Raw genomic sequence first — 72,089 nt, 5'->3', positions numbered from 1 at the left:
TTTGTAATATTTGGTTTATTTACCATGAGACACAAAAGGCGTTTTCTCCTATAGACCCATAATACACTAAAACACAACATAAATTCACAAAAGACATCAATTAGATTTGTGTAATCCAAATCTTTAGAATCCATGTGTTGTTTGCAAGAAACAGATCCAAATTCAGCCCTTTATCCAGTGATCTTCATCATTTCTCTCAGCAGAGACCGTAAACGTCAAATCCCGGCATCCCGCGCTCGTGGTGAATTCAAATTCAAAAATTGCGTCCGAAGCGTTACGACATGTTTTACGGCAGTGATATCAAACGCTCATTGGCTCTCGCATGCTTCGGCACAGATTGCGACATGCCGTGTTTAAGTTGGTGTACTACATTTGAAATGGAGAAGTGCGCGCGCCTTCACAGAGCGAACAGCGAACCGAAACTGGATTAACATTTTCATGGATTAATAACTTAAATTCTGCTCTGTAACGTTACCTCATACAAAACTATTATATACTGCCAGAGAAGACTGCGACACATCGTCGTGTGAACGACTTTTGGTACCGGTTTTGACATTTTCTTACTAACTAAATTATTGTGATTAAACGTGTATGTCTGTTGTTTTTCTTTATAATTGTAGTTACGTAGTTTTAAGAAATGGTTAGGTTTAGGGGTAGGGGTAGGATTAGTGGCTCAAACTATCTTTTAATGCTATATTGTTAATAAAACTGCCATTTCCCTACACACGTCCATTACCTTTTATCCTTTTAATATTGTCTATAAAATGGGTATGTTTAGGTGTGGGAGTAGGGTTAAGGGATCTTACATTTATAATCTATAAAATGTTCTACTATGTTTTCATATTGCAGTTCCATAAATACTGTGAGCCAAAATGTTGAGAAAAATGAAGCTGTTTCCCTTTTATGCAGTCCTCTGGGACTTTTTGCTGTTTAAAAAATAAATAAAATTAAATGAAAGTCTATTTTTCACTTTTTCTGTCTAGTAAACAGTAGTTAATGTCTTGAATCTAGTAGGTATAATGTCTTGAATCTAGAACATTATTACTTTTGTTGAGCTTACAATAAGGTAAATACACTTGAGATGATGACAGGATGGTAAATTATGGCAAAAGAGCACTGCCTAATACGAGTCAGGAATGCTAACTTCAAGACATTTTGTCTCAAAAATGCCAGTCTCCAATCTTATTTCAAGTTGGTGGTGACTTAAATCTAGAACAGTGTAACAATTATAGAACTAAAAATTAGTTAAATACACTTGAAACAAACAGGATGACAAAAAAAAATGCTACTTTTGAGGGGAAAATACTATTTTTGAGCACGACAAGCTTATTATGAGACACAAAACATCACAATACTAGTAAAATATAGCTAAAAATGAGTTTTCCCAGCTAATTTCAAGATCACTCATATCTTGTAAGGCTTAAATATAATGTCTTATTTCAAGAAATCTTACCAAGAGAATTTTTACTTGTTCCATTGGCAGATTTTTTTGCTTATTACAAGCAAAAATATCTTGTATTAATTTTTTTTTGCTTATTTTTGGAGTGGCCTTTTTTCCAGTGTTTAGCCTGCAAGGCGGGAACTTCCAGGTTATAAAACCTCACGAATGTAGATGGGGAGGCCCAGCCCGCCGCCATGCAAATATCGTGGATAGAAATCCCGCTGGACCAAGCCCACGACGAGGCCATGCCTCTAGTGGAGTGGGCTCTGATTCCCATAGGGCACTGCAGGTGTTTGGAGGCGTAAGCTGCTGCGATCGCGTCCACTATCCACCTGGACAGGCTCTGTTTCGAGGCGGCGAGACCCCTGGTGCACCCACCAAACGAAACGAAGAGCTGCTCGGAATGCCTAAAGGCGGCGGAGCGAGTGATGTAAACTCTCAGCGCCCTGACGGGGCATAAGAGGTTATCACTGTCATCGCTATCGGATGCTGGCAGAGCCGACAGGGAGATAACTTGCGCCCTAAAAGGGGTACCAATCGCTTTGGGGATGTAACCGTGTCTCGGTTTAAGGATGACTTTGGAGTCATTTGGTCCGAACTCAAGACATGCGGGGCTGACAGACAGCGCGTGCAGATCTCCCACGCGTTTTACTGAAGACAGAGCTATCAGAAAAACGGTTTTGAACTAAAGATATTTCAGATCCACAGATTCAAGCGGTTCAAAGGGAAAAGCCTTCAGGGCCTCCAGGACCAAGGACAGATCCCAAATAGGAACCGAGGGGGGCCGCGGGGGATTCATCCGTCTGGCTCCTCTGAGGAAACGGATGATGAGCTCGTTCCTTCCTATTGCACGAGCGCTGCAATAGCCGCAACATACACTTTGAGCGTGGAGGGGGACCTGCCCTTGTCTAACAGCTCTTGTAGGAAGGAGAGCACCCGTGGAACCCCGCATGTACGTGGATCCAGGCTCTTAGTAGCGCACCATTTAGAGAACACAGACCATTTAGACGCGTAGAGCCTTCTCGTAGAAGGGGCTCTAGACTGCGTGATCGTGTTTACGACCCCTTCTGGCAGGACAACGGGTATCCGTTGATTATACATGCATGCAGAGACCAGCGCTCTGGATGGGGATGCCAGATTGATCCACCGGCTTGAGAGAGGAGATCCTTTCTCACCGGGATCGGCCATGGGGCTAAGTGCGACAGCCTCACTAGCTCTGGGTACCAGATTTGGTTCTCCCATCGCGGGGCTATAAGGAGCACTGGGTGGTGTGTTTCCCTGATCCTCTTGATGACCTGTGGTAACAGGGAGATCGGAGGGAAAGCGTACAGCGGGAGGCTGGGCCAAGTTTGGGCCAGTGCGTCCTCGCTCTTTGAGAAGAACACCAGGCAGTGAGCGTTGTCTTTTGACGCAAAGAGGTCGACTTCCGCCCTGCCGAATAGGCGCCAAAGTGGCTGGACTGTCTGGGGGTGCAGAGACCATTCTCCCGGGGGAATGATGTCCCTGGACAGTCTGTCTGGGCCGATGTTCAGGTGGCCCGGCACGTGCGCGGCTCTCAGCGAGCTCAACGAGTGATGAGCCCACACGAGAAGGCGTTCTGTCAGTTTGCAGAGGTTCCTGGATCTGACACCGCCCTGTCGGTTCACAGAGGACACCACAGACATGTTTTCCGAGCGGTCTAGCACATGGTGATCCCGGTATGAGTGGGAGGAAGCACTTGAGCGCGTTCTCGACCGCTATCATCTCCAAACAGTTTATGTGGAGGCATTTCTCCTGGTCTGACCACAGGCCAAAGACCGGTTTGCCCTCGAAAAGAGCGCCCCAACCTAAGTTGGATGCGTCCGTCGAGATAACTTTGCGGTGCGAGACGGCTTCCATTGTCACTCCCCGGTACCAGACCAGTCGGCCGCTAACCAGGGCTTCAGTGCTGAAACGCAGCTCTGAGTCACTCTGATTCGAAAGCCGCCGGAAGCCCAGGCTCTGTGAGGCACTCGGGCATTCAACCAGCGTTGCAACGGGCGCATACGCAGTAGACCCAGCTGAAGCACTGCTGCAGCTGAAGCCATATAACCCAGCATCCTCTGAAATGTCTTGAGAGTTGCGGTGCTGCCCGGCTGGAAAGACGCGGCCAGGCATCGGATGCAGCGCGCGCGCTGTGTCGACAGGCGGGCCGTCATTGCCACAGAGTCCAGATCCAAACCCAGAAAAGAGGTTGACTGACTGGGCAGTAATGAGCTCTTGGTCCAGTTGACCGTGAGACCCAGGCTTTCCAGGTGGCTGAGAAAGAGCTTTGTTCAACTATCTCAGATCCAAAATCGAGAGCTCCGTCCTTCTTGGGAACGAGGAAATAATGGCTGTAAAAGCCTGACTCGCTCAGAGAAGGGGGTACCGGTTCTATAGCGTCTTTGCACAGAAGTGTCGCTATTTCTGCTCGAAGTAGATGTGCTACTTCCCCATTCACTCTCGTCTCGGTTCGCGCTCGAAAGCGTGGGGGGGCGGTGAGCGAACTGCAGAGCACAGCCCTTTTTTTTTTTTTACTGTGCTCAGCACCCATTCTGACGCGCCTGGAATAGCTCCCACGCTTTCGCGTGTGCGGCTAGGGGCAGAATGGCCTCCGGGCTCTGATTGCCGCGTATCGCGGGCTCAAGAGCTCGATACGGAGGCGCGGGCGCAGCGCGCGCGCTCTCGGTGCTTAAATACGGCGGCCGCATGCAGCGATGGCTGGCCGTTTTACACACAGTGTCCCGGTGGCTTTGGACGGGGAACATATAGTGTGAGGCACGGCGAAATGTTTGTTAGTATGTGTGAGCGCTCGAGGGCGGGCACAGGACTTACATTTGAAACATAACCGGTAGTGAGAGGCCGTGTAACAGAGCGGGCAGTGAGTAGGTGTGGGCACGGGGGGGTGGACACGTGACCTACTTCTAACTCTCGAGCGGCTTTTGCCCGCTTTATGAGAGTGGGCTCTGTGAGAGACACGGGATTTATAGTGCTTGTGTGTAGGGGTGAACACAGAAACGTGGGCACATATACTACACTTGAAACACATGCGGCGTGAGCCGTACAACCAGACATCATACTCTTTTGAGATTTCTCTGGGTCGCCGTGAAGACGGCGGTTGTGTGCAGGCGAGAGGGTAGATTTACCGGCTCGTTGGCTGCGAGGTAAACAACTGCAGTAGCCGTGGCAACGGGGACTGACAGAGCGTGAAGCTTTGACGGTGGTCCGGCCGCAGCGGGACTTAACCGTGGGCACTGCATGAGTGAATGACACAGGGGAAACCGTGCTTGTGTGTAGGGGTGAACACTGGGAGGCGGGCACATTTTCTACACACCATCGGCGCCGTAAAAACAGTGTTTTGGTGCAGGCGAGCGGGTTGTACAACGTGCTCGTGGCTGCGGAATACACATCTGCAGTCGCCCTTTTTGAGGGGACTAACAGAGCGAAATGCTTGAAGGCTTGTATTTAGACGCTCAGCAAATACTCGAGCACCATCATGTGAACGGGAGGGTGCGAGAGGCGGGTTCGCTTTCTGTATGTAAGAAAAACTGGCCGCGAGCTCGGAGAAGCGAACAGCATACATTTTTTTATCTGCCGCAAGAGCCAGGATAGAACACGGGTCTCTGGCGCGAAAGCATAAGATTCTGCCACTGAGCCACAGGGGAGAACACATTAGCTTTCAGTTAGCGCGAGCATATAAGAGAGCGTCATCATGTTTCGTGTCGGCGTTTGTTTGCAGGCGTGCGTGTATTATAAAAGGCTCGTTTACTGCAATAGTAATATTTCCAGCCACCTGAACTTAAGAGGGGACTGAGAAATGTATGAGAATTGGAGGTTGGTTGGGCCTCAGTGGGACTAAAACACTCTCCCCTCTTTTCGCCGGTGAGTGAGGCGCGCGCCCAACATTGCTCGTGACCGTCCGCTCTGTCATCCCTTGTGAACGGCGCAATCTGCGCGGCTCAACATTGGAGAGAGCGGGATGAGTAACGCGTGCAAACGGGGTGAGTAGCCAGAGAGCGTCATCATGTTGTTGAAAACTTTTTCTTCGTCGAAGCAAGAGACCAGGAGACGTTGGGGATCACGTTCAAACAAAGTTATTCTTTATTGAGGACTTCGCGTTGACGCGGCTGCAGTTCTTCCCAAATCAGTCTAACTAACGTAACTTTACATGGTTTCTTTATAGGCATTTCAGTGGGCTGTCCCTAAAGGTTCTAAACTTACACACAGCCTTTAGGGATGACTACTGCTAAAGACAATAGAGGCAATTACCCCCAACTGAGCTCCCCAAATGGTATAAACACAAATGGTCACGAGAACTAAGACTAGTAACATTCACACACAGTTCAACTCTTAGTTGGAAGATCAAAGGCTAACAAAACCCCTGACTATTACAATGTTTAGACAGCTGACTTAAAGCTAACTTCTGATCAGTAAATTGATGCCATCATGTTCACCTTGAATGCCCAATACAGTGTAATTCACCTTAGTTTTTCATGTGATGTTATGTAAGGAAGTAAGATCAGCAGATCTTAAACATATTCTTAAATTTGGATCCTTCAGTCCCCCGTTTGAGAGTTCTTAAAAACTCTCACAAAATACAAATTTAAACACATAAAGTTAATTCTTGTAACTGGTGTAAGTTACAGGCACATCGCATATGTTCATTCTTGTAACTTGTGTAAGTTACAGGCACATATAACTTGCTCTGTGTTGTTCATCTGTAATTGCATGTTGACACAGAAACAAACATGCACTTAGGGTCCGTGAAATCTTACGGGTGTGCTGGACGTGAGTCATTTGCTGGTTGACACACTTGATACTAACAGGTTTCCGAACCATGAAAAGTTATCTTCAGTCATATTAACCAGGTGCAGCACTCAGATAATGGTGCAGGCTTGTAGTCTTGATCATATCGATGGATGACTGAAGGTTTTGTATTTCTGCGTTGTGTATTTTTTTTTTCTTCTTTTTCTTTTGTGATTGGCTCGTTCAGCAGTGGGTGTAGTTGTCTTCTTGAGGTTGTGGCTTCATATGCAGGTGAGACGTCGTTGCATATGGATTTTTGGAACAGCCATCAAGTGTTTATCTGCACAGAGGAAGAAAGAAAACAAAAGACGACAGAGCAGTATTTGTCCCAACACTAGGGTTGTAGCAGTATTTGTTTAAACACTAGGGTTGTAGCGTCTGCTGCGGTTGTTTCATTCTTTCCCTATTTCTTAATTTATTTGACACCTATGGACCAGTGAGGTAAGGATGGACTAAATCGGGAAAGGCCTATGAGATAGTGTCTTCACCCTGGATTGGCCCCCGAACGCCTGTTGCGTCAGTTCTTCCCAGGGCACCTCACTTGTCCGTGTCCTATTCTGTCCCTGTAGAACGGGGAAACAACTGTACAGTGTGTGAGAAAATTGGCACATTTCCATTCTCCAGTGAAACATCAGTCCTAATAAACATCATTAACAGAGGATGTTGTCTGATTGTAGTGTTCTGCAGTGTAACATTTAAGGCTGTGAATTTTCTGAATGTCCCCCAAACAAAGGCTGTGACAGTCACTAAGTCTTTCATCTTTGTTGTGAGTTACTGGGGAGATTAAGCAATCACAGCCCAAATGGTTAACACCTCAAAAAGCTTAGCCACGAGTCCAATGACGAGGGGAGGGGTTGCTTTAAAGTAGCAAACAAATGTAGTAAGAGCTGCATAACATTGTTAACTTGTCTTAAGTTATTTTTGTTTTTTCTACATTCTTTTCCAAAATGTCCGTGCTTGCCACAGTAAGAACAACTGGCTTCTCTAGGACTTTTGCGTTTCTTTGGCTTCTCTGAGTTGACCTTAACAGAAACTGCTGCAATTCTTACTCTCTCTTTGACATCAGAATCTCTTTCCCAAATCGCCAAACTTTCTAGGTTACTTCTGAGAGTTCTTTTAGCCCACGTCATATCTAGGAATGGCAAGGCTGTTCTGTACTCAGCTACAAGACCATCTGCCCAAATTCGGATTAGAGCTCCTTTGTCAGCTAACACACTTTCGGAATCATCCACTATTCCACTGTACGTTACCGCTACCTGACAGAACCTCTCAGTATATTCACTCACAGTTTCTTCTTTCTCTTGTACACAGCTAGTAACTCTTGACCAATCGATTTTCGGTCCTAAGATATTCTTTAGGATTTTCAAAACACCTTCTCTCAAATCGCCTTTACTGACATATTGCAGTTCGGAAGTAACAGCAGACTCAAAATTGTTGAATTCAGATTCAGTTAGAATTTGTGACATCAGCTGTGTGACTTCCGGCAACGACATGTCGTAAAGATGCATTTTGCTGAACAATGCTCTTCTAAATTCAGAAAAATTTGTACGTGCTGAGGGTAAACTCTGGGAGAGTCTATCTATATCCTTAGGACCTAAAGATGTTTTGGCAACCGTTTGTATTTGGACAACAGAAGAGTTCGGAGTAACACTTTCAGTTCCCTGAGATCTTCTCCTAGCCCCACAAACCTGCACTGAATCTACAGGCTGATCAGTTGCTGATTGGATGGCTACATTTGTTTCAACGAAAGCTTTTAAGTCAGGATAATTGTTATCAGGCTGACTAACTTCTTCCACATCAGTTTTTTCTGCATCTTTGTTGCGGTTTACTTTCTTAGTCAACGAAGATATTCTAGCACGGAGCTCTTTGATCTGTTTCTCTAGCTCAGAGTTGCGCTTAGACTGTTCTGTAGCTAGGGTTAAACCGAATTCTCTGTGACAGAAGATAATGCCTTTGACACTGTTCTTGCGAATACTTTCTCCTAGTACCTTCTTACAATCTTCGATTGACCAAACTCTGCCTGGATCAATGCTAAATTTCTTTGTTAAATTCAATCTGACTTTCTCAGTCACGATTGAGTCCATGTGCTCTGATAACAAAGACTTGAATTCACTATCTGTCCAAAAAGGTGTAATCTGTCTAGTACTTTTCCTAAACATTTTGTGAATTTTTGTTACCACAAACAAACACTAAAAAAACTTCTCTCTACTGTCTTGCAAACAGAGGGTACAATCTTATTAGCACATGAGGCTAAATCTAATTCTAAAGCTAATTCTCTAGCTCACAGATAGGTCTTCTCTAGCAAGAGCATACACACAATATTAACATGTAACTGTTAATCTTCCCTGTCAACAACAGAGGGTAAATTTCATCTCTAAAAGAAAAACTTTTTAGAGGCTCATCTTTAGTTAACCAAACTCTACAGCTGTTTGTTAACTACTTCTCTGAACGGCGCAGAGGAAAACATTTGTACTGGTCTGCATTGGTTCTTTGAATGGAGTGTAAACTCACCGAATCGTTGGTTGTACAGAAAAATTTCGTCTGGAACTCAGTCAGCTTTGTTGAGATCTTTGAGCTTGAAGTTTCAAGATTCAGTCTGGAACTCAGTCAGCTTTGTTGAAATCTTTGAGCTTGAAGTTTTCAATCTGGAGGAAGCTGGAAAGATTCAGTCTGGCAATCTTTGTCAAATCTTTTGTTGAGCTTGAAGTTTCAAGATTCAGTTCATTGAGCTTAAAATTCTTTGAGTTTCCTTCTCCATCCGGGTCACAAGGCACCATCTGTTGAAAACTTTTTCTTCGTCGAAGCAAGAGACCAGGAGACGTTGGGGATCACGTTCAAACAAAGTTATTCTTTATTGAGGACTTCGCGTTGACGCGGCTGCAGTTCTTCCCAAATCAGTCTAACTAACGTAACTTTACATGGTTTCTTTATAGGCATTTCAGTGGGCTGTCCCTAAAGGTTCTGAACTTACACACAGCCTTTAGGGATGACTACTGCTAAAGACAATAAAGGCAATTACCCCCAACTGAGCTCCCCAAATGGTATAAACACAAATGGTCACGAGAACTAAGACTAGTAACATTCACACACAGTTCAACTCTTAGTTGGAAGATCAAAGGCTAACAAAACCCCTGACTATTACAATGTTTAGACAGCTGACTTAAAGCTAACTTCTGATCAGTAAATTGATGCCATCATGTTCACCTTGAATGCCCAATACAGTGTAATTCACCTTAGTTTTTCATGTGATGTTATGTAAGGAAGTAAGATCAGCAGATCTTAAACATATTCTTAAATTTGGATCCTTCAATGTCTTGTGACGGCGTTTGTTTGCAGGCGTGCGTGTATTATAACAGACTCGTATACTGCGATTTTAACAATTCCAGTCGCCTGAACTTAAGAGGGGACTGTGAGAAATGTGTGAGAAATGGAGGTTGGTCCGGCCACGGCGGGACGAAAACACTCTCTGTTCTTCTTTCGCCGGTGAGTGAACGGGGCGCGAGGATGGAGTAGCTTTCTTGTAACGTAAAGAGAGCTCCAAGACCGTCCGCTTCTGCCATCCCTTGTGAGCGGCGCAGTTTGCGCGGCTCGAACAGAGGGAGAGGAAGCTTGCTCCGAGACCGTCCGCTTCTGCCACCCTTGTGAGCGGCGCAGTCTGCGCGGCTCGAACAGAGGGAGAGAGAGCGGGAAGTCGTGCGAGGCATTTGAAACAACGCCTCGTAGAAATTGCTCTTTTAGAAGAGGAGAGAGAGTGTGTGTCGCAGGGCGAACACACACAGCAATGAAAGGATATGTCGCCGGATAGCGTAGCTGGCACGGATGGCTGAAGGCGGCGAAGTCGGCCGGCTTCCTCAGGCACTTCCTAAGCTGGCTGCTTGATTCAACGGCGGTGGCTCTCAAGATCCAGCGATGCGAAGAGCTTCGCTGAAGACAAGAAAATCAGATTCTCAGCCATCAGATTCTCAGCCTATGAGCCCTTCCTTATATACACGCTAGCCACACCCATCCTGACGGTTAGAGGGGTGTGGAGGGCGCGACGTCACACAGGGCTCACTGGTAGGCTGCAGCAGTTGCCGCTGGACAGCCAATGAGCACGCTTAAGTAGCCTGCCATGGTCTGCTGGCTGCCGCACTGCGTTGACAATAAATACAAAATTAAGGATAATTTTTTGGCTTCAGATCTCGAGAAAATACAACTTTCCCGTAGCGTAAGCTAACTTACGCAATACGAGAGAACCTCTCGTAAGAGAACGGTATTTTCGTTTTATAATTACAAACGAATTACGGATTAACCAGAGATCCCCTGACCGTCCAGCTGGGTTCAAAGGGATGGCGTGCTCATTCATGCTCTCTCTCTCTGAAGCGACCATGAGCTGTAGCGGTTTGAGTTATCTAAACTGTGAATTGAGATCCATATAGTGAAGTCTTGCTCTTTGTAGTGGAATGAGTTGTGTGCTTTGTGCTCGGTTTATTTGTACCTTTAGTAACGTTACTTGTTATGTTTCAATCTTAGAGACAGTAGTTTCGATGTGTGTCCAAGTTCAATGCTATGGGGTCCTGTAACACGGCTCTTTGGGAAAGAGAACGACAGGTCAGTATGCCGCGGTATACATAATGCCCGTAGGGTTGTTTATTTGTTAGATACACTAGGTTAAGAGTGAGCGCCACTCTGTGTACGTTTTGTTTTAGTAGTTAGTTTATTTAGGTGCCGGATGCACCGAAGACTTCGGTTTTCTTTTCACCTTTTTCTTTGTGTAGCAGTAGGGGATTTCCCCTTTCTTGTCTCTTGCGTCATTACCCTTATATGGTAATGGGTGGATGAGGTAATTAGGACCGGTGTATTTAAGTGTGTAAACAGGAAGCCCTAGAATGTAGGCTTTGTCATACCCGCCCCTCTTCCGGTTATCGGTGTCACGTTAGTCGAGGTAAGTGATGGAGGTTATGCACAGTTTTGTGTGGTTTTAACAGTGCTAAGAGTGTTTTTATTTTTTTGAAGTGATGGCTGTAGCGTTGCGTCAAGCGCTCATGGAAAGCGTTAAGGTAGGCGATTGCAATGTGAGGTGGGTAGTATGGGGTTAGTCAAGTTTAATGGGGTTTATTGTGTGTTTTAGCTGAACATTCGTGAGTGCATCCTGACATCGTGAGGTGTGGTTCGTGATGTGTGTGTGATTCTCGTGTGGTATGTATGATTTAGTAAAGGTTTTATATTCCTTGTTTGAACTAACGTTAGACCCTTATCTGAGTGTTATGTTTTGTTTTGCAGTCTCCCGCGTACAACGTGATTAACTCAGGTCGTGCTGCTGTTTTTCATGATTAGATTATTTCCTTTGTTTTTCGTGACTAGATCAGTCTCCTTGTTTCTTGTGAATGGATAGTTTACTTTATGATTGCTGTGTTTTGTTTTGTTTTTCATTTTATGGTTTGGGTTATTTTTGTTATTTCCTTGAGGTTTGCTTGACCAGTGTGATTTGGGCCGTTGGCCGTGTGGTGTAATTAATTATATTAACGTCATATCATATCAGTAGCGTCTCTCTAATGGTCACCTGTTGAGACCAATAATTACTGATTTGGTCCATTTTTCTATTTGTGTTGGATGTGATCACTGTGATTATTTTGTATTTGTATCGTACCCACTAATCTTTCTTTGTTTCTTTTGTTCGTTTGAGTCAAGGCTGAGTGCGCCGAGGGGGAGGCTAGTCACCTGGGTGAACACATTTGTTGTGAGGTTGGAGCACCAGGGTTGAGCACCTCGACTTATTTGGTTTGCCGTGCACACATAAATGGTTGAGCGCACAGTTGTTTATAGCTAGCTTGCCACCCCTAAAGTAAACTTTAGCCTTGTTCATATATATATTTTTTTTATTAATTCTTTTTTTTTAAATATATTTTGTGGAGACGATACATTTGTTTTTTTTGGTTGTGATGTTTTGTTTGATGTGATAACTTGCTTGGATCACGTATGCCTGGAGGAATGTTCTTTTAACATTGTTCTTAGTATTGTTACAATAAACTTGCCAGTGATTTATACTATTTAAAGATACAAGCAGAATATTTTCCTCTCAAATAAAATTATTTGTTTGTTGAATTACACGACTCTGACTTTTCTCTGCACCACCGAACCTGGGTGCCTTTTTATATTTCCTTGGGTGTAATTCCCAAGGTGGCGTAGTCAGGCTATCTGTATTGAGTTATACTACAAAAATACTGCTCCGGTCACATTTGGTTAGGTTTAGGTTTAGTATAAGGATTGTTTTGTTTTGTTATATTCTGTTCTTTTCTTTGGCGCCACTTTTTGGTTCTCTTTCCTTTTATTGTTGTTTGATCATTTATATCTTTAAACATTGTACATAGTGCATTTCCTTATTACTAGGAACTGGATCTAGTGGCTTCGGCTTTGTGTCAATAAAATCCAGTTTGTCTCTTTAAGTTGAGTCTGTCATGTGTTTTTTCCACTTTATTCAGCCATCAGCAGTAATAATAAAATGAGTGTTGCGAAACATCTCTTAGACTTTAAAAGATCGTAACAATCTATGAAAAGAGCTGAAACATGCAGTCTGGAGAAGGCACCCATCAAATCTGAGACAGCTGGAGCAGTTTGCTCATGAAAAATGTGCCAAAATACCTGTTGACAGGTGCAGAAGTCTCATTGGGAACTACAGATTTTTGCTTGTTTGCAGTGATTGCCTCTAAAGGTGGTGCAACAAAATATTAGGTTAAGGGTCCCAACATTTTTGTCCAACCCATTGTCATTTTTTTTAAATACAAATATTCTGTTGAATCAAAATTCTAAAGCAAATCTTTTTTTTAATTAAACTTAGATTAAACAATGATGGATTCCATTTACTTTTGTTAGTTTCAATTTATTTCAGAGAAAATTGTGGGTTCTTTTTTCATGGAAGGGTACCAACAAATCTGTCTATATATAGCCTACATAGGCTTCTTTCAGAACAATTAAATCAAACCGAGGTTTTTTGTGTGTTTAGACAAATAATGTAACAAAAGTCACAAAATTCCATGACACTGAGATAAAGATTTGGTTTTGGTTTAGTTTAAAATGAATATTTCTTAAACCCTCATGTTGTCTTTGGGTTCTGTTTGGACCTCATTTGATATTTTCCCCCCATTCAAAAAAACAGTGCTCCCTTATCTCAGTGTCATGGAATTGTGACTTTTGTTACATTATTTATCTAAACACACAAAAAAAACCTGGGCTTGATTTAATTGTTCTGAAAGTAGCCTATGTATAATTTTGTATTTGTCCATTTCACAGTTGAGATTAATTTTTAAATAAAAAGATTAAATCCCACATAAATCTAAACAAATTGACAAATGAAAGCCTGATACTACACCACAAATGTAAAGTGGAACAAACATTCTCACACACACACATCCACAGGTTTAACTGCAACAGACAGAATTTTTATTGAATTTCGCAAATTGAGAACACTTATTTGAAGGGGTGAGACCTAGCACCGACACTCATCTCTTGTGGTATGTCCAGTAAAGGACGTCCAGGTCCTTTAGTTGTCCTGTCCTTCACAAAAAGCCTGTTAGCTACTTCACTGAGGTTGGCGAAGACAACATTACTGATGTATGTTGCTGTTGGTCAAGGCCACGAACTCATTTCACTTATCCAAAACGAAATGGCTTCTGAGTAAGAGGACATCTGTAGAGGATGTAGCCTACTGTCATCAACTTGCTGGGCGAGCATCATAAGGTCCTCCACAATTTCACCAACTACCTCCATAGGCCTATGTCACGAAAAAATTGAAGACCGGAAGTACGTCTTTTAGTAGGGATACGGCTCTTCCGGTTAGCTTTTTACAATGGCGGAGTCCGATAGATACCGCTGGACCAAATCTCTCCGCAACCTGCCTGAAGTCACATATGACGATGTGATTCGGATGGTAAATGAAAACTCTCAAGTGGAAACGTCAAAACTGAGGAAAGTCTATTCCGACCACTTTCCAAGACGTAGATGCTCTCCTTTTCAAAATGCAAACTGCAAACGAAAGTGCTACCCCGGAGAATATTAAAAGAAGGCCCCTCATCCCTCCTTATTAACCTAACCCAAGACTTGCGGAGTGTTTCGTCCTTCGGGAAAGCGTGAAAGTTGAGGTATGGCTGTCTACGTCCTGATGCAGAGCAATCCGGTACACTACAACAACAGCTGCGGGTGTAGCCTGCCATTGTTGTTATAGCTCTAGCCGTTCACCAGTAAGGTAAACGTTTCTATGGTAACAGCGAATCAGCAGACGGTGCTGCTACGCTTAGGATTGTGGGTAGTGTAGTTGTTTTTTTTTATAAGATCGCGGATAAAACATGTTTTTCTTAAAACAAGGTTGATTTCATATGAACTTATAGCTTCTACAGGAGCAAAAACCTTCGTTTCACAACCTCATAGCTCGTGGTCAGTCTACCTCGGATGGTTTAGACATTATGGCTGATAATCTAAATCCTTATCGAGAAATACTCTTGACCGGAAGTTCTGAATCCCTACTCCGCGTTCCGGAAACAGGAAGTGTGACATAGGCCTATTGTTTAAAATAAATCGGCGTCTGTCTGTTCAGGGCATCACCTCTTGACGGTCGACTGTGAGTGGCGTCACGTCCCAACACGAACACGCCCCATAGCATAATCCCACCCTTGACACTGATTGACAGGTTTCCGTGTAAGGCATCGGAAATGGAAACACTAAGGAAATTGCGATTTCATTTGAGTTTTGGCTGGCTACATACGTGACGCTGAGAAAGTGAAAATCAGACGTGGTAATTGAAATTGCCATTTAAATATGACAGGGTCATGACTCGTAAGATATGGGAAAAACAGTTGCAAACGGACTTTGCATTTCCATTTTAAATATGGCAGTCACTGTGCGTTCGCTTAAACGAAAATGCAAATGGTAATGCACGATTTGCATTTGCGTTTGGATTATGTCACATTTTATGCGTCCACAATTTGAAAACGCAATTGCAAATACAATTTGCAATTCCTTTTGAATAATGTCTGGAATATCATTCCATAATATACAGCACCATTATTTTTATTTCAATACATTTCACAAGAAAGGCGAACATTCTAATTTGAGAATATAGTTTATGGAGCTTAACATTAAAGAGAAAGATTTGACTTACCTCACCTCAGACTGCTTCTTCTGCTGCTCTTCTACCTGATGTGGATTAGCAGGAAGTTGACTGATTTTAAATGTGTTACGGCCCCGTGTTTAAGAGGATCATCTGGAATGAAAAAAAAAAAAACATGCTGTCATCAGTTCATCTTTCTTGTGACATTTAGATTATAGGGTTCACATGTCAAGAGTTTGAGATTCACTGTAAAAAATTTCTAACCCTCCCAAATCAAAAATTTCAAATGACTGATAACATCTAAATTTTTCAATTGGCCCAAGTGAAATTCTTGTTGCAATAGTCTGTTAACATTGGCTCAATGAGAAATAATATGTCAGACTAATTGAAAAATTTAGATGTTATCGGTCACTTGAAATTTTTGACTTGAGGATGTAATTTTTTTTTACAGTGTTGTTTGTATCCCTTGAGCAAACTCAAAGGGTGGAGGTGGAGGAGGAGGAGGAAGAGGTGGAAGAGGGTAGAGGAGGAGGAGGTGGAGGCATACCTGTCAACATTTGGATACCAAAATACAGGAGATCAGAACGGGGGGGGGGTTTAATATCTGCATTATTTATGCAGATATTAACATAAATAAATACATAATCTCTGTATTACATAAATAATACATTACATACATAGTCTCCAATGCCATCTCTCTCATGTTCGTCCATCTTCGGGATGCTGCTGTTCTTCTTCGTGCGATTTTTTTATCCCCCAAACTACTTTAGTGGAGCATACACCAAACACTGATCCCTAAACCTACCCGTCATTGTAACCTTAACCAATGAAATTAGCTGCAGGGCGGGATTTCTGCTTAACTGGTTTGCGCCCAGTGGGATTTTGTTTTGTTTTTTATATATAGCTTATTGCTTGACCTACCTACATGGTCTTTTTTCCCACGCACCTATCACCTGCAGGTGTGCGATGGTGTTTGCGCTCTGTTTATTTTTTTATAGAAAGATTAAAAATACGGGAGAAATACGGGAAAATATTTAAACGGGATGATAGCGGGATAGCAAGGTAAAATACGGGAGAATCCTGGGAAAAACGGGAGGGTTGACAGGTATGGGTGGGGGTGGAGGAGGAGGAGGAGGAGGGGGTTGAGGAGGAGGGATGGAGGGATGGAGGAGAAGGAGGAGTGGCTGAAGGAGAAGGAAGGTGGAGGAGGGGGAAGAGGAGGAGGTGGAGGAGGTGAAGGGGGTGGAGGTGGAGGTGGTAGAGGGTACAGGAGAAAAACAGGTACAGGTGATGTACTTCAGACTGCTCTGTAACTTTTGAGAGCTGCACTAAGTGCTGTTACAACACATACATGTACCGTAGCTGCATCAAATTGCCTCACATAGAGTTTTCTGATTGCTTCCATTTTGTGAAAAGGATGTGTTACTGTTACAGTAATCATTACTTCTATTTTTCTAGGACACAGAGATAATGAAATGGAAGAAGCCTGCCAAATATTTCAGTTCAAATTATTATTATTAATTGATGTGTTCCAGCAGGGAACAGGCATGCAAGAGGATTTTCCCACCGCTGCCTGGCTAGCACCAATATAGCCCTGTGACCAGTGGCATAGGTTTGATTTTGAAATTGGTGGGGACGGGGACATCAATATAAATATATTTTAAGTTTTGATCGAAATTATTGCTAAGGATATATCAGTGTCACTGGATATTGGTAGGGACACGTCCCTAGCGTCCCTACTAAATTCTACGCCCCTGCCTGTGACCCAGACCAAAGACGGGATTGCTGAGGCGGAATTGTGTGTGTGTGTGTGTGTGTGTGTGTTGTACTGTATAGTACATGAATGAATAAAAATGTACCAATGTATCAATTGGTTGTGTCTTTTGTGTGGGGGGGCAACATAACTGCAACATAACTTACCAATGTTGAAATGTTGTCTTAAATTTCTCGCACCAGTATGTAAGACTATGTTGTAGTGTGTGTTTGTGAGGGCTTGTGTGTGATGTCTGAGGTGATGCTGATGTTTTTCAGCAATAGTGAATGGTTTTGAGTGTAGAGCTTCATTTTGACCTGAAAATATGATGTTTGGGGAACTGGGTGAGAAGTTATGGATTTGTGTTTACCGTTTTGAGAATACAAGGCATAATTTCAAGAAATGCGTTTAAGCAATCGAGAAAAACAAAATGCACATAGATTTAATTCCTCAGTTCCAGCCACTGTACTGCTCCAATTAAGAACTAAAACCAGGAAAGAGTGACTAAATGACTGAATGTGTTTTACCATAAACTCAATTGTTTTTTTGAAAGGTAACCAGCACTAAAACAAATGGTTGTGAAAGTCTGTATGTGCTGGAAACTGTTTTCACTTTTGTTTTTAAATCATGTCAAAATATTGAAAAGAAATTAGACAATATAAAATAATTTTTCCAATTTGTATCCACTTATTAAGATGCTTAAATGTTTCAATAAATATATCTAAATATTTCAGTTTATTTTACAGACAGCAATAAACTGTAATCAGAAGAGAAATGTTGTGTGAGGGTTGTGTATACTGCTTAAGTAGGGGTTGGGTTAGGTTAGAGGATATAAAATATCATTAGCTCAGTGTAAAACTACTTTGGAGTACTTACGACTTTGGAGAGCCAACATACTGATGTAAAAAAAGATTGTGTGCTTAAGAATGTGTGGACTCACATGCATGCATGTGTGTGTTGTGTAATTATATGCTTGAAAAACAATAAGAAATTCCCCCTTCCTGTTGAGTAACATCACTTACATACTTATTTCCAAAGAAACATTCTTCATATTCTTAAAAAAAAAAAAAAAAAAAAGAAAAAAAAAAAACACACACTTCCATGTCAACAACATATGAATGGAAACTTATTCTTGACAAACCTGATCTATACATTATAAAAAATGTTTACAGCTATCTTTATTCCATGAACAAATTTAAATTGCCTTTCAAAAAGGCAATTCATTAAAGCATCATGAACAAACTGATAGTAAGGTTAACTTTTGAGCTTGGCTATTGGCCCAACGACCTGGAACATTGACATCAGTGAGCTCTTGAGGTCACACTACATACTCTATAAATATATATGATTCTATTTTGTTCTATTTTCATTTATATAATTAAACAACTCTGTTTTGTCTATAAAAAAAAATAAAAAATTATAACATATACAAAATGTAATCCTAAATCCTTGCTTCATTTCGTATAGAACCATGAATATGCAAATTTGGCCCTTCCTCCACTCACTCACACCATGCTAAGAATACCTGATCCACTTGGTCAACATTACTGTAAACGCTGCACGATGGTATCGCTCTATACAACGTCGGACACATAACGGTAATTAATATGATTAGCCTTTTGCTTGACTATGTTATCAAACAGATAATGTGTTGCTACAAACCATGTTCCCGTTCGCCATCTCAGTTTTTCTTCTGAATCATCAGAACCACTTTAAACAACTCAGAACATCACTGGAGAAAGGCATATAGTTCATTATAACATCGTAATATACATCATATACATAAGTCACCCGCTATTTTGCTAAACTACACGATTTTCAACAGAAAAATATATATCGGGATAACCAGGCTTCTCTTGAGACTGCCCTGCTTCGCATCATAGTTAATGATATGCTAAAGCTCGCCCACACATTGACTAGATTGGTTACAAGGTAGTTTGTGACGTAAGAAAATGGGCGATTTCAAACTGCGTTTTTGAGTCTTTTTTTCACTGCAGTTTTAAGGAGAAAATACTCAGCAATAGTGTTGACTTATGCATTTGCACATGGTTTGTCTTAAAGCATATAAACATAAAACTGGGTTTCTACCAGGTTTTTCCCCCTCTTCATTTCTGTCACCTGATGGAGTTACGGTTCCTTGCCACTATCAAGTTCTCCTTCCTGTTGAACGACATTCCTTTTCAGAACACACTTGATAGTGATCGTGTTCAAATATAAATCTGAGTCTGAGGAGGTGTATGTGGCACGACTGTCAGTCTTACGTAAAGCGCTGATGACGTGATGTCTGTGCGCAGAGTTATGGAAGTTCATAAGTTGACAGGCAGGTAGGACATTGTCTCATTCCATTTGTGAATGTGATGATTGGACGAAAAGGTTTTGGTCCTGAGAATTCCACAGAAGATATATGTACATATTTGAATATTTAGAGCACCTTTTATATTATTATCTGATATGAAGAGAGTTTCAAGCAATATAACAAAAAGTGTTTATAAAACAAATAGCCTACCCTACCTTTAAGCAATATTGAAAAGAAAGGTAGACAAACAAGAGAAATGCATGCTGCGTTTTTCCCAATAACTCTGGTCAACCAGGCTCTATACCCCAAGGAATCTGCAGGGGAGCTTATGCCCTTACAGATGCCAATGCACAGAGGGAGAGCAACTCACACCCTGGCTTGAGTAAACGCACTTCTCCAAGAATGCTATAGTTAACACTTAACTCCAGCACTTAAACTATAGTATGCGACAAAGCAAACAGGACTGTTTTTTTTTTCTTTTCTAAAGACAACAACCTTATCTTTTGCACTTTTTTTTTAAAGAAGGTGAATGAATGAAATGAATAGGTTCACTTTCACTTAAGAACTGGTTTAAACTTCTCCAGCTGACATTTGTTAACACAGTCTATGACAAACACCATGAATGGGGCTAAAAAGGAGCAGACAGAGAAGAAATAGTTACCAAAAATGGAAATTCTGTCATAATTTACTCATCCTCGTGTCATGACAAAACAGTTGAGCTTTTCAATAAAATTAGGCTTTCAAGTAAAATTGATGCAAAAACACCATTAAATGTATGTTATCTATACAATCAATGCACTATATGGCTTTGTGTGAGATAAAAAAAAACATACATTTATGTTGTTATTCATTGAAAAATTAATTTATTTATGAATTAGTTTTTTTGCACCATGCTATTTGCATATAAGTTGTTGGAGAAAATAAAATCCTAGGTATGAGCTGTTTGAGGAAAATTAAATTACACAAACGAAAAAAATATCAATTGTAAACTTTGACTGTGAAGATGAGGGAGCTACAAGTATTATGCGATTAATTCTCAAAATAATAATAGCCTGTATCATACACTACAGTTAGTTATCTGCAGTGATGTCACAATCAAGCTGAATAGTGGGTAAAAAGCAAGTAAAATGGAACGCACCCTTGATCACTGAACTGAAATTGTGGATCGGATCAGTATGAATCGATAATTAATAATTAAGGCCAGTTAAACTGAATCATCGATTCACTTAAATGATAAAAAAAAAAAAAAAACGATCACAATGGTCACATCGAAAAAATCTGATAAAAACACAAAGAAACCAAGTGTGGAAGATTTGAGGAAGTTTTAATCGTAACTAGAAAAATGCATTTCCGGAGGAACTGCAAAGTGTGCTTGCTCGGGTGCAGTGTACTAACGTTAGCAGGTAGTGGATAGATGCGAGATGCGAGAAAAAATGCGAGAATACGAGAAAAAATCTTTTATTTTCAAATTTAATTCCTCAATCAGTGCTGGACCGGCATTTTCTGTCTTCCGCTGAGCCCTGGGCGTAGACAGATCATATGTTTTACCCTGTCAATGCAGTGGTCTGCGTTGCGCTGATCTTATTCACACTATCGAGTGTAGGTGCAGCATTCTAACATTGAGTCATAATGAGCTGTTTGTGAAGAAATTATCCGCTTCCAAATGATGTCATTTTAATCACTAAATTGAAACATTAAAAAACAATTTGCTCTTTATGGTGTGCGAGTGATAGAGCGCGGCAGCAACGAACCAACTGATCAGCTTGCAGCGCGTAACAACATTGAATGTTCAGCCGAACAGCTGATCATAGCTGTACAGGGCGCCTTATTATTTTTCATCTCCATAAATATATCTAGTAGTAAAGCTAATGCAAGGGCTAGAAATCAATTAATCTTTTGCTGATACTTCCTTGTCATCATGGAGAGCGCAGTTCATGGTTGCATAGCAACGACAGACGCCACGGGAGAGCAACCGCTTGTGGAAAGGAGAGAGTGGCGCGCTTGCGCTTTCCACTTGTTTTTACACATCTAAGGTGCGTTCCATTCGACAGGGTCCATACCATAGACTGTAAAAAAAGATGGACGACGCCCCTTCGCTCTCTTCCATGGATGAGAACTGAAGCCGCCAGAGTCCCGATATGGCGCTGACATATTGGAACTTGAGTCTGCGCAGTAGCGATCTCGGGACCAGACCTGCGCAGTAGTAAGCAGGAAGTAAAGCCGCGAAATCAACGCTCCGGCCTCACTCTCGCAGAATGCACTCAGGGAGAGTGGATTCTGCACACTTTTTTAAAAATTGATTGCAGTACGTCAAGAGGCTTGTTAAAATAAAGTAAATACAATCTCCTCAGTCCTCCGAAGATCTCGAAAAAATGTCCGTTGGTGCTTCAGTGACTACTTCGCTCAGAGAACCTGTCAATCACAGCTGTCAGTCATGACGTTACACCACCGCATCACGTAACTAACTAAAAAACAACTTATTTTTGAAACAGACACTTGAACTCACATCAGCGTGATAAAACGACAGCAAATGAAAGAAACCACCTTTGGAAAAAAGATATTTGAAGTGTAATTTAATTGTTTAGTTGGTCTCACGTCCCGTTGAATAACATGGGGAGGCGGGGCTTATGACCTATACTAGGACCAGTCACCGGGAGGCGATCGAGACGTTTTGGCTTCACTTTTCAGGGCTTGTGCGGCACGCTTGGTCCATACGCAGTGTTCACTACTCCCCTACTCCCTGAGCACGGTATATCAGTTGAAGTGGACTTCACTGACAATATATTTGAAACGCCCTGTGCAAACGTCATCAAAGAAAGTCAACGACGGGGTCGCGCAGATTATGATATAACATAAATATATATAGGACTACATTCATATTTAAATTTTTATTATTATATTATACATTTACAATTATATTGAACTATTTTACAACTACCTAAAATAAAATCACTTTACTTCACAAACTAGCTAAGCTGGCTGCATTCACTGAGGTAAATTATAATCATCAAAAGTAGTATATGTAATATTCACAACAATAACCGTTAAAATACTGTCATTTGTATAACAATGGCGAAATGTATGAATACTTACACACATACGTAAACTCCTCCATCGTTAGTAATGACCGTTCTGACTGGTGATGACGTGGTGCGCGAAATGACAGTTGTGTGATCATCACTCTCCACTTCCTGTGAAGTGATGTATCGATGTTCCCTTATTCCCTATGCCGTGCGCAGTGCCCTTCGAGCTGAACATGTTCGCTCCCTTCGGATTGAAATCTCACTTAAGATGGCGGAAAACCCTGTGAAGTCCACTTCGCAGTCCACAACGCACTTCTAGAGCGACGTTGTTGATTGTTTGAGCATGTGACTGCGCATTTCTCCTTGTTTTCTATTGTTATGCGCAGCATATTTCCCGTGCACACAAACACAGCCACAGACAATGAATTGTTTGTTCGGTTTGCGAAGAAGAGCATGATGTATTTTGTATAAAGTTTTTTTTTTTTTTATTAACTGTTTTGAGAACTGGAAATGCACAATTAATGCATACAAATCAGTATATATTAATAAATGAAGATGATTAAATTAGACCGATGCAAAAAACGAAATTCAGCCCCTGCATTTATTAAGACAAACCCAGAGCCATAGAGAGAGAAGAGTTGCGACACTCGTTGAACTCACTAGCGGGGTGGTCACGTGGTTCATGTAAGCCTGTAAAGTTCCACACACAGGTCGCGCTGTCATGTTCTTCTATGGGACTGACAGCAGCGATTGCGAAATTGAATGGTAAATATAAATAAAACACATACACAAGTCCTTGTTTGACTATTATTGCATATTTTTAAATGTCAGTTTTACATTTGGAGTGGAAGGGTGACAACTGAAAGCTATATAGCCTATACGGTAAGTATTACTTAGATACGTTTTGGAGGGAAAGCTTCACGTTCGTGTTAGCATCGGTAGAACAGAGAGGGATTAAGAAAGCAGGGTAGCTAGGGTGACCACCATCAAACAAACCAAATGTGGGACGATGTGGAACATTTTACCAACACTAAAACATAAACCACCCCTGTGTTTCTGCACCCTTCAGACTGATTACCTTTAAAGATAGTTTTATTATTATTATTATATAATGTCTAACTTAATAAAAACATTTGAATTCTGCCTTTCAGCTGATAAAAATTCTTTGTTCTTTAGTCCCTTCCAGAAAACACCATTAGCCTACATCACAATGTAACATAACATGTCTTTATTTGACATGTCATTTAAATTCAACATCACTGAGCCCAAAGGCAGCAGCATCATGCAGATCACTATTTTATAAACAGATCTGACCAAGTCCAATTAAAATCCAACAAAATAAACAATGAACAAATAAAATATAAAACATGAAATTAGATCATTGACAGTCGTATATATTAAGAATATATTAAACCAAAAACTTTCATATTTTTAGAAAGGATGTGAATTAAAACCACCACAACAAGTTGATAAATTCTGTTGAATTAAATAGTTTAATTTAATTAATTATGAATTATTTAACATTATTTTATTTAATGTTTTCTGACAGGAAACACGTGGAACGAATCACCGGTCCACATTTTGATTGACAGCTGTCAACCTACTAGTGACCGTGTTTACTCCTTTCCTTTCAACCATTGTATAGGATTTTAAAAAAGGCTGTTGTATTTGTACTTCTGACGAAGCGCTGTTAAATAGCCTATAGGTGAAAAAATACACTGCAAAAAGAAGAAATAAAATGCTTTCTTAAAAAGGCAAAAGAATGCATGCACGTTTTCTTAATATAATAATTAAAAACCAATAGACGGATGAAAATGCGGGACATATTCTCAATATGCGGCGTGTGGGACAAGGGGTGAAAATGCTGTGCGGGACAACGCAAAGCAGGGCGGGTGGTCACCCTAAGAGTAGCTAGCAACAGTCCATTCAGCATTTAGTGTCCAGTCCTTTTCTTCTGATGAGGCATGAGTTGACCACAAACCAAGATAATTTTAAGACTAACCCATACACAAAGTATCAAATATATGTAAGAATAACAACTCATTATGCTTGGATGAATGAATGCAATAGTATTTTTTTTTTTATTAAACAATGAGTGAGACAACAAGAAAAAGACAACAAGAAAAAGTGTGTGTGGTCATCAAGTTTATGAATTTCAGGAGAAGTTGAAGAACATCACAACCACTCTCTGTGATGTTCAATGGTGTCATGTTCATTGGTTACAACTAATATTTTATAGATCAGTGGTCATACCATGGTTTGCTGTGCAGCTTTTGGATGCTCCAATCGTTCTGAGAAGGGTTACCAAATGTATGGCTTCCCCAAAGACCAAGAGCGCAGGAAAAGATGGATGGCAATGGTCAGCCGTCAAAACCTGCAAATGACAGGGTCCAGCTACAGAAAACTATGTCATGTAAGTAATGTTCACACAGGCAGGGATTAAAGTGAAAAAAATTCTTCTGACTGAAATTTTTTTTTAGGCCAAGTCATATTCCTTTAACTTTTTACATAGTCGAGACCAATAGCGTTTTAAGGGGAGACGTTTTAAACCGCTTTAATATTGCCAGTAGGCATATTTTAAAAACTATTTTAATCTATGAAAACGAGGCAGGGAGCATGTAGGCTACTGTAGAGCACGAACGGCAGCATTGTGACTAGCTTCTGATTGATGGTGACCTAGCACTTTTTTGCCATTATTGCCATATTGAAGTCTCCTGTGACATACTGTGCAAAGACACGTACCTGGCTGTTAGATTTTTTTAGTCCACAAACTAAAAGGCTTGCCATTCTCCCCCCATTTCGCTAAGCCTTCCCCTTTACTTAAACTTTCGTTAAGTAAAGGGGAAAATATTATATATAGGCAAATTATAACACGTTAACACAAAATTTGTTAACACACACAAGTACTTTTCCCCTTTACTTAACATAAATTGTAAGAATATAAAGACTAGTAATAAATAAACATTAGGCCTATACTAAAGCTATTAAATAGCAGTCCCAAACTAGTTTTTGTTAATACAAAGTTGGTATGAGCCACTACAGTCATTTAAAAATATAAAAAATAATACAAAGAAAAATAGTGGCATTTTGGGGTTAATATGGAAACGACAGTTACCATGGCGAATACACAATATTAACAATAACTGTTAATGAAACATGGAAACTGCTCCTGGTGAATAGAATGAAAATAATCCCTGCATTACTTTTATTTCGGGTAATTTACAACGTAACGGCGTTGCATGCTCGTAGTTTCTTTTGCACTAGCTTGATCAGTGAGGCGATACAGCACGCGCCGCAGCATTTGCGCGTGCAATTGAGTGTGCGCTACGAGAACAGTATAACGGCTGACAGGACAAGAAAGTCCGTTTTTCTGAGGTGAAAAACTATATTTCAGCGTATACTCATGTCACTGCCTGGTAGTTCCTATTGTGCTGGGTTTTCTGAAGTAGTCATGATTCGCCTCTCATAACATGCTCTAATAAACACGCATGCAGAGTGGAAAAGGAGGAGCGGAGGCGCGGGGAGCAAGGATTACAGCGCAAACTATATCGATATATGCGATATGGTCTAATTCCATATCGCATTTCAAAAATATATCGATATATTTTTTATATCGATATATCGCCTAGCCCTACCTGCATTATAAGTGTGTCCATGGTAACTGAAATATAGTTATTCTAACTCAGCGCGCAACTGTAGCCTGACATGCACTTTCCGTGAGCGGTAATTGAAAACCCGGAGTGGACCATGAGCGAAGTGATTACAGAACGCTTAGAATGGAGAGAGGAACGTGCTTTTGCTCTTCTCCAGGCTTTGATCACATCCCCCTCAGTAGGGTGAATACACCTCGTCTTTCCTTAATTTAAGACCTATTCAAACTAAAATTAAGACATTTATTACACTTTTTGAGAAATGAAATCCTATTTACGGCCTTAAAATTATTAAAAGTGAATTTAAGACATTAAGGACAGACTGGAACCATATTGACGGAAATCCGTCATAGACCTGCTGCAATTAACGGAAATCCGTCGTAGCGACGGAGAACTTTAATCCCTGCACAGGTGACATCACTTACTAGCATTTCAAAGGGCATCATATTTGTAAATGTAGAGAATTAAGACTTTTCAATGATATTTGAAGTACAATGGAAACTGACCTTACAAGCCTACCATACCATGCTGTGCCAACCATATTCATTCACCGGCCTAAGCCGAAGAGAAGGAAATCCCCTTCAGTGAGGGTGCCTCCAGCACCAATCAAAACTACAATGGACCACACATATTACAAAAAATTAAAATTCAGTATAGTACATGCAGCGAACAATATTCTCCATTTCATATAATTCAATGATTATTCATATTAGTAAACCCAGCTTCAAAATTTACTCCACTCCAACCAGTGGGCAGGGATTCTCCGAGGATTTGCATACAAAATGTTAGGGGTGTAACAATATATCATGTCACAATATATCGCAAGACAAAAATGCAACAATATGTTTCATGGATAGTTCACCCAAAATAAAAATTACCCTGTGAGAAAAAAATTGAACCTTACTGGTTGCCATGGATGTATTTGGCCTCTCCATTCCCGGCACACCGTCCACAGCCTCCAGTCTCCTCTCATTTCAGCAGCCATCGCCAGCACCAGCCGCCACCACATGCAGCAGAGCACAAATCAGTAGACAAGCGCTGTATTGTAGGTCAATGCGTTTCCCTACTCATAGAAGAAATTAGTCACACTGTTTAATAAACATTTTATTCAACCTTAATGATCCTATAGAAGATTTCAGGCAGTTTCTCTTTTTTTTTTAAAATAAAATATTTTACAGTCTTTTATTTCACTTTGTGAAAAGTTTCTGGCTTTGTTCAGGCAAAGATGCACCTTACACTTTTCACAGTAGACATGTGAGAAGAGATTGTTGGTGCAGTGCTTGCATATGTCAGGTCTCCCATGTTGGAAAATTATCAATGCCACCCCATCTTACATAAAAAATAAAAAATATCACACTGCAGCTTGGCCATTTATGGGATGTTGTTGGATTGATTTATTGAAAGAATACCCAAAATGTATTTTAAGATGGCATTTCAGGCATTAATTAAATCGTCAAAATAGTGTGTGGTTGTATTGTGGTGGGAAATATGTAGATTTCATTACAGAAATGTTACATGAAAGTTCAGGGATAAAGCACCCATAAACCTGCAGTATCAAATTTGATACACACATTTTTTGCTTGATTAAACTGTAATATAGAGAATGAATTGTTAGGTAATTATGTATTGTTTCATTACAGAAACTATTCATTTGAAACAATTAGTAACAATAGAAATGTTATTCTTACTGTAACTTCTTGAAAATGAGCAAAGGTTTTCCTGCAAATCGCGTGTGGATGTTTTAATGACGGCGACCATATTAAAGGCCAAAAAAAGCTTTTTAGGCCGTGGGCCAAGTCTGTTTTTCTCCTTTAGTTTTCGATTTGATAGATCTCCTCCAGGGAACTGGTTCATTTTTTATAATTAGCTATATAAATTGTTGTTGAGCACATTACTGCTTGTTTCCAACCTCAATTGTTGCACATTAAAATATAACGTAGATATAATCTCGCTAGCTAACCACAAAATGTTAGCCGGATCAATCAGTCGTCTACCAAGATAAAAAAAATATATAGAATTAAGTTTTGCATATACAAATAAGATAAGTATATGCATCATAAAGGGCCTCTGATAAAATATAGACAGTGGATCATTCAACATTGTTAGTAATTTAATAAACTTACCTCAGAAGTTAGCCTACTCCACGGCCAGCAATGGAAATCTCCACGCGTTGAATGAATTGTTTCGAACTTCCGGGAACTTTACGAGGCTGCATACCCCGGAAGTAGGCGGCAAAAAGCTTTACAACGGAGTCCTATGGGAGTGTCGCCACTCTGTTTTCTCTACCACTCTGGACAAACCTAGTAAAAACGAATGCAGTCTATACACTGACTTGGCAGCTCTGTGAAATGTAATACAACAGTGCCACCTACTGTCTAAATGCATTAACATTAAAAGTGTGAGGTGAAACTTTTGCATAGACATAGGTAAATGGGTTTGTAAATTAGCCTGAAATAATAAAAAAAATAAAAAAATTCAGCTCTTGTGCATCCTCACATTGGAGTCCCGAGTTCATGTACAAAGTTTGGTTTCGATACGTGACAGAGTTCCTGAGATATGGACGACTTCCTGTTTGGCGACTACGCCACTGATTTCGTTTGGCTGTGACGGGCAAACGCTTCCGAAAATCAAAAATCCTTCTAGTAACTTTTGTGAGGCTTGGTCCAAGGATCATGTATGTCCAGTTTTGTGAAGTTCGGACCAAATTTGTGACCTGTGAAAATTTAGTTTCGCTTTCTGTTCAATCCAATATTGCGGACGAACGACATGGACTCGTGATGTCATCTTCGCGAGCAACTTACACCAGTACTGACCGGACGTTTTAAAGTTGGAACGGTGTCTCTGTCTCAAAGGGCCTAGGCGCAAGAGCTGGCCAAATAGCTGGGGGGGGGGGGGGGGGGGGGTTGCCAAATGATGTAAAATTTTGGAATGTTTTATTTTTTATTTTTTATCTTGTACATCCTCACATTGGAGTCTCGAGTTCATGTACAAAGTTTGGTTTCGATACGTGACAGCGTTCCTGAAATATGAACTACTTCCTGTTTTGGCGACTACGCCGCCGATTTCGTTTGGCTGTGACGGGCAAACGCTTCCGAAAATCAAAAATCCTTCTAGTAACTTTTGTGAGGCTTGGTCCAAGGATCATGTACGTCCAATATCGTGAAGTTCGGACCAAATTTGTGACCTGTGAAAATTTAGTTTCGCTTTCTGTTCAATCCACTATGGCGGACGAACGACATGGACTCGTGATGTCATCTTCGCGAGCAACTTACACCGGTACTGACCGTACGTTTTAAAGTTGGAACGGTGTCTCTGTCTCAAAGGGCCTAGGCGCAGGAGCTGGCCAAAATTTTTCTCCCGGGAATAAGAAGAAGAAGAAGAAGAAGAAAACTTAAGAAGAACAATAAGTGTGCTGCTTTCAGCAAGCACACTTAATAATAATAATAAGAAGAAGAAAACTTAAGAAGAACAATAAGTGTGCTGCTTTCAGCAAGCACACTTAATTATTTTATTTTTTTTTACTTTGAATGTAAAAAAGTCATATGTACCTATTTTATAAAACTTTTATGCTGCTTTGTGCCCATTTTAATCCTTTAAATGAAAGCACATAAATGTAAAACTGGGATTTTAAACAAACAAGACTGTTTTATTTCTTTTCCTGAAGTAGACTGAATTTACGGCTTTATCTTTTGCAGTTTTCTTAACTTCAGCTCTATGTTGCTTGGCAGACCGTAATTGACCAGCACCTGTTTTATCTGAAACAAAGATGGAGAGACAGATCAAACTAGCTATTATCTATTAGAACCATTTTTGTATACATATTCGTAATAAGTGTGACATACTTGCTGTAAAACACTCTCAATGTTTCCACTCTGTGTTAGATTTGAAAGCGAGGAAAGTTTAATTTGAAGTCCAATGATGTTGTCTAAAGGGAAACACACAGACAAAGACATAAAATACTCATATTTGTTGACATTAATCAGTCAAAAACATGACATGGGGTTATATGATTTTTTTCAAAACACTGGCTTGTTAAAAAAAAGAAAAAATCTATTATCTATTTCTAGAAAGACAAGACTTCTTACTATTAGAGGTGTTGCGTCCACTGTCCACCCTAAAGGCCCATCGACCGGGAACATGGACATTACTGGAGTTCTTGAGGTTTGAGATGGAGTTTCCGTTGTTTGATCCAGGAATCACAAAGAAGTCAGTGGAGTTTACTGTGTCATAACCAGCCTGAAAGTATGTAAAAACATTAATCATATAAATAGTGTATATATACAGTACATATGCTATATATTTTAGTGAACAGTAACATTTTGTTCTCAACACAGAATACAAACGTCTTACCTCGACCGGAAGTCCTGTTACAGCAATGTCTCCATAATTCATCAGAATAAATGAAAAATTACTGCCTGAAATTAAAACCACTTGAAACGAAGTTTCCTGCAAAGATTGAAAAAAGATAATCACTTTAAACACTGTTCATCTTTTTTATTTATTTTTTTATTTATAAAATTACAGTTTTGTAATATTAAATTTATTTTTTGGAGCATTATTGACTGACCTACTACTAATTCTGAAACTGAACTGAATTGTGGATAAACTGAAAATCACATTTCAGAAGTAAATCAAACGTACTGTGTTAGTGATGGGATAGTAAGCGACTTTATCCCATGTTGCAACAAAGACCCAAGAAGCGATGAAGGTCAGATTTGGGAAATGATTGTTTATATCCTGAGTGGCGCGTGTGAGAACACTTCCACTAGTGTACTGGTGATATGAAACCACACCTCTCGCACGGTTGTCAAGGTCTGTCCAGAGACCAGCAATTATATCTGGGCCTCCATTAGCAGGAAAGGAGTAGGGAACATATTGTGATGAAGCCTGGTTGAATGTGAAGTGTCCATTATTATTAACCTAAAACATGAGAAATATAGTCAAAATCACAATCACAGATCACAGATAAGTTTATAAAGCATTCAACTCACGAATCAAAATGGATTCAAATTCTTACATAAATCTGCCTGTAAGTGCGGCCAAAGAACAGAAATGGACTCAACAGTGGAATAACAGAGGAGCTTCCATCATCATCAGCAGCGTTTCTTGTGTCTCCTGATGAGCCAAATGGGTAGAATATTTCTGGTGCTGTCAAGAGAGAGAGAAACAAACATTTTTTCTGACATTATTTTCACACTGATTTATCCGATAACGTTTGGCTGCAGACTTGCACTTGCACTCTCAGTCACCTGTGCTTCCGTCACTTACTATAGGGTTAGGGTAGGATTAGGATTAGGATTTGGTTTAGGGTTAGTTGCATGTAATTATGCATAGTTTACTGTTATTGCTATGGTAAGTTCATTTTAAATATGTAGTCTGAAAGTGCAAGTGCAAGTCTGCAGCCAGACCCTTCTCGATTTATGGGGCTCGTGTTTGAATCTGGCTGTGGTGGCCGACTCATGTGGCTGAGCCAGAAGTAAAGTAAAACAAATAAAAATGGGGGGAAAATCTCATTATAATATATATATATATATATATATATATATATATATATATATATATATATATATATATATATATATATATATATATATATATATACATATATATATACATATATGTTCTTTGCTTCCACGTCATGCATTAAAATTGTTAAATGCATGTATGTCATGCATACTTTTTTATTAGCTATTAATTATTATTATTTCTTCAGGTTAATTAAAAAATTTTGTATTAAGGTCATTTTACTTCTGACTGAAACGTTCCGGTTTTGGGGTTACTTGTCATTTAAAGGGGACCTATTATGCTCCTGTTTTCAAGATGTAATGTAAGTCTCAGGTTTCCCCAGAGTGGGTCAGTGAAGTTCCCGCTCAAAATGCCGCACAGATCCTTTATTATACCATGTTGTAAATACCAATTTTTCCATGCAAAAAAAAAGAAGCTATTTTTGTGTATGTGTCTTTAAATGCAAATGAACTACTGCTCCCCGCACCCTTTCCAGGAAAGCGCTTCCTTCAACAGCTCCTGCCTGCATCGGAAACTCTGACAACAAAATGTCTGCTTGCTTTTGATTATCATTTATTGAGATCACACTCACAGATATTGAATTTCTTCTTCTTCATGAACGTTTATTATCGGCATGTGTTTTAAAACTTTCTGAGTGCACACATCTGAAGCACAAGCATAGAAAGCTGGCTGTCAGATGGCACGTCTCGTGAGTATTAAACTAACTTCCCTTTCATGTCTTATTATTGTGTTTAAACTCTCAAATACACACAAGAATATGTAAAAAAGAAAGTTCACAAACACGGTCGGTTATGTCTGTGAACATAAAAAGCAGGGACAGAAATCGCATGTGTAGGCTATATTGGATCTGTGGGCATTTCCATTAAAAACAAAACTAATCTGCTGCGTCTCCAACGGCCAGTTGTATAAACATAAAGACTGTGCCTTGAAGGTGCTGTATGCAAGTTTTTGACTGTATTAAAGCATAAAAATACCATAATGTTTGCAGATATTTAGGAAACATGGCGAGTTCAAATACTTGTTTCTCTGAAAAACAATGCAACAGTCAGTTATTTTACTTTGAAATGTGAGTTCCGTGTTGGAATGTCTGTTTTTGTTTTGTTCTGTCTAATACCGCCAAGTTAACCAATAGTATTTTGCCACCACAGGTTGCCAGTTGGCGGAAAACACAGCATATTGCAGCCATGGAAGAAAGCAAACAAACTGGGTCAGAGATCCCAGATTCTACCCGACCTAAAAAGCTTCCTCACCCACCTAAATAAATCAACTCATCAGCTAACAATGTGTAAGTCTCCTCGCATTCCATTGTCAATTGCCGAGCTGATGCAAACTCCACCGCAGACTTCTTCCCGACAGTCAAAGCGGCTCAACGTCAAGAAAGTGCGGAAGACAGCAAGTACTTAGGGTGCCATTTAGGACAGGGCCAATGATCTCTGATATTTTGAATTTGGACTGCAGTACCCATTTCAACTGCTAGCTGTCAATCTCATATACTGCAACTTTAAGTACTAGTATGACCAACTAGCAGTTAGTCTTACGTTTTTAGTATTAAATTAGACCAATCTACATTTTGATGTAACTGACTTTAAAACGTTATGAACTTGTAATGTAATGAGACTAGTCTTAGCAGTTTATGCAACCAGCCCCTGTGATGTTAGTCAAGTCAAGTCAAGTCAAGTGTATTTATATAGCGCTTTTCACAATACAGATTGCATCAAAGCAGCTTCACAGCATTAAACCAAAATAACACAACAAGGTTGTTTCTAGTGTAAATTTATTGATTGATAAAATTAAATTAATATCCCCAAAATATCCCCAACTGAGCAAGCCAAAGGCAACAGTGGCAAGGAACCGAAAACTCCATCAAGTGACCTAATGGTGTCCTAAAACTCCATCAGGTGACCCAATGGAGAAAAAAACCTTGGGAGAACCCAGGCTCAGTCGGGGGCCAGTTCTCCTCTGGCATTTATGAACTAGAGGCCAGATTGTAGTTTGAACAGTAAGATTTAAAATGTTATATGAATGCCTGGCTGAAGAGATGCTAATCTAGTTTTAAACTGGGAGAGCGAGTCCGAGCAACGAACAGTATCAGGAAGGCTATTCCAGAGTTTCGGAGCTAAATGTGAAAATGCTCTCCCTCCTTTGGTTGATCTGGATATCCTAGGTATGACCAAAAGCCTCGAATTTAGTGATCTTAAAGAGCGCGATGGATTATAGGGCGATAGAAGATCCGTTAAATATTTCTTGTAACATATGAAATATGATTTTCAAAAGACAGGTTGCAATCGAGTATAACACCCAGGTCTTTTACTGTAGAGGATAAAGTAACAGGACATCCTACGATGTTAAAATTGTATTGTGAGAGGTTTTGTGGGCGGTTTTTTGAACCGATAAGTATTACCTCTGTCTTGTCTGGATTTAATAAAAGAAAATTACGCGTCATCCAATCTTTGATATCTTTAACACATTCTGTCAATTTGGATAATTTAGCGTTTTCATCCGGCCGTGATGAAATATATATTTGAGTGTCATCAGCATAACAATGGAAACTAATTCCATGTTTCCTTATAATATTTCCAAGTGGCAGCATATATATTGAGAATAACAGAGGGCCTAACACCAGGGACGTGCACAGGGGGGTTGCTCAGGTTGCCCGGGCAACTGCCCATATGCCCTTCTCAACTCACGTTGCCCTTCCGAGGGGGAAAATAAATAAATAAATAAATCGTACAATGGATGCAGAATTTCACGTAGGCCTAGATAAAAAAATAAAAAAATCGCAAAGCCTCATTCACTTCCATTCACTTCCAGTGAAAGTCAGTAGGGGAAGGGCAAACTCTGTTTACGTGGCTGCAGCGCTGCACGCAACCGGTGTAGCAGTCGATTCTGTTCCCTACCGGAATTCCTGTTCCCTTTACGCAATCATACTACAAATCATGCGTAGTTGCCCAGTTACCATACGTACCATCAGAACTGAATACGAGCAAGAAGCACAACTGAATGTACGGGAAGCCAAAAGGTTCAAAAAGGATTGTATTTTTTCCCGAAATTTAAGCGTTTTTTTTGGGGGGGGCTTTTTTCAGGTCAGAGCAACTGCCCCTCAAAATTCCTGTGCACGTCCCTGCCTAACACAGATCCCTGCGGCACTCCATAGTTTACTGGAGTTATGATCGATTTTTCTCCATTTAAAGAGACAAAATGGTAGCGGTCAGATAGGTATGATTTGAACCAGCTTAATGCTTGTCCTTGAACACCAGTATAATTTTGTAGTCGATCTAAGAGTATTGTGTGATCTATAGTATCGAACGCAGCACTTAGATCAAGTAAAACTAGTACTGAAAACAGCCTTGGTCAGAAGCTAAAAGTAAATCATTTGTGATTTTAACGAGCGCAGTTTCAGTGCTATGATGCGGCCTGAATCCAGATTGAAACTTTTCATAGATATCATTAGGAGTGAATGAAGACTGTTCACCCTCAGAAGGTCTTCCTTTCGGAGTCACACCCTGGGCCTTCCCGGTCAGAAGTGACCGGACACCTAAAAATGAAACTTCCTCCATCCCAGTAAAACCAATGCAATTTATTTTTATTCTATAATATTTATTCTTTTTAATTTTGTATTTTGCGAGAATTTTATTGAATTTATTCATATTTATGCAATATTTATGGTCTACTTTTGCCATTATAAATAATAAAAAAAAGTATATATATATATATGTATTTAAAAAAAAAAAAATTGAATGCAGTATTTTAGTTTAATAGAGTCTAGGCCTTCAAAAAAAAAATGTTTTAAGCAGATTAGCACCATCTGGTGAGAGTATGGAGAGAAAGCGTAGAACCACTAGATGGCATGAACAGCTCTCCATGGAGAGGCATGTGAATTCCCCAGCTGTTTATGGACACATTTACTTTTTTTTTTTTTTTTACAGAATTTGTAACAAAAAATGCAATTCATTCAATTATAACACTTTATGTAAAATAATATTTTTTTTATTTTTTTTTTATTTCCCATTCATTTTCTATGGGGGTCATTTTTGACCGAAGACCACAAGTGTGACTATTTTTTTTACAACTACTTAGCATGCTCAGATCATGACCCCTTTTTTGTGTGTTCACATACCTAATGCCATAAAAGTCACCAAGTTTCGTAATATTCCGATGAAGCTGTGATTTTTAAAAATTCAAAACAGATTTTTTGTAATCAAAATTATTGGTGTGTATGTGTATAAAAGTGTGTTTGTATGTGTGTGTGTGTGGGTGGGTGTGTCTTATTTGCACTCTTGATGTTGTAGAGTGTCACCCCTTTACAGCTGTGTACTTTTTTTTTGGATTGTGGCCGATTTGTAGATTGTACACACAAAAATTCTGAGAATTTTTTTTTTTTTGTCAATTTCCCATTCATTTCCTATGGGTCGGTCATTTTTGACCGAAGGCCTGTAGTGTGACTATTTTTTTTACGACCACTTAGCATGCTCGGATCATGACCCCAATTTTTTTTTTTTATTCACATACCTAATGCCATAAAAGTCACCAAGTTTCATAACATTCCGATGAAGCTGTGATTTTTAGAAATTCAAAACAGAAAATGTTTCGGTCAGAAATGACCGAGGACTGTCTGAGGGTTAAATCCAACAACAAAACACCTCAATCGCATACAAGACAATCTTGTTGCTACAGCTTCTCCGGGTTAGCAATGGCGACAATGGCGGACAGAAACTGGCTGAGCAGTATGACGTCAAACTATGAATAAATGAAAGAAGCATTTATATAGCGCTTTCATATGTACTACTGTACACCCAAAGCGTTTTACAATTATATCAGGGAATCTCTCCTCAACCACCACCAGTGTGCAGAATCCACTTGGATGATGCGACAGCAGCCACAGTACAATGGCGCCAGTGCGCTCACCACACACCAGCTATAGGTGGAGAGGCCAGTTCAATGGAAATTATTAGAAAGCCATGATTGTCAAGAGCCAATCTTGGGGTTACACCCCTACTCTTTTTTACGAGAAGTGCCATGGGATTTTTAATGACCACAGAGAGTCAGAACCTCGGTTTTACGTCTCATCCGAAGGACGGTGCTCTTTGACAGTATAGTCACTAGGCTATGGGCGTTAGGACCCACACAGGCCACAGGGTGAGCGCCCCCTACTGGCCTCACTAACACCTCTTCCAGCAGCAACCTGGTTTTCCCAGGAGGTCTCCCATCCAGGTACTAACCAGGCTCAACCCTGCTTAGCTTCAGTGGGCAACCAGTCTTGAGCTACAGGGTGATATGGCTGCTGGATACCTCTATACTAATATGAGACAGTTTGTCAGTGGTCGTGGGCGGGGCCTGAGCAGAATGACGTCATACTGCTCAGAAAATGAAAAGACTGTTTAAAAAAAGGAGTGCATAGATTTTTATCATTGTAGGGTGGTTGTGTCCATACATTTATATGCAAGCACCATGTAAAACTGAATTTTGGATAATAGGTCCCCTTTAAGACATCAAGGTGATTTGCTGACAGCATGGGAAATGATCAAATATATGTTTCTTCAAAACTTGGGATGACAACAGGTCAACAAACTGATAATAGTAATGGACATCCTAATGAATGTCTTACCTGATCCGTTGTTCACAAGAAAAGCCCAACGACCCGGAAAATTTACATTAGTCGTGCTGTTGAGGTTTGCGATGGAGCTGCCATTTGCATAATAAATTTGATAGTAGTCAGTGGAGTTTACGGTGTCGTATCCAGCCTATTAAAACATGAATGTTATGTATTCATACAAAGCCTGTATAGGATATTATATAAATCTTGTTAGTTTTACCTCCACTGGAGAAGATATCACAGCAAAGTCACCATAATTCATCAGAATAAAAGAAAAACCACCTCCTGAAATTAAAACCACTTGAAAGGTGATTGCCTGAAAAGAAAAAAACAACAACATCATGATTCATAGTCTAGTGTTGTGCCAAAAATAAAATAAAAAAATATTTACCGGTGATGAGTGAAAATTAAATACACTTGTATTCCACATCTGAACATATTCCCATGTTGCAACAAAGACCCAAGAAGCAGTGAAGCCCCTCTGAGGGAAATACTGGTTTATATCCTGAGTGGCGCGAGTGAGCACACTTCCACTAGTGTACTGCTGATACGAGTAGTTACCCATCCCAAAATAAGCAGGATCAATCCAGAGTGGAGCAATGAAATCTTCGGTTCCATTTTTGGGAATGTAGTAAGGGAGAGATTCTGGTAAAGGTTGGCTGAATGTAAGGAGGCCGTTTTTATTAACCTGAAATAAGAGAAATCAGTTTAAATTCAGTTTGAAATGGCTTACCACAACATTTCCATTCATATTAAGTCTGGTATTGAAACCTGATTCTCACGTATGTGTTGTTGTATGTGCGCCCAAAGAACACAAATGGAGTGGAGAAGGTAACATTTACAAAGGCGTCAAAATGTTCACTGTCTCCTGCTGCTGAGCCGAATGGATAGAATATTGTCGGTGCTGCCGAGAGAATGAACACAAAAAATACAAAACGACAACAACATATTTAATCTCTACATAAATGTATATATGCTCCTTTAAGAGTAAAATCTAACTGAAGTATATTCCAAGAGTGTTTAGGAACACTTAAATGGATACTTCACCGCTGGCAAAATGGGCTTTCAATAAAAACTGAGCTGCATTTACAGTAGAGATGTTTTTGTTTTGTTTTTAGCTAGAGAAAACAAAGAAAAAAGGCTGATATATTTCCTTTTGCCAAATACTGTACGTACGGAGACTTCAACACCCATAATGTACTGGTCATGTTGCCATCCAAGGCAACTCCCGCCAGTCTGCTATCCACTTGTTAACTTGTGACTTAAGGAACACTGTTTCCGGGTCCAAGCCTTCAATTATTTCAATTGAGAATACCATTTCAACAGTCTCCGAGCTCATGGCGTCCCGGATATTTTAAAGATTTATAAAGTGGAATCTCTCTGGCCAACTGAGATTTCGCTCTGGAGATAAAAGTTAGATGAAAAGTTAGCTGGCTGGTAAGCACCCTCGAACTAACATTTGTCCCTGGAGATTACCTCTCCACCTTGTTTGACTTTGAATTTTTCTCAAGAAGGTTAATTTTTTTCTGTTGAATGTCATCGAGCAAAGATATGAACTTTATAGAAAATTAAGATACTGATACTGTTTTTCTCTTGTTTAAAACTGTAAAGCTGCTAATTTTAAACAATTTATTGTATAAATTGGTATGTAAACATGACGTGATTTTACTGATTTTTTGTTTTTTACATTTGATTACTTAATTCATTTTCTGTAGGTGTTATTTCTTACCTGAATACTACTGTTAGACCTACCTGACAACTTAAAGCAATGTTCATTTAATTTGTATATTTGTTCTGTTTAATTTATTTGTTCTTATTTTTGTACTTTATTTACTGACTGTTGAATCTTAGTCAACTAAACCTATTGTAGATTTAGTCGGTTTAAATCTTGTGATATTTAGTCAACTAAACCAAAACTAAAACAGTTCAGATAACTAAAATATGAATAAAGTTCAAAGGCATTTTAGTCAAAAGACTATGACCAAAACCAACACATTGTAGGCAGTTGCTAAAGGCTGCGAAGAGGAAACGCCACGATGGAAAATCTTAAAAACCTGTAGTCCACATTTCAAACTGGATGAGCATGCACACAGGGCATAGACTTGCATCATGGGAAAGGAATTCAGTAATGATGTTTTGACAAAATTCTGTTGAACTGCATAAGCAAATTGCTATAAGAAAATAATTTAACAGTTAAAATGCCCATTACTGCCATCATGACAGTAATCAGGGCAACTTGGGTTTACTTGATTATCCATACATAACTTTTAGAATTTTGATTATAAAACTAAACATTTAATTATAATCTTACTAATACATATTATTTGAAGAAGAAGAATTACAATTACACTGTTATGATAGTTTGATTATTAAGTGTATTTGAGACTATAGACTAAATAGATCTGGCTATGTGAGAGTTTGAATGAATCCCTATTATTTTCATGACACATTGACATGAGAGTACAGAATGGCTCATTCAGCATTATCCTGAACATTGTAAGCACATTTTATGTGTCATCGAATTGAAGAGAGTGCTTTAGGCGAAACAAATGAGAAAAACTGAAAGAAATTGCTGCTCTGTGAGTTTGTTCAATTCACACAACAGATCTGGTTCTAATTCAAAGGTTCATAATTACCTGGCACTGTCGTTGATGGAGATGTTGTTGATGGAGATGTTGTTGATGTAGAATTTTTTGATGTAGAATTTGTTGATGGAGATGTTATTGATGTAGAATTTGTTGATGGAGATGTTGTTGATGGAGATATTATTGGATAAATGCCTTTTGAAGAAAAATAACATTATTTTAAATCACTGTGTAAAGCTCAATTAACCCTGTTGTAAACAAAACAACAAAGTATATTTGAGACTATATAGATCTGGCTATGTTAGAATGAATCCCTTTTCTTTTCATGACACATTGACATTACAGTACAGAATATCTCTTTTGGCATTTTCCTGAACATTGTATAAGCATTCATTTCATGTTTCGTAGAATAGTAGAGATACTCTTTTGGGAGTATAACGTGACATCCTTTTGATTTTCCCAGAAAAAACGTCCCGAGTCCTTTACAGTAAAATCAGTCTACTCTACAGGCTTTCATCTAACCTAGGAAGTTGGGAAAGGTCTCGTTTGTTAAGTTTTGTTACACACTGTTAACACATTGGCAATAAAAAAAGGGATTAATACATGAAAATTCTTACATACAGCCCCTTTAACAATAAGTGTGCAGTTAACAATTAATGTTAACAGTAAGTTACTTTACTATATACTGAGAAAAACAGTAATTGATCTAACCTTACACTTTGTAAAAATCTTACTGTTACGCCTGCCTGTTTACCCCTACTGGCTCTGCTACACAGTGCAGACGTTAGTTGGGCAACAGGTGTATTCAATCCCTAATTAACTCACCATAGGTATAAAGACCTGTGACTTGGAATGAGAGGTCTCTCTCTTCTCTCACTTCTCTCACTTCTCTCTCTTCTCTCTCACATTATTTCTTTTGTATCTTTGTTTTTTCCATATTTATTTTTAGTGCCAGATATTGTTTATTTAGTAACCACACGCGTTTGCTTGGTTTGCTTGATTTGTTAATAAATTGTTTTTTTGTTAAAGCATTTGGTTGTTTGCCTCTTTTATGTTGCGGTATATGAGCCAGCCGTAACATAAAAATGGGGGCTCGTCCGGGATTTTTGAGCGTTTGTTTTTAAGGGAGTAATTTATTGTCTCTTCAGGATTTCTTGTAAGGATCGGCTTTCACTCCGGTTAGTTAGAGTGTTTCAGCTGGGCTGCTCGTGAGCGGTCCTTCCATCGGAACGCTGTTTGTTGTTTTGTTGATTTTTAACTCATTTGGAGAACGGTTGTTACGAGGTTCAGCGTTTCAAGTCGCCTCGAGCCCGGTAGTCCTTTGAAGACTAGTTAGGATAGTTAGTTTCAACAGGCAGGCATATCGGAGATGAAAAGCCAATGGAAATCCTGGTGAGTACTTTATATTTTCTCCCTGGTGTTTTAGTCTGATTAAAGAGAGTATGTTTTCGCGTGTGGTTATGTGCTAGGTTTTGCCAATTTATATAGGAAGTTGATGTTTGTGTAGAACGGTTAAAATATCAAATTTGATTCGTTTACACGAAGATCTTGCGTTGGGGACAATAGAGCTGATAGATGATTAGTAAATAAGTTTGTCACAGCTGTTGTAGCCTGAGTATGACCGATTGTTATTTACTGTGAGTAAATGAACACTACATTGAGTGGTTATACAGGGTTTTTCCTATTGTAATTGAGCATTGATTTACCGTCCTCGTTATAACACTGAAATTGTTGATGTGACTTTAAGGTCTGTTTGATTAATTTGAATAATAAAAGCAGGATTTTTTTGTCTTGGACATATTAATTAATTTGATCTTTTTGAATTTCTAGTGTTATAGTGGATTGAGCTAGGCTGTGCAAAATGGTATGTCAATGAGTATTATTGAATAATCATTTGGGCTTAGGCTGTTTTCTGGCACTTTTGTTTTTTGGAGGTTTTATTAAATTATTTTGGATTTGTTGTGGTCCATTAACTAATCTTCATTGTGTGAATTTTATGTTAGTCCAAAATGACTTTCATTCAGGGATTGAATGTAGAACTTTCTGAGAAGTTTCTAGATAGGTGCACCAAAGAACAACTTTTAGAAATTGCAGAGAGTCACGCAATCATTTTGACTGGAAATGATAAGCGCAAGGACGATTTGTTAAGAGCTGTTAAAAGCCAGTTGATAGCCAAGGGAATTCTGGTTGTAGGAGATGAAGCTGGTCTTGGTAAGGCAGCATATCCACTGGTTGAGAGAGATTTAATGTCCATAGAGAAACAAACACAGTTTGAAACTGAGAGACTATCGTTTGAAGGTACTCAAGCATTAGAAGATAGGGAATGGGAAAAACGTTTTCAGTTGAAAAAATTAGAGCTTGAACAGGAGCGTGAGCGTACACAATTTGAGCTGAGAAAGTTAGAGTATGCACGTGAGAGTGAATGTGAACATAGGCATATGAGATGAGGAAGTTAGAACTTGAACTGGAAGTAAAAAAAGCTGAAGTTTCAAAATCCGTTCAGGTTGTGCATTCTTCTTTTGATGTTGGTCGAAACATTAAGATGGTGCCCTCATTTTGTGAACGTGACGTAGACAAGTACTTTGCCCATTTTGAAAGAGTTGCTTCTTCTCTAAAATGGCCAGAAGAAGTCTGGACTCTACTTCTGCAGTGTGTTCTGACAGGGAAGGCTCAGGAAGTGTTTTCTTCTCTTTCTGAAGAAGAGAGTGTAGATTTCAAACAAGTCAAAATAGCCATTTTGAGAGCGTATGAGTTAGTACCAGAGGCTTATCGCCAACGATTTCGTGGTTATAAAAAACCTGAAAGACAAACATATGTTGATTTCGCTCGGGAAAAAGAGATTACGTTTACAAGGTGGTGTCAGTCTCAGAAAGTAGAAACCTTGAACCAGTTAAGGGAGTTAATTCTTGTGGAAGAATTTAAAAACTGTGTACCAGGGTCTGTGTCTACTTATTTGAATGAGCAGAAGGCTCTTACATTAGCTAATGCAGCTGTGTTGGCTGATGAATTTGTTCTGACTCACAGAGTTTCTTTTCCTGATAGAGGTTCAAGTGATCAGAGTAGAAAGTTATTTCGGAATCGTTGGATGCCTCCAGTGAGTACATCGAATACAGTGTCAAGTGTGCCCCCTGTCAGTCAGAATTTTTCATCAGATAAGAAGGGTAAGGTGATCTGCTTTTACTGTCACAAAGTAGGGCATAAAATATCTGAATGTAACGCTTTAAAGAAGTCTGCCAAGCCAGTCGGATTGGTTGGACTTGAACCGCTGGAGATTCATGCTCACCAACAGAATTCTGAGATTAGGAAGGGGATCTCAAAACAGGTAGATGTCGGGGATAATTATACTGAGTATGCTCCGTTTATTACTAACGGCATTGTGTCTTTGCCAGGACAAGAAGAAAAAGTTTCTTTGAGGATCCTGAGAGACACCGGAGCTTCTCAATCATTCTTGCTAGAGGGAGTTCTTCCACTCTCAGGTCAGACTGCGACTGGGAAGGATGTATTGATTAGGGGGATAGAAATGACTTTCTTAAAAGTTCCCTTACATAAGGTACATCTTATCTCTGATCTTGTAACTGGTGATGTGATTGTGGGAGTACAGTCTTCCCTTCCTGTGCCAGGGGTTTCTTTTATCCTGGGGAACGATCTTGCTCAGGGAAATGTCTGGGGAACATCAAAACCTGTACCATCTACTGTTGTAGTCTCCTCACCTATGTCTGCCGATGTTCCTGATGAATGTGGTCAGAAATTTCCCCATGTGTTTCCTTCCTGTGCTGTCACCCGAGCCAGAGGAAAACAACTTAAAGCCGACCAACTGTGTGAAGGTGAAGTTTCTTTACATCCTGAGGTAACTATGGAGAAAGGGCTACCCGTTCATTTGGGGGATGATGTAGATGGGTTTAGTTTTGTTCCCTCAAAACAGGTTGTTGGTGAGACAGTTGAAGGGGAACCACTTGGTATGACTTTGGCAGATAACATTTCTGATTCATCTGATTTCTTTTCTGAGGAGTCTGTCTCTCGGGAGAAAGCAGTATCAGAGGATCTTTTATCCTCTGTTTTTCATGTCTCTAGAGAGGACTTGATTCAAGAACAGTTAGCTAATGTAAACCTTTGTTCTCAATGGTTTGTATCGAGGGGGATATTGAGACTCAGCTACCCTCTTGCTACTTCCTGAAAGATGAAATGTTGCTTAGACGGTGGGTCAGTGAATCTGAACCCATTACTAAGGTTTATGTTCAAGTGGTAGTTCCTCTTAAATTTAGGCAGTCTGTGATCGGGTTAGCGCATGATGGAGTGGCTGGACATACTGTATGGGAGTGAGGAAAACATATGATCGATTGCAACGCAAGTTTTTCTGGCCTGGTTAAAAAAGAGACGTGGCAAAGTTTATTAGAACTTGTCATGTGTGCCAACTCACTGGTAAGCCAAACTAGAAAATCCCTGTGGCTCCTCTCCAACCTATTCCAGCTATATCAAAACCATTTGAGTATTTGCTGGTTGATTGCGTAGGTCCTCTACCTAGATCAAAGACTGGTCATTTGTATCTACTCACAGTTATGTGTTTATCTACCCGGTATCCAGCTGCATATCCTGTCAGGTCCATTACTACAAAATCTATTCTAAAAGCTTTAACCTCTTTAATGTCAACATTTGGCATTCCTAGAGTTATCCAGTCTGACCAAGGCTCAAATTTTATGAGCCGTCAGTTTGCTAAGGCTTTGCGACAATTGAAAATCAGTCATAACATTTCCAGTGCATATCACCCTCAGAGTCAAGGGGCCCTCGAAAGATTTCATCAGACCCTGAAGTCATTGCTACAGTCATACTGTGTGGAGCTTGGTTCCGATTGGGAGGAGGGGCTGCCTTGGTTGCTTATGGGAGTTAGAGAGGTTACTCAGGAGAGCATTGGATTTAGTCCAAATGATCTGGTATTTGGTCATGAAGTTCGTGGTCCCACTGCGGTTTTAGCTGACAACTGGATTCCTTCTGAACCCTCCCAAAATGTTTTGGACTTTGTGAGTGGTTTTCGATATCGGCTGCATGAGGCTCGAGCAATTGCTCAGAGGAAACTGGGAAAGTCACAGTGTAAGATGGAGAGGTTGTTTAACAAACGAGCAGTGGCTCGGAAATTTCAGGTTGGAGACCAAGTACTAGCTTTGTTGCCACTTGTAAGTAATCCTTTTCAAGCCCGTTTTGCAGGTCCTTATCCGGTCCTCAAATGCCTTTCTGGACAGAATTATCTTTTGAAAACCCCAGAACGACGCAAGGGAGTACAGGTTTGCCACATAAATCTTTTGAAGCCTTATTTTCCTCCTGCATCTTCTGTGGGGTTAGTAACCACTGTGTCAGATGATTCTTCACATTTGAGTGGGGAGGGGACTTCCTTTTCAGAGAGTTCCTCCTTGAACTGTATGGGGGATGATTGCGTTCATTTTCCTTCTCGAGGAGTTGTCGAAGGACGATTGAATAACTCTGAGATGTATTCAAAATTGGCCCATCATTTACCCCATCTATCTCCCTCTGAGAAAAACGACATTCTTCAGTTAGTGGAGTCCTTTCCTCACTTGTTTTCTGATGTGCCTACTTGCACTACAGTGATTGAACATGACATTGATGTGGGTTCTGCTTCACCAATTAAGCAGCATGCGTATAGGGTAAACCCTGTGAAACGGGACTTGTTGAAAAAGGAGGGGACTTACTTATTAGATCATAATTTGGCTGAGTCCAGCTTTAGTGCTCGGAGTTCACCTTGTCTCCTTGTAAATAAGCCTGATGGATCCTACAGATTTTGTACAGACTATCGCAAGCTTAATTCTATCACTAAGCCGGACTGCTATCCTTTACCCCGCATAGATGATTGTGTGGATAGAGTGGGGTCTGCGAAGTTTGTGAGCAAATTTGACCTTTTAAAAGGGTACTGGCAGGTTCCACTGACTGTTAGAGCAAAGGAACTGTCTTCATTTGTGACACCTGACGACTTTCTCCAGTACCGTGTTATGCCATTTGGAGTTCGAAATGCTCCAGCCACCTTCCAGCGCCTTATAAATAAGGTGTTGTCTGGTTTATCTGACTGTGAGGCTTATTTGGACGATGTGGTTTTGTATAGTTCATCTTGGTCAGATCACCTAGTCCAAATAAGGGAGTTATTTGTTCGTTTGACTGAGGCTTCTTTAACTTTAAATTTGGCAAAATGCGAATTTGGAAAAGCTACTGTTACCTATTTAGGTAAAATAGAAGGAAATGGACATGTTCGCCCCATTGAAGCCAAGATTGAGTCCATCTGTGCTTTTCCAGTGCCTACAAATCGCAAAGAATTGCGTAGGTTTCTAGGAATGGCCGGATATTATCGTGGGTTTTGCCCAAACTTTGCCTCTATTGTAGCACCCTTGACCGATCTTATAAGTACAAAAGTATCCTTTAATTGGACCACTGTTACCCAACAGGCATTTGATGGAGCCAAAGCACTGTTGTCTAGTGCTCCTGTGCTTGTTGCACCAGATTTTTCTCAGCCTTTTTGTTTAGCTGTCGATGCCAGCGATACTGGAGCCGGAGCTGTTCTCCTACAGAGAAGTCAGGATGGAGTAGAACGTCCAGTCTGTTATTTTTCAAAAAAATTCAATGTCCATCAGTGAGTTTACTCTGTTGTGGAAAAGGAGACGCTTGCTCTTGTTTTGCCCATCCAACATTTTGAAATCTATCTGGGATCATCTGCAAGTCCAATCGTGGTTTATACCGACCATAATCCTCTGGTGTTCTTACACCGAATGAAGGATCGTAATCAGAGGTTAATGCGGTGGAGTCTCTTCTTACAACCATTTTCCCTTGACATTAAACACATCCAGGGCAGTGAAAATGTCATCGCTGATGCCCTATCTCGAGCATGAGGATATATTTAGTTGTTTTTCCTTTTTCCCTTTCTCTCTTCTCTTTCTATCCTGTTTCCTAGGGCCCAGGAAGCAGGAACTAGGAACCAAGTGGAGTGGGATCAATCGTGGAGAATTTGTTGCTGTTTTTTTTTTTGGGGGGGGGGGGGGGGGGTTTTTGCATTCCTTAGAGGAATACATTTTGTGGGGGAGGTGTTACGCCTGCCTGTTTACCCCTACTGGCTCTGCTACACAATGCAGACGTTAGTTGGGCAACAGGTGTATTCAATCCCTAATTAACTCACCATAGGTATAAAGACCTGTGACTTGGAGTGAGAGGTCTCTCACTTCTCTCTCTTCTCTCTCACATTATTTCTTTTGTATCTTTGTTTTTTCCATATTTATTTTTAGTGCCAGATATTGTTTATTTAGTAACCACACGCGTGTTTTTTTTCCCCTAGACGTCGGTTTCTTTTGATTGTTTAATACTGGGTTTGCTTGATTTGTTAATAAATTGTTTTTTTGTTAAAACATTTGGTTGTTTGCCTCTTTTATGTTGCAGTATATGAGCCAGCCGTAACACTTACATTTAACAGTATTTTAAAGTAAAAAGAACAATTTATCTCATAATTTGCAGTGAAAAGCCATACACTGACTTTCCCAGGGGGTTACACTTTATTTTACACTATAGTTACACATTTAAGTACTGAGTAATATTAAAGGGGTGATATAATGCCCTTTTCACAAGATGTAAAATAAGTATTTGATGTCCCAAGAATGTATGTGAAGTTTTAGCTCAAAATATTTTATATAGCATGTTAAAATTGTCCCTTTTTGAGGGTGAGCAAAAACGCATCGTTTTTGTGTATGTCCCCTTCTTTGACTCTGAATTTTTCTCAAGAAGGTTAATTTTCTTCTGTTGAATGTCATCGAGTAAAAACATGAACTCAATGGAAAGTAGCTTTATAGAAAATTAAGATACTGATACTGTTTTTCTCATGTTTAAAACTGTAAAGCTGCTACTTTTAAACTATCTATTGTATAAATGTGTAAGTAAATAAACCTGATGTGATTTTACTGGAGTGTTGAATTCCAGAGCTGGTGCTAACATCCGCATCGCAATGATCAGATGCTTTCTTCACTTACGGAACAAAAATATATGGGAATATACTGCAAAATATAATGTGATATATTACATAATACATTTCCATATATGGGAAACTAGTGCTTATATTTTTCAATGTACTGCAATATAGCATTGACCATGTATGGCTATATATTAATACATATAAAATATTTATAAATGGAAAAAAAATAGCATTACATGTAATATTAAATATTAAAAAATATAAGTTTTATATCGCACATACATTTTCAATGTGAATCTATGTTCACTTATTTGCTTCTGACTGTTAAAGGAGAGCAAATGTTAAAATTAACTGTTTTTTAATGTGTTTTGCTCAAAACTGTAATATATATACCTGGCACTGTCGTTGATGGAGATGTTGTTGATGTAGAATTTGTTGATGGAGATATTGTTGAAATGGCTTTTGAAGAAAAAGACAATACATTTTAAATCACTGTGTAAAGCTCAGTTAACTATGTTGTAAACATAGTTAACTATGTTTATAGATCTGGCTATGTTAGAATGATTCCCTTTTCTTTTCAAGACACATTGACATTACAGTACAGAATCTCTCTTTCTGCATTATCCTGAACATTGTATAAGCATTTGTTTCATGTTTCGTAGAATAGTAGAGAGACACTTTTGGGAGTATAACGTGACATCCTATTGATTTTCCGGCAAAATCATCCCGAGTCCTTTACAGTAAAATCAGTCTACAGGATTTCATCCAACCTAGGAAGTCGGGGAAGGTCTCGTTTTTACAGTGAAAAGCCATAATCTGACTTGAGCTGAAGATGTTAAACTGTCCCACATAATAAGAGAATGGTTAGAGTGGAAAAACATGTTCTAATATAGGTCTGTTTTACCTGCCAGTGTTGTTGGTGCAGATATGTTTTGTGCCCTGGCTGTTAAAGAGAAAGAAAGATTATTGAAATGAGAAACACACATTTGCTTGTATTTCTTGTCTTTGCCACATTAAGACTGATAATCAAACAGATTTATAAAACCTTACTCAGTGTCAGGACTGATATGAGCACCAGCAGAAGCTGTGAAGCCAGAAATAATCTCATGATGATGAAGTCAGAGATAAAACCAGTAGCAGGAGTCCTTCTGTAATCAGAGAGCATTATTAGAGCACTAATAAATGCATTTAAACCAATGTCAGTCTGGAATAATTTTTTTCTCATTTGAAACCCATATTAAAAATTAAAATTAAATAAAAGTTTAAGTATATAACACAATCACAATTCTAGTATAACTTTTTTTGAACATACATTCACATTTATATGGGAACATGTATGTGCAATATATGTACACAATAAAGGATAACACTTTGTGAATATTACATGTAATGCTATTTTTATACTCTACTGTATATATACTATTAATAAATGATCAAAACTTGGCCACTCAATATGTAATATTCAAGTATTTTAATTATCACAATTAAAGTTTTAATTGTATTAAATTGAACAAGCACAACATTCAGCATTCAATCAAAGATTTATTATTATTAATAATGTTATTATATGTGTGTGTGCATAGTAAAACATATCTGCAACATTTATCAAGTTCACGGATAATTGTGTGTGCATTTATTAATCATTATTATACTAAAATCATAATAAAGTAGACTATACTATGTAGCCTACACAAAATCAGATGAGCCCAGAATATGAATGCAACGCGTTTAATTACACGTTAAGCATTTTCCTGCCATAGAAAACCATTATGTGGCTTAATGCAGATTAGAATGTCCCCTTATTATGTCGAAATAACGAGTTATGATGTTAAATAATGAGATATTATGTCGAAATAACACATATTATGTTGAAATAACGACGTAATATCTCAAAATAAGATAAGTTTTCTTTTTTTTCTTCACCATGCGGTTCAGGGCTTCCCTAGAATACAGCTTGAATATACACTCACCTAAAGGATTATTAGGAACACCATACTAATACTGTGTTTGACCCCCTTTCGCCATTGATTCAACAAGGTGCTGAAAGCATTCTTTAGAAATGTTGGCCCATATTGATAGGATAGCATCTTGCAGTTGATGGAGATTTGTGGGATGCACATCCAGGGCACGAAGCTCCCGTTCCACCACATCCCAAAGATGCTCTATTGGGTTGAGATCTGGTGACTGTGGGGGCCATTTTAGTACAGTGAACTCATTGTCATGTTCAAGAAACCAATTTGAAATGATTCGAGCTTTGTGACATGGTGCATTATCCTGCTGGAAGTAGCCATCAGAGGATGGGTACATGGTGGTCATAAAGGGATGGACATGGTCAGAAACAATGCTCAGGTAGGCCGTGGCATTTAAACGATGCCCAATTGGCACTAAGGGGCCTAAAGTGTGCCAAGAAAACATCCCCCACACCATTACACCACCACCACCAGCCTGCACAGTGGTAACAAGGCATGATGGATCCATGTTCTCATTCTGTTTACGCCAAATTCTGACTCTACCATCTAGGGATGTCCCGATACCACTTTTTGCAGAACGAGTCCGATACCGATACTTTCATTTTTGGTACTCGCCGATACCGATACTGTAACCGATACCTGAATTTTCACTGCATTTGTAATTTTTAAATGTATTAGTAGATAAACCAAAATAATATAAATCATATTAGTTGGCTTAATTTGTTCATCAAATATATATTTCTTTCAGTTATTTTCATGCTTAATTAAGCCTGCTAAAATGCATTGTATGAGCTTCTGTTACTGTCACTGTTCATTCTATTGCTCTATCATATTTTATCTTTCATTTAATAGCACAGCACATATTTAGAGCTGCTCCAGCAGGGCTCAGTGCTGAGGATCGGGTCAGCGGTTCAAATGTTTGTCAAAACCAGTGAAATATCAATTATTTAATCCAATTTTGATACTACAACAAAAACTAGCAGCCTAATTAATGTGAATTTAAAACAAGTAAGCAGTCAGTAACAAAATAAGAACAAACAATCAAATTACAAATAGGACAAATAAAAACAATAGAACAAAGAAAGACTACAAATGAAATAAACAGTGTTTTTAGAGTTTTTCAGGTAGATCTAACAGGTACAGACATTTGAATAAAGTAATCAAATGTGAAAAAAGCATATTCATTACTGTATATATAGATGGATATTTTTGTAAAGTTGAAAAGGGTAGTCTATTTAGTCAAGAGCAGTGAGTATTTCTTTGTCCTTTGTTTGATTAACATTAAAACACAGAAGCAGGTTTATCAAACTGCTGCCCCTTTAAGACCGAACGCATGGACCGCATTTTAACATGCTACGTTCATTTGAGATATAACCGACTTTGTTTACTATAGGATACTCGCCAAGACAGGCGTTTTTACATCATTTTGTGTGAATTCGTCCGTACAAGCGCAAGACGTGAAAGACAATTTAATTCAGTATTCGCGCGCTGAGACGCTGGTTTGCGGGGCGCGCGCTTCGGATGTTTGCGTTCATGAAACTTCTTGACCTGCACACGTCCTGTAATAATGTAGGGAACCACTCGTTATACTTCAGCCAGGTAACAGTTCATGTTTTACTTTACATATACGATTTAGTTTTCATCCAAATAACATGTGCTGAGTAAACGATCAACAATCAAGAGCATTCAACAGAAGTGCGCTCGCTCGCGCTCTCTCTCTCTCTCTCGTCAGTTAACGTTAATAATAAGCTACACGCCTCGTTTTATTTTCTTTGCCAACATCTGACTGAACAAACTTTCCACTGATGTCTGTTTAAAGGCATGTGCTTGACCAGCTCGTGCGTCTATGCCTCAGTTCACCTCGACAAAGCACTCGCGGCGGCCAGTTTCGTTTTGCAAAATGTACGTGGTATCGGTGAATTTTTATGAGTACGAGTACGAGTATATGAGGACAGTATCGGCCCGATCCCCGATGCCAGTATCAGTATCGGGCCATCCCTACTACCATCTGAATGTCTCAACAGAAATCGAGACTCATCTGACCAGGCAACATTTTTCCAGTCTTCAACTGTCCAATTTTTGTGAGCTCGTGCAAATTGTAGCCTCTTTTTCCTATTTGTAGTGGAGATGAGTGGTACCCGGTGGGGTCTTCTGCTGTTGTAGCCCATCCGCCTCAAGGTTGTGCATGTTGTGGCTTCACAAATGCTTTGCTGCATACCTCGGTTGTAACGAGTGGTTATTTCAGTCAAAGTTGCTCTTCTATCAGCTTGAATCAGTCGGCCCATTCTCCTCTGACCTCTAGCATCAACAAGGCATTTTCGCCCACAGGACTGCCGCATACTGGATGTTTTTCCCTTTTCACACCATTCTTTGTAAACCCTAGAAATGGTTGTGCGTGAAAATCCCAGTAACTGAGCAGATTGTGAAATACTCAGACCGGCCCGTCTGGCACCAACAACCATGCCACGCTCAAAATTGCTTAAATCACCTTTCTTTCCCATTCTGACATTCAGTTTGGAGTTCAGGAGATTGTCTTGACCAGGACCACACCCCTAAATGCATTGAAGCAACTGCCATGTGATTGGTTGATTAGATAATTGCATTAATGAGAAATTGAACAGGTGTTCCTAATAATCCTTTAGGTGAGTGTAATTGCTTCCAGAAATAATTTTTGGGGGGTGCTTTGGTCTTTCTTGGGGGTGTTGAAACACCTGCTAGCCCATCTGCAGCGCCGCCCGTGCTCAAAAACAGCTGCAAACTCGAAAATGAATTGTTCAATTATATTTGTGAATCCATTTGACAGGTTCAGAGAAAATAATAGTCTCAAAACTAAGATTCATTTATGAATCAGACATTTTACTTTTGAAATGAAATATAGGCCTACCCATTTTTATAGTGTTTAAATTCAATCCATTACAATTTTCTAAGAGAATATGCCTATAGTTGGAGCCCAACAGTACATAATCTAAAGAAAATAAAGAAATATTTTACTTACATCAGTCAGCTGCTTCTAAGAGGCTCTGAGACCAACTGTGGGTTACAGGATGCTTTTAAATGTCCCTGCGTTTTGCTCGAGGGCAAAACATCTTGTGGAATGAAAGAAAACGTGTTTTCATTTGAAACACTGCCAGTCATTCTTCAACAGATAATCTTTAAAATGTTTCGTTTTACATTTAGAATATTTTGTAACATATCAGTTTACATCATGTCACAATATCTGAGAATAGTACTTTAACCGATTACTTAATATTGGTAACACTTTACAACAGGGTCTCATTTGTTTACATTAGTTAATACATTAACTAACATAAACCAATTATGAGGAGTATATTTTTACAGCATCTATTAATCTTTGTTAATTTGTTAGTTTAAAAAATGTCCTTCATGTTAGATCACAGTGAATTAACTAATGTTCACAGATACACCATTTGATCTTAAAAGTGTTTTAGATAATGATTAACATTAACTGAGTAAGAGCTAATATTGTTCATTCTTAGTAGTTAACTAATGTTAATAAATTACATCTTATTGTAAGGTTAATATTTAATGCATATGGATTTACTCCATTTCGGAAATAATTATATATCTATAGAGAAATGTGACTGAAACTAATTCGCATTATTAGTGGACTGTCTGCTTAATATCTGTTAACTCTTTATTGTGATGCTCCTTCAACAGACACTCGACTGACTATAAGTAACTTTGCAACTACATGTCAACTTATTCTAACCCTAACCCTACCAGTCTACTAATACTCTATTAACACTCAGTGAGAGTTAGTAGACATGTAGGTGCAATGTATACTTAAAGACAACATAATGTGTTAAAGGGACCATCAAAATACAGTGAAACCACATTTTTGTGTGCCCCATGAGGAAAACAGCTTATAAATTATACTAAATTATGTTTTGAAATGTAAAAATGTAGTAAATAGAAAGTCCCCATATAACATGCAAACTAAATATGTGTGTTAACCTGTATGTTTGAGACATAAATGAGTTCATCTTCCTGTTGAGTGACTTCTCATCCAATGAAAAGAATGTTCAGTTTATATGTCAACAGTTACATTTCTTAACCTGACAGCAATGTTAAAAGAATGTAAGTTTTGTGAACAACATCTGCTGAATCCTTGAAAACGTTTGACTTAAAAGAACTATGTAAAACATACATGTAAAAGAATAATGTACTGTAAAACAATCATATAAAATACTTTGAACAACTATAGTCACAATCTCATTGACTCTCTTCTGGCCCTGTTTGTTAGAATTTTTTTTATTTTTGTGGAGACATTTTAGCTTAAGATATTGAATGGCAAACAGAATGACTCAGCTGAACATGAACATGAAACCGGTTTTCCCAGAATGAACAAACACTTCCTTATATAGATATTCCTTTATACCTTATATACATGTAAGTTTGAGGTTGGTAAGATTTTATTATTCTTTTTAAATAAGTCTCTTTTGCTCACCAAGGCTGCATTTATTTGATTAAAATATTTTAACATGTATATTCATTAGTTATTGTTCATCAATTCAGTACAAGTCTGCCTTTTTTGAGTTTCTTTAATGAGACCAGCATACCGGTAGTCGAGATTTGCACGTTAATAATTCATCTCAGGACGGTTGCATGCATAATTCTAAGCAGAAAAGATTAATGAGTGAACCCAACATAATGCAAAAAGTCATATTAAATTTCAAATCATTAATTTCCAACATAATTGTACCCATCTCCTAGTGTGCACTAGGGAATTAATAATAATTTATATGGTTGTTGTACAAAAGGCCCGGATGTTCTTAGGGTGTGTTCACACTTGTAGTTCAGTTCGCTTGGTTCGTTTGGTCCTGAGCAAAAAACAAAAAACAAAAAAAACATTTAGTCCTGGTCCACAGTGTTCACATTGGCATTTTAACACCAAAGCTAAAGGCATAGAGATATGTTCACAACCTGATTGGTCGGCTTGTATTTGACCTATTGCCTATTTTGCAATGGAAATTACAAACATTCAAAATAATGCTGTGTTCTGGGCGATATGTGCTCATTGTATGTGTGTAGCTACATATGATGGTATTTTGACCAGCTAAGAACTTGTGAAGAACTTATAAATTGAGTCAAAACAGCGTCAGGAATCCCTCCGTCACACACACAAACGAAGATCTACTGCACCTGTACTGAACTGTAATGGGCAACACCGCAATTATGATGAGAAAAAAACAGGTGTGCTAGAGCATTTTGTCATTTTTTAGGGTCGCATCTGGTGACATCATGTCCCATTTTTGGTTAGTTTCCATGGCTACGGTTTTCAGTCGAACATTTAGAAGCGGCTCTAGACTCATCTTTTCAGCGATCTCGGTCCGCTTGTTTGGTGCGCACCAGGATTCGTTTTAATCACACCAAACATGCCAAGTGTAAACACACCCTTAAATGTCCCGGATAATCCTGACCAGCGCACAATGTTAACATAGCATTATCTGCGCTAATGCGGAACCATGTTGGTTAGAAGATGCAGTGCATTAGAGAGTGTAAAAAGTTTGTCAGCTTCATTCTAATTCCTCCATCGATTCTCGGTATTCGGTTCAAGTCTATTGAGTTGCTGCTAGATGAGCAATTTATTTTCTGTTCTAAACAGTAGCCGATCAGAATCATTCTGCCTGAATTACTCTTTCTGGATGCACATGCTATTTTGGAGATGATTATGTTAGTGTCCTTAAAGATTTGTAAACCAAAATCTTTACCGAGTATGATGTAACATTTTATCATGATAAACAAACTGATAGTAATGTGTGATACGGTTACCTTTGTTTGAATATGGCCCCCCGTCACCCTGAAGGCCCATCAACTGGGAACATTGACATTACTGGAGCTCTCATGGTTTACTCCATCATAAGCCTGTGCAAACCACAAAAATACTATAAAAACAGAGAAAGAGACAGTGAGATAGGACAAGTTTGAGATGCACTGATTTAGAAATAGTTTCTTTTACCTGCACCAGATGTCTGATGAATGGTCATAATGGTAGAAACGTCACACAATTTTTAATCAATAAAATTGGATTTCTTCAAGAGTGAGTGTTGCACCTTATTCCAATTTACATTCATTTTTTATTTATTTTTTGATTGCACCACCTCTTTTCTTGGTAGAACATCTTTAAAAAAAATAATAATAATTGTATAACCTGCACCAGATGTCTCGTTTCAGCAACATCACCACAATTCATCAGAATGAATGAAAAAATACCATCTGAAATTAAAGCCATTTGAAAATATGTCTGAACTTTGTCCAAAGTTATAATATAGTGTCTGTACAACATTCCCACAGCCCAAATGTCAGCATCTGGAGAATCCCACCAATCGTCACACACAGTTCCCCAAATTATGGAGATCATCTCCAGTGTTCCAGAACAGAAGCTGTTACCATTCACCAACATCTATCATCAACCAAAGAAGAAACTGAAAAAAATTGTGCTTAACACTATTTACTTTATATTATATATAATCCAAACCTACTGCATGTTATCTTTGTCAAAAAATACCACAAGCAAACATCAGAGTGAACGTGAGAGTTAAAAATTTAACAAAGTAATACAATTTAAATCATCATTACAAATAATTGCATTATAATCACACAATTGGTGTGTGCATATCAGCGGAAAATGGTGACAACTGGCCACAAAAACAACAAAATTGAATAAGCCGACGCATCATGACAGCACTCAGACCAAAGCACATTAGCAAAAGACACTTCTGCCATTATGGCAATCATGTCATTAGATTTAATAACAGCCCAGCAGCCGATTAAATAACTCAGTCAGTCAAGATGCTTAAATGTTTATGTTGATTTGACTGACCGAAAGAAACAGGCAGGATAATGCATTGTGACATCAAATGTTAGCAGTACAGAAACTGTGTCTTGCCTCAATTTACAAATCTACAAAAACTTACAAGAACAAAAAAAAACCCCAGACCTTACACATTCTATTTCTATGGCTGTGTCCGAAATCCCCTATAGGCCTACCCTTAAATAGGGCACTATTTCAGGGGACAGCCATTTGTAGTGTTGTCTGAAACTATAGTAGACTGAGTGCACTCACTCAATCCCACAATACAGAATACTCTGTGATAGCAAGTGTACAACTAATTTATATGTGTAACGGAGGCCAGCTAGTAGTCGCTGTGCGAGTAAACCCCAATCCTCTGATCTCAATAGGCGCTCTAGCAACAGATGCTAGATGCTGCAGTCATTAGCCTCCTTGTTAGAGCGCCTGACTCTCGCGGCGGAGACCCGGGTTCGAGGCCAGCTCAGAGCGGTGCGAGTAGGATTAAAATATCGTTAACATACTACAGATCAGTTTGATTAAGATCTGATAACAAAGCATGATAGGACAAAGAACAAAAAAAGAGGTTTAGAGGTGATTAAGATCGTGCATCTGCTATAAAATGCTAAGAGCTCCTTTCATATGATTATAAATTCTGATACTGAAACATGAAATAAAATGATGTATTCACATTAAAAATGAACAGAGAATTGATCATTTGTTGGTTTTCAGTTGGTCATTATTGGCACTTTTTGCACTGTTTATGCTTGTATCTGTGTATGCTCTTCCTGTTGAGAGAAATTACTACTACATATTTCCAAAGAAATGAAAATCATTCATTATCCAAAGAAGAAAATTGGCATTTTATGCCAAAATTACTTCCAGTTGTTAAACTGACAGCAAATGTCAAAGGAATAGATTATCTAAAAATGGAAGCTGCATTAATTTACACACCTCACCCAAACAAAACCTTTTTGACTTTTATTCTGTGGAACATAGGAGAAATTGTGAGGAATTGACATTCCGTTTTCAAAAAGGATGCAAAAGCACTGTAAAGTTTAGAAGTGATTTGGTTCAGGAATGCGCTACCAGGATGGTGTGTCCATTAAAACACAGTGGATCCAGTACTCAATTCATACTCTTTTATTTTGTAAATAGCAGCATGGGAGTTGCATGGGAATCAGACAGAGTTGCATGGTTTAAAATAACGATGTAAGGACAGACTGTGAGTAGTAGTGGGACGATGATGACATCTGGTGGCTGACCGGTGTAACTGTTGATGTGACAGCAAAATCACTATACATAAATATTTTTTTATACATTCCTCTAAGAGTAAAATCTAACTGAAGTATATCCCCAATCATACTGTATGTTTTTAAGTTCACCTGGGTAATTAAGAACACTTACATCATAAGTCATGACTTCCAGCGTCACTGGGCTTTAATTATGAGTGGACATACAAGGTAAATTCCTACGGACCTACATCATTATGGAAAAGACCTGAGAATTCAGTAATGATGTGTGACAAAAAGCTGTTGAGCTGCAACAAATCAGGAAATGGCTAAGAAAATAGCTAAAGAGAAAATGCCCATTACTATTAGCAGGGCAATAATGAAGAAGTTGAAATCAACTGCAGGCACTAGTTGGATTTGCACCTGCTTGCCAAACATTACTGGAACCTTCTATTTGCACCACAATGCCATAATTTATTTACAATAATATGAATAAATGATAAATCAAATGACAACTACATAAATGACTAATGATTATGAAATTTAATATAAAAACAAAGAAAATTAAATAACACCAATGTATGGTTGCTTTCTTAAAGTAAAACACACAGGTTATTATTGAAAACCCTCAGATCCTTCAGTAGGGACCTGGTGGTGGTAGCTGGTATCTTTTGGGGCTGGTGGACAGAGAAGATCCAAAAAGGAGCAACAAGAAAATTGGGATCCAGCAGAGAGGAGAGCAAAAAGTAAAGGGCAGGGGGAAAAACTAAACAAAAAACTAAACTAACCAAATGGGGGAACTCAAAAACAAGGCTGGATGAACAGGGAAAAAAATTACAAAATAAATAAATAACCAAATAACAAAACTTCAGATAAATGGCAGGAAAACAAGACAAGACTAAGATTAAATCTGCAGAACAAGATCAAGGTTAACTCTTCCTGTGCAGACAGGTAAAAATGCAGAGATTCGATCTGACACAGGACAGAAAACAAGAGGGGAATATAAAGGCTGACAAATTACTTAAAACAGGCCACAATGAGATAAAGTAACAAGAGGGGCGGAGTACCAATAGACAATAGAGCATATGGCATGACAACACAAACACAATGTGACAGCCTTGTGGTCCAGACAAACAAAGAAAACAAAAGAAGTGAACCCTGAGCTGATCAAACCGGCCCTCTGACGTATTGATGCAGATGTTGTTGATGCAGATGTTGTTGATGGAGATGTTAGTGCAGAATAATTTGTTGGTGATGCAGGTGTTGATGGAGATGTTAATACAGGATAATTGGTTGGTGATGCAGGTGTTGTTGATGGAGATGTTGGTGCAGAAACATTTGTTGGTGATGTAGGTGTTGTTGTTGGAGATGATGTGGATGGAGATGTTGGTGGAGAATCATTTGTTGGTGATGCAGGTGTTGTTGATGGAGATGTTGGTGCAGAATCATTTGTTGGTGATGAAGGTGTTGTTGATGGTGATGGTGTTGTTGATGGAGATGTTGGTGCAGAATCATTTGTTGGTGATGCAGGTGTTGTTGATGGAAATGTTGGTGCAAAATAATTTGTTGGTGATGCAGGTGTTGTTGATGGAGATGTTGGTGCAGAATCATTTGTTGGTGATGCAGGTGTTGTTGATGGAGATGTTGTGGATGGAGATGTTGGTGCAGAATCATTTGTTGGTGATGCAGCTGTTGTTGATGGAGATGTTGTGGATGGAGATGTTGGAGCAGAATCATATGTTGGTGCTGCAGCTGTTGTTGATGGAAATGTTGTGGATGGAGCTGTTGGTGCAGAATCATTTGTTGTTGATGCAGGTGTTGTTGATGGTGATGTTGGTGTTGTTGATGGAGATGTTGGTGCAGAATCATTTGTTGGTGATGCAGGTGTTGTTGATGGAGATGTTGTGTATGGAGATGTTGGTGCAGAATCAAATGTTGGTGATGTAGGTGTTGTTGATGGAGATGTTGGTGCAGAATCATTTGTTGGTGATGCAGGTGTTGATGGAGATGTAGGTGTAAAATCATATGTTGGTGATGCAGGTGTTGTTGATGGAGATGTTGTGGATGGAGATGTTGGTGCAGAATCATTTGTTGGTGATGCAGGTGTTGTTGATGCAGGTGTTGTTGATGGAGATGTTGGTGCAGAATCAAATGTTGGTGATGTAGGTGTTGTTGATGGAGATGTTGGTGCAGAATCATTTGTTGGTGATGCAGGTGTTGTCGATGGAGATGTAGGTGCAGAATCAAATGTTGGTGATGCAGGTGTTGTTGATGGAGATGTAGGTGCAGAATCAAATGTTGGTGATGCAGGTGTTGTTGATGGAGATGCTGGTGCAGAATCAAATGTTGGTGATGCAGGTGTTGTCGATGGAGATGTTGGTGCAGAATCATATGTTGCTGATGCAGGTGTTGTTGATGGAGATGTTGGTGCAGAAGCAAATGTTGGTGATGCAGGTGTTGTTGATGTACATGTTGGTGCAGAATCATATGTTGGTGATACAGGTGTTGTTGATGTAGATGTTGATGCAGAATCAAATGTTGATGATGCAGGTGTTGTTGATGGAGATGTTGGTGCAGTATCATATGTTGGTGACGCAGGTGTTGTTGATGGAGATGTTGGTGCAGAATCAAATGTTGGTGAAGCAGGTGTTGTTGATGGTGATGTTGGTGCAGAATCATATGCTGGTGATGCAGGTGTTGTTGATGGAGATGTTGGTGCAGAATCATATGCTGGTGATGCAGGTGTTGTTGATGGAGATGTAGGTGCAGAATCAAATGTTGGTGATGCAGGTGTTGTTGATAGGGATGTTGGTGCAGAATAAAATGTTGGTGATGCAGGTGTTGTTGATGGAGATGTAGGTGCAGAATCATATGTTGGTGATGCAGGTGTTGTTGATGGAGATGTTGGTGCAGAATCAAATGTTGGTGATGCAGGTGTTGTTGATGGAGATGTTGGTGCAGAATCAAATGTTGATGATGCAGGTGTTGTCGATGGAGATGTTGGTGCAGAATCATTTGTTGGTGATGCAGGTGTTGTCGATGGAGATGTTGGTGCAGAATCATTTGTTGGTGATGCAGGTGTTGTTGATGTAGATGTTGATGCAGAATCAAATGTTGATGATGCAGGTGTTGTTGATGGAGATGTTGGTGCAGTATCATATGTTGGTGACGCAGGTGTTGTTGATGGAGATGTTGGTGCAGAATCAAATGTTGGTGAAGCAGGTGTTGTTGATGGTGATGTAGGTGCAGAATCATATGCTGGTGATGCAGGTGTTGTTGATGGAGATGTAGGTGCAGAATCAAATGTTGGTGATGCAGGTGTTGTTGATAGGGATGTTGGTGCAGAATAAAATGTTGGTGATGCAGGTGTTGTTGATGGAGATGTAGGTGCAGAATCATATGTTGGTGATGCAGGTGTTGATGATGGAGATGTTGGTGCAGAATCAAATGTTGATGATGCAGGTGTTGTTGATGGAGATGTTGGTGCAGAATCAAATGTTGGTCATGCAGGTGTTGTTGATGGAGATGTAGGTGCAGAATCATATGTTGGTGATGCAGGTGTTTTTGATGCAGATGTTGGTGCAGAATCATATGCTGGTGATACAGGTGTTGTTGGAGATGCTGATGCAGAATCAAATTTAGGTGCAGAATCATATGCTGGTGAAGCAGGTGTTGTTGATGGAGATGTTGGTGCAGAATCATATGTTGCTGATGCAGGTGTTGCTGATGGAGATGTTGGTGCAGAATCAAATGTTGATGATGCAGGTGTTGATGGTGATGTTGCAGAATCATATGTTGGTGATGCAGGTGTTGTTGATGGAGATGTTGCTGAAGAATAATATGTTGGTGATGCAGGTGTTGATGGTGATGTTGCAGAATCATTTGTTGGTGATGCAGGTGTTGTTGATGGAGATGTAGGTGCAGAATCAAATGTTGGTGATGCAGGTGTTGATGGAGATGTTGTTGCAGAATCATATGTTGGTGATGCATGTGTTGTTGATGGAGATGTTGTTGCAGAATCATTTGTTGGTGATGCAGGTGTTGTTGATCGAGATGTAGGTGCAGAATAATATGTTGGTGATGCAGGTGTTGATGGTGATGTTGCAGAATCATTTGTTGGTGATGCATGTGTTGTTGATGGAGATGTTGGTGCAGAATCAAATGTTGGTGATGCAGGTGTTGTTGATGGAGATGCTGATGCAGAATCAAATGTAGGTGCAGAATCATATGTTGGTGATGCAGGTGTTGTTGATGGAGATGTTGGTGCAGAATCAAATGTTGGTGATGCAGGTGTTGTTGATGGGGATGTTGGTGCAGAATCAAATGTTGGTGATTCAGGTGTTGATGGAGATGTAGGTGCAGAATCATATGTTGGTGATGCAGGTGTTGTTGATGGAGATGTTGGTGCAGAATCAAATGTTGATGATGCAGGTGTTGTTGATGGAGATGTAGGTGCAGAATCATATGTTGGTGATGCAGGTGTTGTTGATGGAGATGTTGGTGCAGAATCAATTGTTGGTGATGCAGGTGTTGTTGATCGAGATGTAGGTGCAGAATAATATGTTGGTGATGCAGGTGTTGATGGTGATGTTGTTGCAGAATCATTTTTTGGTGATGCATGTGTTGTTGATGGAGATGTTGGTGCAGAATCATTTGTTGGTGATGCAGGTGTTGTTGATGCAGGTTTTGTTGATGGAGATGTTGGTGCAGAATCAAATGTTGGTGATGCAGGTGTTGATGGAGATGTAGGTGCAGAATCATATGTTGGTTATTCAAGTTGTTGTGCTGGAGTAGAATCAAATGTTGATGAAGCAGGTGTTGTTGATGGAGATGTTGGTGCAGAATCAAATGTTGGTAATGCAGGTGTTGTTGATGGAGATGTTGGTGCAGAATCATATGTTGGTGATGCAGGTGTTGTTGATGGAGATGTTGGTGCAGAATCAAATGTTGGTGATGCAGGTGTTGTTGATGGAGATGTTGGTGCAGAATCATATGTTGGTGATACAGGTGTTGTTGATGGAGATGTTGATGCAGAATCAAATGTTGATGATGCAGGTGTTGTTGATGGAGATGTTGGTGCAGAATCATATGTTGGTGACGCAGGTGTTGTTGATGTAGATGTTGGTGCAGAATCAAATGTTGGCGATGCAGGTGTTGTTGATGGAGATGTTGGTGCAGAATCAAATGTTGGTGATGCAGGTGTTGTTGATGGAGATGTTGGTGCAAAATCAAATGTTGGTGATGCAGGTGTTGTTGATGGTGATGTTGGTGCAGAATCAAATGTTGATGCAGGTGTTGATGGAGATGTAGGTGCAGAATCATATGTTGGTGATGCAGGTGTTGTTGATGGAGATGTTGGTGCAGAATCAAATGTTGGTGATGCAGGTGTTGATGGAGATGTTGGTGCAGAATCATATGTTGGTGATTCAGGTGTTGTTGATGGAGATGTAGGTGCAGAATCATATGTTGATGATGCAGGTGTTGTTGTTGGTGATGTTGGTGCAGAATCATTTGTTGGTGATGCAGGTGTTGTTGATGGAGATGCTGGTGCAGAATCAAATGTTGGTGATGCAGGTGTTGTTGGTGGAGGTGTAGGTGCAGAATCATATGTTGGTGATGCAGGTGTTGTCGATGGTGATGTCGGTGCAGAATCAAATGTTGATGATGCAGGTGTTGTTGATGGAGATGTAGGTGCAGAATCAAATGTTGGTGATGCTGGTGTTGTTGATGGAGATGTTGGTGCAGAATCAAATGTTGGTGATGCAGATGTTGTTGATGGAGATGTGGGTGCAGAATCAAATGTTGGTGATGCAGGTGTTGTTGATGGAGATGTTGGTGCAGAATCAAATGTTGGTGATGCAGGTGTTGTTGATGGAGATGCTGGTGCAGAATCAAATGTTGGTGATGCAGGTGTTGTTGATGGTGATGTTGGTGCAGAATCAAATGTTGATGATGCAGGTGTTGATGGAGATGTAGGTGCAGAATCATATGTTGGTGATGCAGGTGTTGTTGATGGAGATGTTGGTGCAGAATCAAATGTTGGTGATGCAGGTGTTGTTGATGGGGATGTTGGTGCAGAATCATATGTTGGTGATGCAGGTGTTGTTGATGGGGATGTTGGTGCAGAATCAAATGTTGGTGATGCAGGTGTTGATGGAGATGTAGGTGCAGAATCAAATGTTGCTGATGCAGGTGTTGTTGATGGAGATGTAGGAGCAGAATCATATGTTGGTGATGCAGGTGTTGTTGATGGAGATGTTGGTGCAGAATCATATGTTGGTGATGCAGGTGTTGTTGATGGGGATGTTGGTGCAGAATCAAATGTTGGTGATGCAGGTGTTGATGGAGATGTAGGTGCAGAATAAAATGTTGCTGATGCAGGTGTTGTTGATGGAGATGTTGCTGAAGAATAATATGTTGGTGATGCAGGTGTTGATGGTGATGTTGTTACAGAATCATTTGTTGGTGATGCAGGTGTTGTTGATGGAGATATTGGTGCAGAATCAAACGTTGGTGATGCAGGTGTTGTTGATGGAGATGTTGGTGCAGAATCATATGTTGGTGATACAGGTGTTGTTGATGGAGATGTTGATGCAGAATCAAATGTTGATGATGCAGGTGTTGTTGATGGAGATGTAGGTGCAGAATCATATGTTGGTGACGCAGGTGTTGTTGATGGAGATGTTGGTGCAGAATCAAATGTTGGTGATGCAGGTGTTGTTGATGGAGATGTTGGTGAAGAATCAAATGTTGGTGATGCAGGTGTTGTTGATGGAGATATTTGTGCAGAATCAAATGTTGGTGATGCAGGTGTTGTTAATGGAGATGCTGGTGCAGAATCAAATGTTGGTGATGCAGGTGTTGTTGATGGAGATGTTGGTGCAGAATCAAATGTTGATGCAGGTGTTGATGGAGATGTAGGTGCAGAATCATATATTGGTGATGCAGGTGTTGTTGATGGAGATGTTGGTGCAGAATCAAATGTTGGTGATGCAGGTGTTGGTGCAGAATCAATTGTTGGTGATGCAGGTGTTAATGGAGATGTTGGTGCAGAATCAAATGTCGGTGATGCAGGTGTTGTTGATGAAGATGTTGGTGCAGAATCAAATGTTGGTGATGCAGGTGTTGTTGATGGAGATGCTGGTGCAGAATCAAATGTTGGTGATGCAGGTGTTGTTGATGGTGATGTTGGTGCAGAATCAAATGTTGATGATGCAGGTGTTGATGGAGATGTAGGTGCAGAATCATATGTTGGTGATGCAGGTGTTGTTGATGGAGATGTTGGTGCAGAATCAAATGTTGGTGATGCAGGTGTTGTTGATGGGGATGTTGGTGCAGAATCATATGTTGGTGATGCAGGTGTTGTTGATGGGGATGTTGGTGCAGAATCAAATGTTGGTGATGCAGGTGTTGATGGAGATGTAGGTGCAGAATCAAATGTTGCTGATGCAGGTGTTGTTGATGGAGATGTAGGAGCAGAATCATATGTTGGTGATGCAGGTGTTGTTGATGGAGATGTTGGTGCAGAATCATATGTTGGTGATGCAGGTGTTGTTGATGGGGATGTTGGTGCAGAATCAAATGTTGGTGATGCAGGTGTTGATGGAGATGTAGGTGCAGAATAAAATGTTGCTGATGCAGGTGTTGTTGATGGAGATGTTGCTGAAGAATAATATGTTGGTGATGCAGGTGTTGATGGTGATGTTGTTACAGAATCATTTGTTGGTGATGCAGGTGTTGTTGATGGAGATATTGGTGCAGAATCAAACGTTGGTGATGCAGGTGTTGTTGATGGAGATGTTGGTGCAGAATCATATGTTGGTGATACAGGTGTTGTTGATGGAGATGTTGATGCAGAATCAAATGTTGATGATGCAGGTGTTGTTGATGGAGATGTAGGTGCAGAATCATATGTTGGTGACGCAGGTGTTGTTGATGGAGATGTTGGTGCAGAATCAAATGTTGGTGATGCAGGTGTTGTTGATGGAGATGTTGGTGAAGAATCAAATGTTGGTGATGCAGGTGTTGTTGATGGAGATATTTGTGCAGAATCAAATGTTGGTGATGCAGGTGTTGTTAATGGAGATGCTGGTGCAGAATCAAATGTTGGTGATGCAGGTGTTGTTGATGGAGATGTTGGTGCAGAATCAAATGTTGATGCAGGTGTTGATGGAGATGTAGGTGCAGAATCATATATTGGTGATGCAGGTGTTGTTGATGGAGATGTTGGTGCAGAATCAAATGTTGGTGATGCAGGTGTTGGTGCAGAATCAAATGTTGGTGATGCAGGTGTTAATGGAGATGTTGGTGCAGAATCAAATGTCGGTGATGCAGGTGTTGTTGATGAAGATGTTGGTGCAGAATCATATGTTGGTGATTCAGGTGTTGTTGATGGAGATGTAGGTGCAGAATCATATGTTGATGATGCAGGTGTTGTTGTTGGTGATGTTGGTGCAGAATCATTTGTTGGTGATGCAGGTGTTGTTGATGGAGATGCTGGTGCAGAATCAAATGTTGGTGATGCAGGTGTTGTTGATGGAGGTGTAGGTGCAGAATCATATGTTGGTGATGTAGGTGTTGTTGATGGTGATGTCGGTGCAGAATCAAATGTTGATGATGCAGGTGTTGTTGATGGAGATGTTGGTGCAGAATCAAATGTTGGTGATGCAGGTGTTGTTGATGGAGATGTTGGTGCAGAATAAAATGTTGGTGATGCAGGTGTTGTTGATGGAGATGCTGGTGCAGAATCAAATGTTGGTGATGCAGGTGTTGTTGATGGTGATGTTGGTGCAGAATCAAATGTTGATGATGCAGGTGTTGATGGAGATGTAGGTGCAGAATCATATGTTGGTGATGCAGGTGTTGTTGATGGAGATGTTGGTGCAGAATCAAATGTTGGTGATGCAGGTGTTGTTGATGGGGTTGTTGGTGCAGAATCAAATGTTGGTGATGCAGGTGTTGATGGAGATGTAGGTGCAGAATCAAATGTTGCTGATGCAGGTGTTGTTGATGGAGATGTTGGTGCAGAATCATATGTTGGTGATTCAGGTGTTGTTGATGGAGATGTAGGTGCAGAATCAAATGTTGATGATGCAGGTGTTGTTGTTGGTGATGTTGGTGCAGAATCAAATGTTGGTGATGCAGGTGTTGTTGATGGAGATGTTGGTGCAGAATCATATGGTGGTGATGCAGGTGCTGTTGATGGAGATGTTGGTGCAGAATCAAATGTTGATGATACAGGTGTTGTTGATTGAGATGCTGGTGCAGAATCAAATGTTGGTGATGCAGTTGTTGATGGAGATGTAGGTGCAGAATCATATGTTGGTGATTCAGGTGTTGTTGATGGAGATGTTGGTGCAGAATCATTTGTTGGTGATGCAGGTGTTGTTGATGGAGATGTTGGTGCAGAATCAAATGTTGATGATGCAGGTGTTGGTGATGGAGATGTTGGTGCAGAATCAAATGTTGGTGATGCAGGTGTTGTTGATGGAGATGCTGGTGCAGAATCAAATGTTGGTGATACAGGTGTTGTTGATGGAGATGTTGGTGCAGAATCATATGTTGGTGATGCAACTGTTGTTGATGGAGATGTTGGTGCAGAATCAAATGTTGATGATGCAGGTGTTGACGATGGAGATGTTGGTGCAGAATCATATGTTGGTGATGCAGGTGTTGTTGATGGTGATGTTGGTGCAGAATCATTTGCTGTTGATGCAGATGTGGTTGATGGAGATGCTGGTGCAGAATCAAATGTTGGTGATGCAGGTGTTGTTGATGGAGATGTTGGTGCAGAATCAAATGTTGATGATGCAGGTGTTGTTGATGGAGATGTTGGTGCAGAATCAAATGTTGATGATGCAGGTGTTGGTGATGCAGGTGTTGTTGATGGAGATGTTGGTGCAGAATCATTTGTTGATGATGCAGGTGTTGGTGATGGAGATGTTGGTGTAGAATCAAATGTTGGTGATGCAGATGTTGGTGATGCAGGTGTTGTTGATGGAGATGTTGATGCAGAATCATATGTTGGTGATGCAGGTGTTGTTGATGGAGATGTTGGTGCAGAATCAAATGTTGGTGATGCAGGTGTTGTTGATGGAGATGTAGGTGCAGAATCAAATGTTGATGATGCAGGTGTTGGTGATGCAGGTGTTGTTGATGGAGATGTTGGTGCAGAATCATTTGTTGATGATGCAGGTGTTGGTGATGCAGGTGTTGTTGATGGAGATGTTGGTGCAGAATCAAATGTTGGTGATGCAGATGTTGGTGATGCAGGTGTTGTTGATGGAGATGTTGATTCAGAATCATTTGTTGGTGATGCAGGTGTTGTTGATGGAGATGTTGGTGCAGAATCAAATGTTGATGATGCAGGTGTTGGTGATGGAGATGTTGGTGCAGAATCAAATGTTGGTGATGCAGGTGTTGTTGATGGAGATGCTGGTGCAGAATCAAATGTTGGTGATGCAGGTGTTGTTGATGGAGATGTTGGTGCAGAATCATATGTTGGTGATGCAAGTGTTGTTGATGGAGATGTTGGTGCAGAATCAAATGTTGATGATGCAGGTGTTGACGATGGAGATGTTGGTGCAGAATCATATGTTGGTGATGCAGGTGTTGTTGATGGTGATGTTGGTGCAGAATCATTTGCTGTTGATGCAGATGTGGTTGATGGAGGTGCTGGTGCAGAAACAAATGTTGGTGATGCAGGTGTTGTTGATGGAGATGTTGGTGCAGAATCAAATGTTGATGATGCAGGTGTTGTTGATGGAGATGTTGGTGCAGAATCAAATGTTGATGATACAGGTGTTGATTGAGATGCTGGTGCAGAATCAAATGTTGGTGATGCAGGTGTTGTTGATGGAGATGTAGGTGCAGAATCAAATGTTGATAATACAGGTGTTGTTGATTGAGATGCTGGTGCAGAATCATATGGTGGTGATGCAGGTGTTGTTGATGGAGATGTTGGTGCAGAATCAAATGTTGGTGATGCAGATGTTGGTGATGCAGGTTTTGTTGATGGAGATGTAGGTGCAGAATCAAATGTTGATGATGCAGGTGTTGGTGATGCAGGTGTTGTTGATGGAGATGTTGGTGCAGAATCATTTGTTGATGATGCAGGTGTTGGTGATGCAGGTGTTGTTGATGGAGATGTTGGTGCAGAATCAAATGTTGGTGATGCAGATGTTGGTGATGCAGGTGTTGTTGATGGAGATGTTGATGCAGAATCATATGTTGGTGATGCAGGTGTTGTTGATGGAGATGTTGGTGCAGAATCAAATGTTGGTGATGCAGGTGTTGTTGATGGAGATGTAGGTGCAGAATCAAATGTTGATGATGCAGGTGTTGGTGATGCAGGTGTTGTTGATGGAGATGTTGGTGCAGAATCATTTGTTGATGATGCAGGTGTTGGTGATGCAGGTGTTGTTGATGGAGATGTTGGTGCAGAATCAAATGTTGGTGATGCAGATGTTGGTGATGCAGGTGTTGTTGATGGAGATGTTGATTCAGAATCATATGTTGGTGATGCAGGTGTTGTTGATGGAGATGTTGTTGATGGTGATGTTGGTGCAGAATCATTTGTTGATGATGCAGGTGTTGATAGAGATGTTGGTGCAGAATCATATGTTGGTGATGCAGGTGTTGTTGATGGAGATGTTGGTGCAGAATCAAATGTTGGTGATGCAGGTGTTGTTGATGGAGATGTAGGTGCAGAATCATATGTTGGTGATGCAGGTGTTGTTGATGGAGATGTTGGTGCAGAATCAAATGTTGGTGATGCAGGTGTTGTTGATGGAGATGTTGGTGCAGAATCAAATGTTGGTGATGCAGGTGTTGTTGATGGAGATGCTGGTGCAGAATCAAATGTTGGTGATGCAGGTGTTGTTGATGGAGATGTTGGTGCAGAATCAAATGTTGATGATGCAGGTGTTGTTGTTGGTGATGTTGGTGCAGAATCATTTGTTGGTGATGCAGGTGTTGTTGATGGAGATGTTGGTGCAGAATCAAATGTTGGTGACGCAGGTGTTGTTGATGGAGATGTTGGTGCAGAATCAAATGTTGGTGATGCAGGTGTTGTTGATGGAGATGCTGGTGCAGAATCAAATGTTGGTGATGCAGGTGTTGTTGGTGATGTTGGTGCAGAATCATTTGTTGGTGATGCAGGTGTTGTTGATGGAGATGCTGGTGCAGAATCAAATGTTGGTGATGCAGGTGTTGTTGATGGTGATGGTGCAGAATCATTTCTTGGTGATGCAGGTGTTGTTGATGGAGATGCTGGTGCAGAATCAAATGTTGGTGATGCAGGTGTTGTTGATGGAGATGTAGGTGCAGAATCATATGTTGGTGATGCAGGTGTTGTTGATGGAGATGGTGCAGAATCAAATGTTGGTGATGCAGGTGTTGTTGATGGAGATGCTGGTGCAGAATCAAATGTTGGTGATGCAGGTGTTGTTGATGGAGATGTAGGTGCAGAATCATATGTTGGTGATGCAGGTGTTGTTGATGGAGATGTTGGTGCAGAATCATATGTTGGTGATGCAGGTGTTGTTGATGGAGATGTTGGTGCAGAATCAAATGTTGGTGATGCAGGTGTTGTTGATGGAGATGTGGGTGCAGAATCAAATGTTGGTGATGCAGGTGTTGTTGATGGAGATGTTGATGCAGAATCAAATGTTGGTGATGCAGGTGTTGTTGATGGAGATGCTGGTGCAGAATCAAATGTTGGTGATGCAGGTGTTGTTGATGGAGATGTTGGTGCAGAATCAAATGTTGGTGATGCAGGTGTTGTTGATGGAGATGCTGGTGCAGAATCAAATGTTGGTGATGCAGGTGTTGTTGATGGAGATGTTGGTGCAGAATCAAATGTTGGTGATGCAGGTGTTGTTGATGGAGATGCTGGTGCAGAATCAAATGTTGGTGATGCAGGTGTTGTTGATGGAGATGTAGGTGCAGAATCATATGTTGGTGATGCAGGTGTTGTTGATGGAGATGTTGGTGCAGAATCATATGTTGGTGATGCAGGTGTTGTTGATGGAGATGTTGGTGCAGAATCAAATGTTGGTGATGCAGGTGTTGTTGATGGAGATGTGGGTGCAGAATCAAATGTTGGTGATGCAGGTGTTGTTGATGGAGATGTTGATGCAGAATCAAATGTTGGTGATGCAGGTGTTGTTGATGGAGATGCTGGTGCAGAATCAAATGTTGGTGATGCAGGTGTTGTTGATGGAGATGTTGGTGCAGAATCAAATGTTGGTGATGCAGGTGTTGTTGATGGAGATGCTGGTGCAGAATCAAATGTTGGTGATGCAGGTGTTGTTGATGGAGATGTTGGTGCAGAATCAAATGTTGGTGATGCAGGTGTTGTTGATGGAGATGCTGGTGCAGAATCAAATGTTGGTGATGCAGGTGTTGTTGATGGTGATGTTGGTGCAGAATCAAATGTTGATGATGCAGGTGTTGATGGAGATGTAGGTGCAGAATCATATGTTGGTGATGCAGGTGTTGTTGATGGAGATGTTGGTGCAGAATCAAATGTTGGTGATGCAGGTGTTGTTGATGGAGATGTAGGTGCAGAATCATATGTTGGTGATGCAGGTGTTGTTGATGGAGATGTTGGTGCAGAATCAAATGTTGATGATGCAGGTGTTGACGATGGAGATGTTGGTGCAGAATCATATGTTGGTGATGCAGGTGTTGTTGATGGAGATGTAGGTGCAGAATCATATGGTGGTGATGCAGGTGCTGTTGATGGAGATGTTGGTGCAGAATCAAATGTTGATGATGCAGGTGTTGTTGATGGAGATGTTGGTGCAGAATCAAATGTTGATGATACAGGTGTTGTTGATTGAGATGCTGGTGCAGAATCAAATGTTGGTGATGCAGGTGTTGTTGATGGAGATGTAGGTGCAGAATCAAATGTTGATAATACAGGTGTTGTTGATTGAGATGCTGGTGCAGAATCATATGGTGGTGATGCAGGTGTTGTTGATGGAGATGTTGGTGCAGAATCAAATGTTGGTGATGCAGATGTTGGTGATGCAGGTTTTGTTGATGGAGATGTAGGTGCAGAATCAAATGTTGATGATGCAGGTGTTGGTGATGCAGGTGTTGTTGATGGAGATGTTGGTGCAGAATCATTTGTTGATGATGCAGGTGTTGGTGATGCAGGTGTTGTTGATGGAGATGTTGGTGCAGAATCAAATGTTGGTGATGCAGATGTTGATGATGCAGGTGTTGTTGATGGAGATGTTGATGCAGAATCATATGTTGGTGATGCAGGTGTTGTTGATGGAGATGTTGGTGCAGAATCAAATGTTGGTGATGCAGGTGTTGTTGATGGAGATGTAGGTGCAGAATCAAATGTTGATGATGCAG

The 72,089-nt window shown here is 39.9% G+C and overlaps 1 protein-coding gene and 1 long non-coding RNA gene across 3 annotated transcripts; both read right to left on the bottom strand.

Moving 5' to 3' along the window:
• Positions 1-24,455: 24,455 nt before the first annotated feature.
• Positions 24,456-28,315, bottom strand: LOC311095733. 2 transcript variants are annotated; one of them, XR_014608896.1, is made up of 3 exons: positions 28,175-28,315; positions 26,956-27,114; positions 24,456-26,663 (listed from the first exon to the last, which is right to left on the bottom strand). It is a non-coding gene; the product is annotated as an uncharacterized lncRNA (long non-coding RNA). The 2 variants fall into 2 exon arrangements; XR_014608897.1 differs by lacking the exon at positions 28,175-28,315 and having other exon boundaries at positions 26,956-28,157.
• A 685-nt stretch (positions 28,316-29,000) lies between these two features.
• On the bottom strand, positions 29,001-52,715 carry LOC311095732 (uncharacterized protein). Its single transcript, XM_084134425.1, has 15 exons — positions 52,672-52,715; positions 48,757-48,854; positions 48,611-48,649; positions 48,100-48,165; positions 39,807-39,950; positions 37,953-38,074; positions 37,562-37,858; positions 37,391-37,486; positions 37,183-37,318; positions 31,069-31,199; positions 30,693-30,971; positions 30,402-30,497; positions 30,137-30,287; positions 29,894-29,976; positions 29,001-29,806 (listed from the first exon to the last, which is right to left on the bottom strand). The coding sequence occupies exons 2-15, from the start codon at positions 48,812-48,814 to the stop codon at positions 29,726-29,728; spliced, it is 1,779 nt and encodes a 592-aa protein (XP_083990551.1). The 5' UTR covers positions 48,815-48,854; positions 52,672-52,715; the 3' UTR covers positions 29,001-29,725.
• Positions 52,716-72,089: the final 19,374 nt, after the last annotated feature.

This window comes from Abramis brama, assembly GCF_963993115.1.
Source record: "Abramis brama genome assembly, chromosome: 14".
NCBI classification, from domain to species: Eukaryota; Metazoa; Chordata; class Actinopteri; order Cypriniformes; family Leuciscidae; genus Abramis; species Abramis brama.
Note: the sequence above shows the minus strand (reverse complement) of the source record. Positions and strands in the feature narration are given on the sequence as shown.

Excerpts from the sequence above, each read along its gene's own strand:
- LOC311095732 (XM_084134425.1), bottom strand. The coding sequence starts at position 48,814 with ATGAGATTATTTCTGGCTTCACAGCTTCTGCTGGTGCTCATATCAGTC. Across the intron at positions 37,859-37,952 it reads GCACATACAACAACACATAC|GTTAATAAAAACGGCCTCCT; the intron begins GTGAGAATCAGG and ends CTCTTATTTCAG. Across the intron at positions 30,498-30,692 it reads ACTATCCCATCACTAACACA|GAAACTTCGTTTCAAGTGGT; the intron begins GTACGTTTGATT and ends CAATCTTTGCAG.